The sequence below is a fragment of the Telopea speciosissima genome, chromosome 9 (genome assembly GCF_018873765.1).
Source record: "Telopea speciosissima isolate NSW1024214 ecotype Mountain lineage chromosome 9, Tspe_v1, whole genome shotgun sequence".
Lineage (NCBI taxonomy): Eukaryota > Viridiplantae > Streptophyta > Magnoliopsida > Proteales > Proteaceae > Telopea > Telopea speciosissima.
In genome coordinates, this window is record NC_057924.1 from 60567132 (window position 1) to 60625881 (window position 58750).

At 40.2% G+C, this 58750-nt stretch overlaps 2 protein-coding genes across 2 annotated transcripts; both read left to right on the forward strand.

Moving 5' to 3' along the window:
• The first annotated feature begins 12159 nt into the window (after positions 1 to 12159).
• LOC122639680 (F-box protein CPR1-like) lies at positions 12160 to 13429 on the forward strand. Its single transcript, XM_043832573.1, has 2 exons — positions 12160 to 12255; positions 12349 to 13429. Exons 1-2 carry the CDS (start codon positions 12182 to 12184, stop codon positions 13406 to 13408), a joined length of 1134 nt encoding a protein of 377 aa, XP_043688508.1. The 5' UTR covers positions 12160 to 12181; the 3' UTR covers positions 13409 to 13429.
• Positions 13430 to 32067: 18638 nt separating this feature from the next.
• Positions 32068 to 39880, forward strand: LOC122639216 (disease resistance protein RUN1-like). The gene is made up of 6 exons (XM_043832037.1): positions 32068 to 32620; positions 35363 to 35426; positions 35673 to 36765; positions 36896 to 37183; positions 37307 to 39635; positions 39855 to 39880. The coding sequence occupies exons 1-6, from the start codon at positions 32068 to 32070 to the stop codon at positions 39878 to 39880; spliced, it is 4353 nt and encodes a 1450-aa protein (XP_043687972.1).
• Positions 39881 to 58750: the final 18870 nt, after the last annotated feature.

Here is a 58750-nt window from a genome sequence, read left to right on the forward strand (position 1 = left end):
ACATGGGTCTCAAGCAAGCAGCAAAAAGTAGCTTGAAGTTGACGGATATGGGAACGAACAGCAGCGTGTTGACAAGGGAATTGAGACCCCGAGTATTCCACATAATGCCTAGATTCATTAAAGCAGATTGGAGGATTGCAACTCAGTCCCAAGAAGTCGGGACAAGACGCTGGCGCTACGAGAAGCAGAGGAGCTGCGGTGCCTTCTGTTATAAGAGGAGGCAGTGGGATTAAAGCTTGCAGAGACCAAAGGAACAGGGGAGTTGCAGGGGATACTGGTAGGAGGGGAAGCGGGTAGGGATGAAGGAGAAGTGAAGCAATTAGGAGCTGGGTCAGGTAAACGGGTACCCGACCCAGATGGGTTAAGTGAAGAATTGAGCGAGAGAGAGGAGTGGGTCCCAGAGAAGGAGATAGATGAGGACTTCCTATTATTCTTTTTCTTCTCCTTCTCTTTCTTGTCTTTCTTTTTGGTTTTGCCTTTTTTAGGGGAGGGCAAAATGAGTATATCGGTACTAAGAGATGGGGAAAGGGACGAAAGAGTAGACTGGTCCATCAAGATAAAAGAAGGATTGTCATTAGAAAGGGAATTTTCGGGAAGAGGAGGGGAAAGAAGGGAAGCAGAGGGGTAAACCAGAGGGTTGACGAGGTCCTTTGCAGAAGAGGGGCCTACAACCGGGGGGGAGCCATGTTGCAGAACCTGCAAAGTCGTCGACAGAGCGCCAGGAGGAGTATCTTCCTCAGAGATGGCAGGGCAGACATCGTCAGCTAGCGAAGACATGCGAGATCGACTTCGAGGAACAGCAGAATCGATGATCTGCTCAGAGCAAGTGCCAGTATCCGTAGGGATGTCATCCTTTAAAGCTGCGAATCGATTTTGACCGATGGATAAAGGGGGGGAGCCTAGAATGCTGCCTTAACTGACCCCATGAACATTCCAGTGCCGGTGGCGAGCTCTCGATAGGGTGCGACCTCAGGAATGGGGAGATTCCGAGAGATGGGGGTGCTCAGAACTTGGCTCCGGTACATTCTCTGATGGGCGAGAAGGGACAGTTGGAGCACAAAGTGTTGAGTCATGCCCAAATTTCTTGCAGAACAAGCATTGGGGAGGCTTCCAATCAAAGTGAACTTCCTGTTCGAACGAGTGTTCATCCCCATCGTTCACGGTGATAAAAGTTGGCAGGGGTTCATTTGCAAATACTTCAACGCATATGCGAGCATAAGCTAAGCGCAGCTTTCTCATAGTTCGCATGTCCGAGAACAATGGTTTCCCCAGCACCGATCCTATTGCACTGAGACAATCGGTGCACCAGAAGTGAAGGGGGAGCCCAGGGAGAGACACTCAGAGAGGGATGGAAGAGAGGACTACTCAAGAAGCTGTAAGTGTCGATGCCACTGTCGGACTGCCGGAGAAAAATGGGCTTCTTCCCTACTTGCCATAGCCCACCTTCAAGAATACGGTTCTTATCATTTTCATCAGAGAACTTGAAAATGAAGAAACCATTATCCAGTAGGTAAATATCAAGAGTGCCAAGGGTTTTCCATTGCCGAGAAAGGGAGTAGGTAGATATCAAGAGTACCAAGGGTTTTCCATTGCCGAGAAAGGGAGGATTTGACGGTATGGAAGGAAGGTCTGGAGCCCAAAAAATGACCCACTAAAAGGTCAAATCCTCCCTTTCTCGGCAATGGAAAACCCTTGGCACTCTTGATATCTACCTATTGGATAATGGTTTCTTCATTTTCAAGTTCTTTGATGAAAATGATAAGAACCGTGTTCTTGAAGGTGGGCCATGGCAAGTAGGGAAGAAGCCCATTTTTCTCCGGCAGTGGCATCGACACTTACAGCTTTGTCGGGTAGTCCTCTCTTCCATCCCTCTCTATGAAAAACTTAATACAAAGGAAGGGGAAAATGCAATTTATCGGATCGCCAAAACTAGAGAAAGGAAGAGCAGAGATTTGGACCATGTTAGATGCATTAAGAGTGAGGATGGCAGAGTACTAATACGAGATGAAGACATTATGGATAGATGGGGTGAATATTTTTACAAACTACTAAATGGAGCTACCTTGACCGACAAGATGGATTCAAAAGTAGAGAGGAATAGTCTTGATATCTACCTATTGGATAATGGTTTCTTCATTTTCAAGTTCTTTGATGAAAATGATAAGAACCGTGTTCTTGAAGGTGGGCCATGGCAAGTAGGGAAGAAGCCCATTTTTCTCCGGCAGTGGCATCGACACTTACAACTTTGTCGGGTAGTCCTCTCTTCCATCCCTCTCTATGAAAAACTTAATACAAAGGAAGGGGAAAATGCAATTTATCGGATCGCCAAAACTAGAGAAAGGAAGAGCAGAGATTTGGACCATGTTAGATGCATTAAGAGTGAGGATGGCAGAGTACTAACACGAGATGAAGACATTACGGATAGATGGGGTGAATATTTTTACAAACTACTAAATGGAGCTACCTTGACCGACAAGATGGATTCAGAAGTAGAGAGGAATAGTCTTGAAGCCAACACACGGCATGTGCATTTACAACCAGTTGGTGAGGCCGAAGTTAAAGAGGCTCTACGAAAGATGAAGGTAGGTAAAACACCGGGACCGGATGAGATCCCAATTGAAGTGTGGAAGAGCTTAGGAGCACGGGGGATATCTTGGCTAACCAAGCTGTTTAACAAGATTTTGAGTACAAAGAAAATGCCAGATGAGTGGAGGAGAAGCACTATAGTTCCGATTTATAAGAATAAAGGTGATACCTAGAACTGCAATAACTGTAGAGGCATAAAACTAATGAGCCATACCATGAAACTTTGGGAAAAAATCATTGAAGCCCACTTAAGAAGAGAAATTGGAGAACCAATTTGGTTTTATACCAGGGAGATCCACGATAGAAGCTATTTACCTTTTAAGGAGACTTATGGAAGTATTTAGAGCTTTCAAAAGGAATCTTTATTGACCCAGAAAAGGCCTATGATAGAGTCCCTAAAGAGCTCATTTGGCATGTCCTAGGAAAGAGAAGGAGCTTAAGTAACTAAGTGGATATAATCAAGGACATGTATGAGGGCGTAGTGATCAGTGTCAGAATGGTGGAGGGCCAAAGTAGTGAATTCCCTATCATAATTGGGTTACACAGCTCTAAGCCCTTTTTTGTTTGCACTCATCATGGATGATTTAACTAGACACATCCAAGATGAGGTCCCTTGGTGTATGCTTTTCGTTGATGATATTGTTCTGATAGATGAGATGGTGGAAGGGATTAATGCAAAGCTGGAGCTATGGAGATCAAGCTTGGAATCACGAGGTTTTAAGTTAAGCAGAACAAAGACAGAGTATATGATGTGTAACTTCAATCAAACCAAGAGAGTGGATGAAGTGGTGAAACTTGAGGAGCGAGAGCTACCACAAAACTAATGCTTTGGATACCTGGGGTCAACCATTAACAAAGAAGGTGATATAGAGGATGATGTTTTCAACAAAATTAAAGTAGGATGGATGAAGTGGAGAGGTGCATCGGGAGTGTTATGTGACAAACTCATGCCTGTTAGGCTTAAGGGGAAATTCCACAGGATAGTACTAAGACCAGCCATGACGAATGGAGCGGAATGTTGGGCAGTTAAGAAGAGTAATATAGATACGATGAGTGTAGCGGAGATAAGGATGTTGAGGAGGATGTGTGGCAAGACCAAGAGATATAGAGTAAGGAATAATTGTATTAGAACCGAATTGGGAGTTGCACCAATCCAGGACAAGCTTCGTAAGAGCCGTTTGAGGTGGAATGGTCATGTCCAACAGAGACCTTTGGATGCACCGGTAAGGAAGAGTGACCAGATTCAATTTGACGGAGCAAAAAGAGGTAGGGGCAGGCCTAAAATGGTTATTGGAGAAGTGGTAAGAGAGGATATGCATGTAGTAGGGCTCGATCCTAGTATGACCGCAGATAGAGTTGTTTGAAAGACAAGGACCCGTGTAGCCGATCCCTTGTAGGGGAATGTTCTTGGGATGCTACTTTGACTACTGCTTTGACTTTTTCCTTTACTTATTTTCTATTCCTCTTCCTTTTACTTCTTTTATGTCTTTTTACTTCTCTTATTTCTTTTACTGTAATAGCCTCTATCTGATCCATGTAGCCGACCCCATTTAGTTGGGATAAGGTTATGGTTGTTGTTTTTTTGGTAAAATGAATATATTACCGAACCCCGAAAGGGGGAAAGGAAAGGAGAACCAATGTACAAGAAGGAAAGAAAAGAAAGAGAGAAGGGAAAGAGAGAAAAAAGGGAGGGGGGGAGGCGGCCAGCCAGCCTACACAGAGGAGGGGGTCCGCAGAAGGGCAGTATCAAGGCCCCAAAAATCAAAATGTGTCTATTCCTGAAGTTATCTTTACAATGTCGTTGCCGGATACTGCTAAGCTTGGAAAAAACATCGGAGGAGATGGCTTTCCAAATCGTATCGAAAGATCTAGATTTGGAAGTCCATCTCCTAATATTCCTCTCCAACCAAATATGGTGAACTGCAGCACTAAAAACAAGCTTCCCAATAGTGTCACAAATAGAGTTCCCTGGGAAATTCTTGACCAAGCTTCCCAATAGTGTCACAAATAGAGTTCCCTGGTTATGGTTGTTGTTGTTGTTTTGTATCAAGTGCATCGATCAGTATCATCCATATTGGGTCACATATCGACCCTATACAGTTGATATTTTATTTAGGTATCGTATCGTGTCGTATTGTATCGGTACCCTAAAAATAAGATATATATCGGTTAGTATCGGCGGATACGTTAAGAGACTTAAAACCTTGCTTAAACACAAAAGGAGGTGTTGATATATGGGCCAGAATACCGTGGGGGTATTCTGGACATTTTTTCTTATTATTTTATTGTTTTATGAGTGTGGTTTAGTCCCACATCGCCAATGTACAGATTCTATTATTTTCTGTTCATTATAAATATATGGCTTGGGGTCTGCCTTAGAGATCCAAGCATTGAGTTCTAATTCTGATCCTCTTAACAGGCTATCAGAGCTGGTTCTTAATTAGGAATCTTATCCACGATCCCCTTCCCTCTCTAATTCTCGATCTCTCTTCTCTTCTCTTCTCTTCTTCTCTTCTTCCCTTTGTTTGTTTTGTTCTTCTCTGTCCCATAGGGCAGCACTGATGAGGTGATCAATTGATCCGATTGCTGCCCTCCTTTATTACCTCCCCCGTGATCGAAGATTTGATCGATAGGTGCTTAGCCTCTTTCTTTGCGAATATTGAAGACTTGACCTTCGTTGGACAGAACCCCTCTTTACAACAAGGGATTTGTTCACCATATTGGAGCTCCAGACCTGCAACAGAATACTATTCCAGCACCTACATCAAGTTCCAGCCCCTCAAGGTCGATATTTCTTCACACTTTCAGGGTTTTTCAAAACCCTGACAATAGTTGACATTGGGAGTTCCATATATCAGTTGATTTTGATTTTTTGAGGGGTGATTCTCCCCAGTTCAAGACTAATTCGACTGCAATTTCAGCCTCATTCAGTCACTTTTCAGGCCTCAATTCATCTTATCGATTTCAGCACTTTCAGGGTTTTTTTTCAAAACCCTGAAAAAATCGATCTCAAGGTTTTCTCTGTCTGGTGTTGCTGATTTTTGGAGACATTTATTCCTTCATTATTAGAGGGCTTTCATCCTTGTTGCAGCCCTTAACTTGGTGATTTTATTGGGAACCTTGTTACATGGCGCAGCAAGAAGCAGAATGTTGTAGCAAGGTCCAGTGCTGAAGCCGAGTTTCGTGCGATGGCCCAAGGCATTTGTGAACTTTTTTGGCTTAGAGGATTATTGTAGGATATTGGTGTTGCTGTCCAGCTTCCAATGATGCTTTATTGTGACAATAAAGCGGCTATTAGCATTGCTCATAACCCTGTTCAGCATGATCGCACTAAACAAGTGAAACCCGGTCAAATTTCTGAATAAATTTGAACTTTTGGAATCTGTGTGATTTCAAGTTCTGGTTTGACTTTGCCCATACTAGCCTCTAAGTTGTGGGCCGTCTTGATTAAGAAATTCAGACCTATCTCATGACTCGTGCTGTAAAGGCATTCCGATCAGCCAACTACCGTGGCCTTAAATGAGTCTGAGGTATCTAGCGGAAGACAACACATAAGCTTGGCATGCTGGATTGATGGCCTGCGAAGCCTCTCTCTGTCTTAAGCCGAATCTCATGTAAGAATCCCGATTTATATGTATATATGTATTAAGGCAGAATAGTAATTTTTACCTTGTGGGACCCCGCACTGAGCTACGTATGCGGTTTCTTTGTGGGACAGTGCAGGACCTCCCCTTAATTAAACTCAATGTAAGTATAATTTAAAATATATTTATATAACGTTTTGCACGACAAATAGGGTTAGAAGGGTATTTTAGTAAAATTGACCCGTGGGACCAGTTCCCGATGGGGAATGTGGTTCCGGACGATTACCGTATCCGGATCATCCACGATGTCGCGTAGCGTCGATCGTATGGAATAAGGTAATAAATACAAAAGAATCAATTTTAGAAATAATTTATAACCAAATGACCATTCTGCCCTTAGTGGTTAAGTATCCTATATATATATAACTTCTCTTATACTATTTACAAAACACATTACAAGTTAGAGAAGCTGAAAAATTCGTTCCAGCTTGGAGAAGGAAGAAAGAAAAGGGAAAAGAGAAGAGAAGAAGAGAGAACAAGGGCTGCTCTTGAAGGGTTACCTCCCACAACCGAACCTGAACTTGAATCTCCATTAGAAGTGCTTCCAGCACCTGTTTTGCCTCTAATTTCTGGTAAGCCCTGAGAACCCTTGCTGTATCCTTCTCCTTCTCCTTCTCCTCTAAGTTTAGTTTATTTTTAGTCTAAATACACCTAAGATGATTTGGACTCCATTAAAGCTTAAAGTTAAGCTTGAATAATTAGATTTTGTTGTGAGATTGGGCTGTTCTAACTAATTCCAGCCCATCGGACCTGAAATTGAGTGTTAAACTCTAATCAAACCTTAATGTTGAAGCTATTACTTGTATAGTAAACCCTAACCTAGCTAATTTAGGTTTAATTGAAGAAATTCCTAAATTAACTAACTATTTAAGAAATTGAACACCTAAAATAGATTGACCGCACTTGAATTAATGTTAAAACTCCTAATTTGGGCCATACATGCAAAGATCGGCGATTGAAGCAAAACCCCCAAATTGGACTGGCCGGATCTTGTTGCGGAGCGGGGCGGTTGCCGCTCCCTGTAAGTCCGCATCCGGTTCCCCATTTTTGTGCCCTTATGACCTAGACCCCTTGGGACTTGACCTTGGACCATCCCAAAACCTATGCGTGGTGTTTGGTATGTTGTTTAGAGTACATTTCTACTTTTTAGTTGGTTTGTTGGATTGTTGGTGGGTAAGCGACCAGGATTCATTCTATAACTAATCTATAATATTATTGTCTCATATTTAGGAATTGTCTTGAGTACATTCTTGCAGCTTATTGGAGTTTATTTACCTAGGCTAACTCTGACTACGAGGTAAGGGGATTCGACCTTAATTTCCTTCGTGTTTATCACATTAATTTCAACTTTATCTTTGAATGTCGTGCTCTACGCATCATTACCTCTATACCTGGGCATGTAGTTTTCTAGCTTTTATTTAATGCATTATGCATGTAAAATAGGTCACTTGCATCCGCATTGCATTTGCATTGATTATTTATATGTGAATTTATAATGATGGAATTCGGTAATTTATAACTCAGATCATGCTTGTCTCATCTTGTTTAGACTGCATTGGCTAGGTAGATATTCATTACCCGATCTACGCCCCTACCAACAGGGGAAAGGTGTTGGACGACGTGGCAAAGACCGATGTGTTATTCCGGGATGCCATCTTCGTCCTATGTTAGCGGGTCCCTTATTCCATTGTGGGAATAAAGCAGCGAGGTTGGTCATTTGGGGGGTTTGTCGGGTCCGATGTGTTAGTTCCGGGCGGCGGGTCCTCGCGTGGTAGAATGGTTTCGCTCGGGTGACCGAAGGGTTAGTTCTGGGACCGAGGTTAGCATCTACCACTAGTAGTAGTACTTATACCCCATAAGACTTAGTATCTGTGCTAGGAACATGTTAGTTTAGCATATGCATCATGGATTTATTGTGTTTGTATGCTTGTACCCCCCCTTACTAGGCTCAGTTGAGAGCTCACCCTTGTGGATATCCTTATTTTTAGTGATTTAGTTACTTTAATGTTGGATTTGCGGTATTTGGAGTTTGAAGTGCACGATACGCCGTGCGCGCGTGATGATTGGGCGACCTCGATCTTGGCTTGATAGTCCAGGCTACCTCCCCACTCTTTTATGCTTTATAAATGCTTTATTTAGTTATAGAATAGTTTCTTGTATACTTTTACTCTCTGCTACCTTTTAGAACTGGATAGTTGTATCACAAGCCTTATCATTTATATAAATGAAATATCATTTAGACTTCTCTTACTAATGATGTTATCTCTATTAATTAAATTGTTTCCGCTGCCTCTGATTACTGTATCTGTGAGCAATGATTGTGAATAGGGTACTGCACTTGTGATCCTTGGGGATTGGTTGGATGTCAGAGACATCCCGCCACACTTGGCCCTTAATAGCCGGGCCAGGGTGTGACAAAACATGTGGAGGTTGACAGACATTTCATCAAGGAAAAGCTTGAAGCTGGACTCATTTGTGTTCCTTTTGTCAAGACAACCGATGAACTGGCTGATGTATTCACTAAGGGGCTGAATTGTAAGCTGTTCCATCCTATACTAGTCAAGTTGGGCATGCATGATATATATGCTCCAACTTGAGGGGGAGTGTTGATATATGGGCTAGAATACAGTGGGGGTATTCTGGACATTTTTCCTTGTTATTTTATTATTTTATGAGTGTGGTTTGTCCCACATCGCCAATGTACAGATTCTATTATTTTCTATTCATTATAAATATATGGCTTGGGGTCTGCCTTAGAGATCCAAGCATTGAGTTCTAATTCTGATCCTCTTAATAGGAGGGGAAAAAGCTATATTTAAGATAGCTAAGATGAGAAAAAGGAAGAGTAGAGGTTTCGATCAGGTGAGGTGTATCAAGGGTGATGATGGAAGAGTGTTGGTAAGAGATGAGGACATTGTGAAGAGATGGGATGGGTATATTTATGACTTACTAAATGGAGATAGTTCGAGTAAAAATGACTCGGACAATTACATTATTCAGCAAGACACCTCATGCCGTAGATATGTACGAAAGGTTAGTGTGGTAGAAGTTAAAGAAGCCATAAGAAAGATGAAAGCAGGCAAGATACCAGGTCCAAATGAGATTTCAATAGAAGTGTGGAAAGCCCTTGGAGGTTGTGGGGTATATTGGTTAACCAATTTGTTTAACATGATTATTAACACAGGGAAGATGCCTGATGAATGGAGGAGAAGCATTGTAGTCCCGAGCTACAAAAATAAAGGTGATATTCGAAGCTGCAATAACTATATAAGCATAAAGCTAATGAGTCATACTATGAAACTTTGGGAGAAGGATATTGAAACCTGTTTAAGAAGAGCGACTCATATCTCGGTGAACCAATATGATTTTATATTTGGTGGATCCACGACAAAAGCTATCTACTAATTGAGGAGGCTCATGGAAAGATATAGAGACAGTAAGAAGGATCTCCATATGGTCTTTATTGACCTAGAAAATCCTATGACCGAGTCCCTAGAGATTTAATTCAGCATTTTCTAGTGAAGAGAGGAGTATCGAGTAAATTTGTGGATGTAATTAAAGATATGTATGAGGGTGTGGTGACTAGTGTGAGATCTATGGGAGGTCAGGGTAATGAATTTTCAATTACGATTGGGTTACATCGGGGATCAGCCTTAAGCCCGTATCTATTTAAGCTTATCATGGACGACCTTACCAAGAGCATCCAAGACGAGGTCCCGTGGTGTATGCTCTTCGCTGACGATATCGTTTTGGTGGATGACACAAAAGAAGGGACCAATGCTAAGTTAGGGTTATGGAGATCAAGCTTGGAAACAAAAGGCTTTAAGGCTTGTTGAACGAAGATGGAGTACAAGATGTGTAATTTTAGTCATACTATGATAAATACTAACATGGTGTGAATCGGGGAAAGAGAGACAACACAAAGTGACTATTTTAGATATGTGGTGTAAATCATAAATAAAGAAGGTGATATAGAGGATGATGTTTCACAGAGAATTGAAGTGGGATGGATGAAATGGAAAGATGTGTCCGGAGTGCTATGTGACCAACGTATTCCTTTAAAGCTTAAAATAACGTTCTATAGGATTGTTGTTCAACAAGCCATGATGTATGGGGCTGAATGTTGGGCACTTAAAAAGTGTCATATTGAGAAGCTAAGTGTAGCAGAGATGAGGATGTTAAGATAGATGTACGGAAAAACTAGGAAGGATAAAGTAAGGAATGAGTGTATTATAACTTTGGGAGTTGCCGCGATCAGTGACAAGCTCCAAGAGAGTCGTTTGAGGTGGTATGATCATGTTCAACGAAGGCCTAGGGACACCCCAGTAAGGAGTGATATGATCCCGATTGAAGGAGCTAAAAGAGATAGGGGCAGGCCTAAAATGACCATAGGAGAAGTTGTGAGGAAGGACATGCATTGTCTAGGTCTTGTACCAAGTATGACCTCGGATGGAACCTATTGGAGGGCAAGTATCCATGTAGTAGACCCCATTTAGCTGAGATTCTCCTGACTTAATGGGCTGTGCCTTTTTTTTCATCTCTTTTCCCCATATCTTCATTCCCCTTTTTTTGTTTAGACCTCAGTTTTCCTACTTTGTTTTTCTTGGATCCATGTAGCCAACCCCATTAAGTTGGAATAAGGTTGAGTTTGTTGTTGTTGTTGATGAAAAACCACCCATATCTGGTCTGAATTGGATTTCGGTGAGGTTTGATTCCTAAAGAAGTTGACAGGTCGAGGAGGCCTCCTAAATTTATAAATACACCAATCCCCCACTTCTCCAAACACCTTTAGAGTGCATGGTATGCCCATAAAAATAGATCTGTGACAGGGGGAAGGCATACCTAGACCTTGTTGCCAGCAAATGAACAACTTATATAGTAGAAAGGAACGAAAATAAATCAATAGAACAAAAGGAAGACCTACTTAAGTATTTGAAAACAAGAATAGGGGTGCTGTAATGTTGTGGTTTTGCATTAGTCTAGCATGAACACTATTGTTTGATTGGATGCTCTGAATAGGTTTTCTTCTCTCCTATGGATTTCATTCTTTCTTAGTGAGATTTCGTGTCAGGTTTTGTTTTACTCTTGTGTTCATCCTGTTCATGGAATGAATAGCATGATGTCGATTTTCGTAGCCATTACAGCATGGTAACATCATGTGTGTAAATCATTGACTTCTATCATTTGTTGCATTAGAATAATTCCTTTTTTATTAAATCAATTCTCTGAGCTTTTAGAGCATTCTTATGATGGGTTGAGTTTTCCTTGTTTTATTTATCCAACATTCTGTGATGGTAGCATGGAATGGATAGCATGATTGCGATTTTTTGTAGCCATTATAGCGTAGACATCATGCGTGTAAACCATTGACTTCTATCATTTGTTGCATTAGGGTAATTCCGTTTTTATTTAATCAATTCTCTGAGTTTTTAAAGCATTCTTATAAAGGGTTGAGTTTTCCTTGTTTTATTTATCCAACATTCTGTGAGGGTAGCATCCTAGTGCTTCTGTAACTTTTCATGCCTTGTGATTGTTTATGCACTGCGTTGCTTCTTAAGATTTTATTATATGGGTACATTGCATCATGCACATCTTAATAGAAGGATTTAGTGGTTTTAAAAATTGCGTTCATGTGTGATTTTCAGAGGTGATTTTTTAATCAGATCAACCTCATTGTCTGTTCTTAAGGCATTTTCTGATTTTCTACATTTTTAGTGTTTTTGTTGAAGATTTAAGGGTTTTATACATTAGAATGGATATTTTTGGTATTTGCATGCATTATTTAAGGCCTGAGTGCTTTTAAATATTGTATTTTGTTGTTTTTTGCATATTTTCATGTCGATAAAATAAGGACCATTTCGGTTTTTTCGTTATTGAAGATTTGAGTTTTTCTTCAATTAATGAACCAACAACAGTAACAGGGATTGCAGCAAGGAGAAAGGAGAGCGGCAATGCTGGACCTACCTCAAGAGATCATCATTAACATACTTTCAAAAATGCCCACCAAGTCTCTAATTCGTTTCAGGTGCGTTTGCAAACCCTAGGCACTAGGTTATTGATCTATGTTTCTTGGAAATGCTCTTTCAAAACAACCCACCAAGTCTCTATTACATTGCAGGTCTGTTTGCAAACACTGGCAGAGGCTTATTACTGATCCTGGATTCATCGAAATACACTTGAATCAATCAGTTGGGAACAAATCCAGTGTCATCATCACCATGGATAAACTTGATTTGTACTCTGTAAACTATGATAAACATGATGATAATATGGACATAGTAAAGCTCGATAACCCATTCCTTCAATTTCATTATTCCATAATTAGTGTAGTGGGTTCTTGCAACGGATTGTTATTAGTTGATTTAATAAAATCACGGTCATCTCTAAGTATGACATTTTTATGGAATCCATCTACTAGAGAGTACAGGAGATTACCACACTTACCTGTCGAGTTTAAGGGACATGATTTTAGCAGTTGGGCGTTGGTTCATCATCCAAAGAGGAAAGATTACGAGGTTGTCAGAATTGTTCGATATGATGTGGACAACGGTCTTAGAAACCACTCTTATCGAGTGGAAGTCTTGGTATATATTTTGGGTACTGATTCATGGAGAAGAATTGGAGATTCCCCTTGGCACATCGATAATGGGAGACTACCAGCGCAACTGGTGGCTGGAGCTCCTCACTGGATGGGAACAACACGGGATCTAAGTCGACAAATAATCGTTTCGTTTGATGTTGAGATTGAGGAGTTCCAAGTGGTCGAATTGCCCAACAACCTGGGGGATGCTGGCTGGGAATTTGAGTTTCGATTGGGAGTATTGGACGGATTCCTGTCTTTATTTCATTTTGCCTATGCTGAGTATCTTGATGTATGGGTAATGAAGGATTATGGCATTAAGGAGTCTTGGACAAAACTGTTCACCGTCACCCAACAACCGATGCTGCAGTACTATTACATAGTTTCATCGCCATTTGAACTTTTGAGAAATGGTGAGATTCTACTATTAGAGAGCGTGGACAACGAACCCAGAAAGCGAATGTTTTATGACCCTAAAAACCAAAGTTTTAGGGAGCTTAAAGTTTTGGATGAGTTTGATTGGTTTGTCATGGGTTCCTATATTGGGAGTCTTGTTCCAATTGAAGCTGAAGATTCGTTTGAAGGAAGACAAGGGTGAAATTGATGAAGTGATAAATATGAGATATAGGTAAATTTAATTCTTTATCATTTCTCTATATTTCCTGTTCTTTGTTCCCTTTTCTGCTACTATCTGTTAATGATTTACAATTTAGAGTTTTGTTTTCACTGTTTCATTATATATCATGTAGCTCTTGGCTGGAATACAATATATTGTGTAACTTGTAAGTGCAGATGGAGGTTTTGTTTTTCTAAACTAAAATAGCATTTTGATATCTTAATTTTTAGCTTACTGAAATCTAATATTATGATTGTTAATTATTGTAACATGATATAGGGGGTTTTCCCTCCTGTTGTGACTTGATGTTGAGTATTCTATTGAGTCTTGGATTTGTTTGTAGTTTAGATTAGGTTTAATTTATCTTTGTTTCTGATTCCTTCTATTGGAAGGAGTCCTATTTCTAATAACTCTTTGTAATTCTCAGATTATAAATAAAGCAATGGGGGGACTGCTAGATCTATTAACTTGACTTCCCTAGACAGTCCCCCTTCTCTCCCTTCTCATCTCGTCTCTTGTCTTATCCTTCAGATTCTGGTTGGTAACTTGAGTTTTCGTTGCATGATATCAGAGCGAGAAGACGAAGAAAAAAAATTCTACAAGTTAATAAGAGGAAAGGTCCCTGCTGAAGGGTTTCGAAGGTTGAATCGACCCCCCTTGTTTGGTGAGCCTCGTTTATTGTTGTTTGATTCCACCCATCAAATCTGCAAGCTTCTATTTGCCTCTGCTAATGTTGTGTTGGCCTCCGATTTTTCTGCTGATTCGAAGGAGATTGAAAGATTCTTCCTTCTTCGATTTGCTTCTGTTTTATTGCTACTGCTGAATTAGGATTCTTGATATTCTGGATTTTCCTTTTAATCGCGATCCAGGGAGACTGATTTTTTGAGTGGTGGTCGATCCACCACCTCCTCGATCTTTGTGAGTTGCTATCGTAAGCTGTTGGTGTCACTGCTTCCTCAAAATTTCAGAATCATGAGACTTCTTCCCTTCTTATCATGGCTGTTTCAGGCTTTCAGCCTCTTGGTCTATGTCTGGTGCAAGGTTCAAGAACTTGGTTTTGGTACTGGTTTTGCCTAGTCAAAAACTGAGTTGGGGCGAGATCTCGGCGAGTTGGTGCATTTTTTTTTTTGAACTCGAAGGCTGGTTTCGGTGAGTTTTTGACTTAGTTTGGTCATGAAAGTTGGTATACAGCCTATTTTGGGCCATTTAAACACAGTGGCACTATCAGATTTTGAAAAATCAAAGTCCAAATAGGAGTTTGACTTGTTAGTTATGCTAGAAACCAGGACAAGCACTTATTTATGCCTAATATCATTTAAGTAAATGTTTTTACAAAATTTGTAAAAACATTTACTTAAGATTTTATTCATAAATAAGCAAATACCAAAAGGATAAAAAGTCAACCCCTAGTTGAAAAACAAAAACTGATTTTTTTTTCAAATTTCTAATGCTGGTTTTTTTTTTTTTTTTTTTTCCAAATCTTAAAATTCCATAAATATTAATATGTTAGAACATTGCTAAAAACCAAAAGTGCGGTAAAATATTCATTTGTTTTGATATCGAAAATAATATTTTCATTTAGAACGATTTTGAAAGCATTCGCGCACACCAGATTAAGTTTGACCGATACATAACTCCTTCAATAGGAATCATATTTAAGCAATCTTGGATTCTAACATGCTAAAAACCAAAAGTGCGGTAAAATATTCATTTGTTTTGATATCCAAAAAAATATTTTCATTCAGAACAGTTTTGACAGCATTCGCGCACACCAGATTAAGTTTGACCGGTACATAAGTCCTTCAATATGAATCAGATTTAAGCAATCTTGGATTTGAGATTAAGTTTGACTGGTACATAACTCCTTCAATATGAATCAGATTAAGTTTGACCGGTACATAACTCCTTTTTCTCCTCCTTCCGCCCCTCCCCTTCTGCCCCCTCCCCTCTTCTCCCAGTCATCATCAATAAATTTGCCCCTTTCTCACTCTTTGATTCCCTCCAATCTATCTCCTTCGATGATGAAATCCTCAAAGCCGTCCTTTCTCATAAATCCAACCGGGCTTCGAGTCCTGATGGATTCAGTTTGGGCTTCTTCTCGACCAGCTAGACATCATCAAAGATGACCTTATCAAAGCTATTCGTTGCTTCTTTTTCAATCTCAGCCAGCTCCTTAAGATTAACCAAACTTTTCTTTGCCTTATCCTTAAGAAAGAGGGAGCTTCATCCTTGTCTAATTTTAGGCCTATCTCCCTGTACAACCTTCTCTACAAATTCATTGCCAAAATCCTAGCTAATAGGCTTTAGCTTGTCATTCCCTCTCTTGTCAGCCCCAATCAATCGGCCTTCATTCCCGGTAGAAGCATCGCTAACAATATCTCTTCCATCATTTTTTCCCTGCAGCTCTTCGAGAATCTCTCTGGTCTTCGTATTAATCTTCTGAAATCCCACATTTTCCTCTTTGGTGTCTTTTGATGTGGATAAATATAACTTGCTTCACCTTACGTGATTTTCCCTTGGCTCTATTCCCGTGAAATACCTTGGCCTCCCTTTTGACTCCCTGCGTTGGGATTTCATCTATGATGTCCTAACCCAGATGTCTTTTCCCCCTGTGCTTGTCCACTGGATGCACTATTGCATCTCCTCCCCCTTCTTCTCTATCATTATCAATGGTTCCCTCGCTGGTTTCTTTCCTTCCAAAGTTGGAATTTGTCAGGGCTTTCCTCTCTCTCCCTTTCTCTTCTCCCTTGCCTTTGAGGTCCTCTCTAGGAGTATTTAGGCTAAAACTGATCAGCTTCTCATTTCCCCCATCCTCAAATGCAAAAGCCTCAACCTTACTCATCTTGCCTTTGCTGATGATCTTATGATCTTCTCCAAAGCCTCCCCCTCTTCTATCTCTTCCATCATTTTTTCCCTGCGGCTCTTTGAGAATCTCTCTGGTCTTCGTATTAATCTTCTGAAATCCCACATTTTCCTCTTTGGTGTCTTTGATGTGGATAAATATAACTTGCTTCACCTTACATGATTTTCCCTTGGCTCTCTTCCCGTGAAATACCTTGGCCTCCCTTTGATTCCGGCCAGGTTGACTAGTCACCATTGCACCCCTATGTTGGACCTTATCCGTAAAAGGCTCCAGCTTTGGAAAGGTAAACTGCTCTCCTTTGCAGGTAGGATTGAGCTGATCCGTTCAGTCTTTCAATCCTTGTACATCTACTGGTGTGGCATCTATAGGCTTCCTAAGTTTACCATCAAAGCCATGGAATCTCTCTTCTGCTCCTTCCTCTGGAAAGGCAAGGAATCTTCAAAATTCCTCCACTTGATCAGTTGGGCCTCTATATGCCTCCTTAAATCTGAAGGAGGTCTTGGCATCTGTAGGATCCGGGACTTTAATATTGCAGGCATCCCCAAATTGATCTAGAAAATCTCTTCCAAGGATGATTCTATCTGGGTCAATTGGGTATACTCCTACCTCCTAAAAAATAACTCCATTTGGACTGTCCACATTCCTGCTGATCCTTCCTGTGTGTGGCGAAAAATAATCCTCCTCCGGCCCTTAGCTCTCTTAGCCACCTCCTCTGTGATTGCTAATGGGTCTTCCATTTCTCTCTGGCTTGATCCCTGGGACCCCTTAGGAGTCCTCTACAACTTCTTAGGTGCCCGATCGGTCTATTCCTCTGGTATTCCCAAATCAGCCTCGCTCTCCTCAATCATTTCCCTAGGTTCCTAGTCCCCCTCTTCCCCCTTCCCCCTTCCCCCTTCCCCCTTCCCCCTGTCTCACCCAGGTTTGGGCTTCTCTTCCTCCCTTCCCTAACGGAGTTTTTACTTCTTGATTCGCCTGGGACTTTATTCGTCTCCATTCTCCAATTGTTCCTTAGCACAATATTGTTTGGTTTAAAGGCCACATCCCCCGTCATAGTTTTAATGTTTGGAGGTCCCTCAACCACTACCTCCCCGCCCAATCTTTTCTTCTCCATCACCATATCCCCATTGCCCCGTCATGTGTCCTTTGTTGGAATGGCATTGAGAATGTCGATCACCTCTTTTTTCCTTGCCCCCTAGCCCTCAGTATTTGGAAAAAAGACTCTCTATTTGGCCTCGAAGCACAAGACCTCTTCCCTTTGCTAGGGAATATCTTTGGATGGTGAGAGCTTTCTCGGGTGGCACAATCTGTGATAATGCTGGTAAGCTAGTGTTTGGGGCTGCTATTTCTCACATTTGGATGGAGCGGAACCTTCGGAGATGGACCTCCAATTCTCGTTCTATAGACATGATTTGGAAAGCCATCTTTTTTTTTTAAATGTTAGTTCCAAACTCCATTCGCTCCCTTGTAGATCGCTCCTTGATACCCCAAGGAACAGGCTGCTTGTTGTATCCTGGGGTTTAGATGACTCTCTTCTTCGGTCTCATGGCCTGCCTGCTTAAGGCTTGGGGCATTCCCCCCTTCCTTTTGGGGGTTTTGGTATTGATATTTATTCATCCAAAATAATATCGTTCATTCCATGTCAAAGAGCTACTTTTTAAAAATAATACGAATCATGAGCAAATAATGTGAAAAGTATGTACGTAGATGTGCTTATAAAAATGAAATTCCTAATAATATTTCCTCTTCCATTTTGCAAGTGAATAAGTATTTGGACTGACATGACATGTAAATACAAGACAGTGATTTAGATGGCCAAATTTGAGAATCAAATCCCAATAAATTTCAAATATAGAACATTTATGACCTCCTTTGATGGTGCTCTGTTTTGAGGTCTGCTAAGTTGATGCTTATGATTAACAAATCAAACAGGATTAAGAAAAGCTGAAAATCTAAATACTCAATGACTCACAAACTCACACTGAGACAAAATATTAGGGTCTATAACCTGAAAGCGACTCTTTATTTGTAACAATGACTAAGATGTCAATAGTAACTTATGATTAATTCTAGTTATGTACTGTTGAAAAAGTGGTTCTTTGCTTTATTCAAGTGTGCATTCTTATTACTTCTTTTAGTTTGAAAATACCTTGAGCTCTGTAGACCTCTTCTAAAAAGACAAGATTTCTATGAACAATATTAGATAGCTGATGGCTTCCTTCCTCACTTCCCCTCCCCCACCCCTTCTTGTGATGGTAGATATGGACTTTCATCCGCAAATGTCCAAATAGTAATAAAAAATAAGGGCAAGAGATCATTGTCTGGTCGTTAAGCCCCTGCACCAGCTCGGGGGCCAATGAGAGCACGCGCAGGGGATCAACACATGGGATTTTTTATTTCACAGGGGGCAGAGAGCGGTTATTTCGTGTGCTGCTGTGTCAAGGCGTAGGGGCCACACGACCAGGTAGTGTTCTTTTTCCCAATAAATAAATATGAAGGCTTTATGTGTATAACAGTATAAGCGATATAAACGTATCACCCTTCACAAATTCCCTGTTATCAAGTTACATGATGTTCACTACACAAAATTTGGCTTAAATAACTAGAAGTGGCCCAATTTTTTTGCATTCATTGTTCTTTTGTATTTACAGTAAGTTATAATGTAAGAACATCGTCCAAGAGAATATATTGCAGTGTAGTGTAAAATTATGATACATTGATAATTATGTACTTGTACCAAAAAAAAAAGAAGATAATTATGTACTATAGGGTAAAGTGCACCATAGGTCCTTGATGAATTAAAAAAACACTTCTGGTGTTTTTTGGAACACATTTGGAACAAAACATACATGTGATGTCCAGTCTGCTTTTTTGGAATGAACCGGGTAAAAATCAGATATCTTGGTGTTTTAGGAAACAAATTGAAAGTGTTTCTTTTTGGAACATAAACAAAAAAAGGGAAACAAAAAAAACCTAACATAATAATTAATAACGACTCTTGACTCTCTTTACCATCACCATCACCACCATCACCACCACTACCACTCTACAGTAGGATCAATTGAACGTACTCAGACTTGCAGTAAATCAAGCACACACAGATTGATTGGAAAATAAAAGGTAGAAGAAGATGGGTAGGGATGGGGATAGGAGGGGTTGGCTATCTCAGCTTGGGCATCTCACCCTTTTAAGCCTCTCTCAGGACAATGCATTGCAAAACAGCAACATAACTTCATTCATTAATGTTAGGAGTAAGGGAGAGAGGGGGAGTCGTGAATAGGGAATAGCGTCAGCCCCTATTCACGATTCCCCTATGTTGGGGGTATTTTTACCCTATTTAATAATATGTTTTGGGGGCAGTCCTTACGGCTGCAGTCCCAACTGTGCAGTTCTTCTTTCTCCTTCTCCTCTCTTCTTCTTTCTTCTTCTTCCTCTTCACTTAATCTAATATGGTATCAGAGCTAGGTTTGTAGGAGTCAATTTAACATCCTTGAACCTTCTCCATTCTCTTCGTTTGGATCAAAACAAGGTTGCGACATTGGAGACGAAAAGCTTTGAGGATTTTCGTGATCTTACTGTGAAGGGGATGCAGCACCCTATGCTGCAACTTTGTGAAACTGTTTGAGACTAGTTCATGTCTACATAAAAGAACTAGGTCTCAATTTTTGGTATGTATGAAGGTTAAGATCGATTCAGGTGCTGTTTTGAGATTTGGAGACTGATATTGTTCTTTTTTCTGAATCGATTTATTGGAGGGTATTTATTTTGCTGGCTGGTGTATTGGTTTCACTACAAAAAATCAATTCCAGAATTTTTCGTGGTTGATTGAAGCTCTTATCTTCTTGCTGGCTGGTGTTTGTTGGTTGTGAGTGATTGAAGATCATATCACCCTGCTGTCCTACAGTTACAGAACTGTTTGTAATTTCAGAAGTGTTTGCAAGTTGAGAAGTGCTTGCTGTCCTCTGTCCGAGACTGCTCTGTGAAGATTCAGGGTGTTTAGTTAAGCATGGGTGATGCAAAGACGACTGTGACTGAACTGTCCTCTTCTCATCGCATTACCGAAAGGAAACTTGAAGGGATCCTAATTTTCAGCAATGGAAAAAGGTGGTTCGATTGGCCTTGACGGGGCGTGATCAGCAGGATCATCTCACAAAGCCAAAGCCTGAAGGAGACACAACATGGGGTACAGTGGATGCACGAATATTGAGTCAGATGTTGAACTCAATGGATAATCAGATTGCAGACCTGGTTACTCACATTGACACAGTAAAGGATTTATGGGAATACTTGAATGTCCTCTATTCTGGGAAGGACAACTTGTCTCGGATTTATGACCTGTCCCAGGCATTTTATAAAGTGGACCAAAAGACTCTAAGTGTAACCCAATATTTTGCGGAATTCAAGCTACTATATGAGGAGCTGAATTCTATTCTTCCTCTCACGTCTGATGTGAAGGAGATGCAGCAACAGCGAGAGCAGCTAGCTGTTATGGTATTTTTGGGTGGACTTCGAAAAGAATTTGAGCCAGTACGGTCTCAAATTCTTGGTGGGGATAGAGTCACCACACTTCCATAAGCTTTTTCTCGCCTGTTACGGGTTTCTCGTGAGAACAGCCAAGACTCCACTCATGGTAATGAGAGTTCAGCACTTGCAGCCTTTCCCACCCGTGGGCCTAGTGGTGGGACAGGTATGGGCAGCAGTAGTGGTGGCCGTGGTCGTGGGGTAGGGAACAGTAAAGCACCCACATCTGGTACTTCAGAGACTTCAAGACAGGTGCGTACTTGTCATCATTGTGGCAGAGCTGGTCACATTCAGCGCTTTTGTTGGAAGCTTCATGGTAAACCACCTCAGTTTGCAAATTCAGCCAGCAGTGATCAGGTGGTTACCCCTCCTTCTAAGCCTGAGGGTAAAATAGTGACTATGTCTGATGAAGACTATAAGCGGTTTACGCAATTTCAGAATTCTCAGTCATCTCAATTCTCCACTGCTACCCTAGTTCAGCCAGGTAATGCTATTGCATGCCTATCATCTACTTCTCGTCCTTGGATCATTGATTCAGGTGCTTCGGACCATATGACTGGAGCATCAGGTATCTTTTCTTCATTTCGTGAATCTTCTTCGATGTTGTGTTAGCTGATGGGTCTCTTGCTAAAGTTCGAGTGCAGAGCCTGTGCATGTTACCCCCTCTTTATCGTTGTCTTCCGTTTCTTACTTGCCCAAATTTCCTTTCAATTTATTATCTGTTCGAAAATTTTCCAAAGCTAACAATTGTTTGGTTACCTTTTTTCCTGATTATTGTGAGTTTCAGGATCTCCAGTCGAGGAAGACGATTGGTAGAGGTTGCGTATCTGGGGAACTATATCTTCTTGACGACGCATCCACTGTGGCGTGTTCGAGTGTGGCACTTCCTCATCAGATTCACTGTCGTTTGGGTCATCCTTCATTGCAGAGTTTGAAGATTTTAGATAGTTGATTTCAGTCCTTGTCTAGTTTGCAGTGTGAGTCTTGTCAGTTTGGGAAACTTCACCGTGTAAGTTATCCCTCTCGAGTCAGTAACAAGGCTGTCCAACCCTTTTCTTTAGTTCATTCGGATGTGTGGGGTCCATGTCCTGTTTCGTCTATGTTGGGTTTTTGTTACTTTGTCACTTTTGAAGATGACTTTTCCAGAGTTACCTGGATTTATTTAATGAAGGATTGTTCTGAATTATATTCCATTTTCTGTACTTTTGTGTTTGAAATTTAGAATCAATTTACTACTTCTTTGAAAGTTCTTCGAAGTGACAATGCAAAAGAATATTTTTCTACTCCCTTTAATGAGTTTATGGTTCAGCATGGGATCATTCATCAGTCCTCTTGTGCGGATACACCTCAACAAAATGGTGTAGCTGAGAGGAAGAACAGACATTTGATGGAAGTTACTCGATCTCTTTTATTTGAGATGAAAGTGGCTAAAGTTTTTTGGGCTGATACTGTTTTGACTGCGTGTTAGCTTATTAACCGCATGCCTTCTTCCGTTTTAAGTGGTGGCATTCCATATTCTTTGTTGTTCCCTTCCCATCCATTGTTTGTCTTACCACCACGTGTTTTTGGGTGTATTTGTTTTATTAGGGATCATCGTCCTGGTCGCTCTAAGTTGGATCCTAGAGCTCTTAAATGTCTTTTCGTGGGGTATTCAAAAACCCAAAAGGGTTACCGGTGTTATTCTTTTGATCTGCGAAAGTACTTTGTTACCGCTGATGTCTCATTTTTTGAATCTACTCCATTTGTTGCATCCTCGCTGCCTGCTGCGGAGATGGACGGTGATCTCCCTCTTTATGTTGTCGATACTTCTTTTTTTGTGCAGGATCCTTTGCCTATGGTGCCACCTCCTACCAAACCACTGGATGTTTTTTGTCGTCGCCCACCTGATGCACCGACACATCGCATTGCACCTATGGAGAGATACAGTACCCAAGCAGCACCATCTACCATGTTATCCTCGCCTTCAGATTCTACTTCAGGTACTTCCTCCTCTGTTACTGTACCTCCTATTTCTGATCTTGATGTTCCTATTGCTACCCGTAAGGGGGTTCGCAGTTGTACCCAGCACCCTATTGATCGTTTTGTGTCCTATGCTCGTTTGTCCTCGTCTTTTGTTGCTTGTTTATCTACTATTGTGATTATCCTATTCCTAAGTCGGTGGTAGAGGCCTTGGCTCACTACGGTGGAGGGCTGCCATGGACCGAGGAATTATCTCGCTCAAGGCCAATCGAGACATGGGAGCTTGTTTCTTTACCCTCTGGTAAGTCTGTTATCGGTTGTCGCTGGATCTTTGTGGTGAAGGTTAATCCTGATGGGTCTGTGGCTCGGTTGAAGGCCCGTCTTGTTGCAAAGGGCTATGCCCAGGTGTATGGTGTGGACTATCTGGATACTTTCTCTCCGGTTGCAAAGCTTACTTCTGTCCGCATTTTAATTTCCTTGGCTGCTATACATCACTGGCCATTATTTCAGCTAGACGTCAAGAATGCGTTCTTGCATGGGGACCTCCTTGAGGAGGTGTATATGCAGCAACCTCCTGGTTTTGTTGCTCAGGGGGAGTCTGGTAAGGTGTGTAAGCTGAGGAAATCTTTGTATGGGCTGAAGCAATCACCACGAGCTTGGTTTGGCCGCTTTACAGATGTTGTGCTGGAGTTTGGTTTGACTCGGTCTGAGAGTGATCACTCTGTGTTTTTCAGGCAGTCAGATGCAGAGAAGATATTTTTGGTAGTTTATGTAGATGGTATTGTTATTACAGGGGATGACTCTTCAGGTATTGAGAGCTTGAAGACATATTTGGGACAGCAATTCCAGACTAGGACCTGGGACGACTAAAGTACTTCTTGGGTATTGAGGTAGCTCACTCAAGGAAAGGGGTTTCGCTCTCGCAGTGAAAATATGTGCTTGATTTCCTTTCAGAGACAGGATTACTGGGCTCTAGGCCTTTGGATATTCCTATGGATCCAAATGTGAAACTCATGGCAGAGGATGGGGATGTTCTGGCTGATCCAGAGAAGTATCGAAGGCTTGTAGGGAAACTCAACTATTTAACTGTGACTAGACCTGACATCTCTTTTCCTGTCAGTGTACTGAGTCAATTTATGTTTGCTCCTAGGACAGCTCATTGGGAGGCAGTTATAAGGGTGCTGAGATATATTAAGAAGGATCCAGGCCGTGGTCTCTTGTATTCTAATCATAGTCATAGAAGGATTGAAGGATTTACTGATACAGATTGGGCAAGATCTCCTATTGATAGAAAGTCTACTTCGGGCTATTGTGTCTTTGTTGGAGGGAACCTTGTTTCATGGAAGAGCAAGAAACAGACTGTAGTAGCTCGGTCTAGTGCAGAGTCGGAGTATCGGGCTATGGCTCATGGCACTTGTGAACTTACTGTGGATTAAACAATTGATGACGGAACTTGGATTTGGTGATGATTCTCCTATGCTGTTGTGGTGTGACAGTCAAGCTGCTATTCATATTTCTGAGAATCCGGTATTTCATGAGAGAACGAAACACATTGAGGTCGATTGTCATTTTGTTCGTGAGAAGCTACAGCAAGGGATTATTTCCCCTCGCCATATTCGCATTGGGGAGCAACTTGCTGATTTGTTCACCAAGTCTTTGGGAAGTATGAGAGTGAATTACATTTGTACCAAGCTGGGCATGATTAACATCTATGCTCCAGCTTGAGGGGGAGTGTTAGAAGTAAGGGAGAGAGGGGGAGTCGTGAATAGGGAATAGCGTCAGCCCCTATTCACGATTCCCCTATGTTGGGGGTATTTTTGTCTCTTGGTGTTGTTTGTCTTTTACCCTATTTAATAATATGTTTTGGGGGCAGTCCTTACGGCTGCAGTCCCAATTGTGCAGTTCTTCTTTCTCCTTCTCCTCTCTTCTTTTTTCTTCTTCTTCCTCTTCACTTAATCTAATAATTAAATTGTGTGGAGGCCTCTAAGGGCCATTACATTATACATACTGAAGGGTCAAATCCAAAATAGAAACAATGAAAATGGAGAGTGTTTGCTAGATGCTATGAAGTAGATTACAACCAAAATAGAAACTTGCTATAAAATCTAGTTGCCATACATCAAAATAGGAACTTTTATTTTAGAGAACAAAATAAAAATAGTAACAAACTGAAATTAGGAACTAATAAGGCTTTATAGAATCCCACCTTCTAAACAAACATGAATACTTAAAAAAGAAAGAAACAAAATTAGAAACTACTAGATAGCTATGGACTTAATAACTAAGAAACTATTACTGAAATAGAAACTAAATTAATAGCAGCTTCTAATAGAATATTGCACCAACATCCATCATCTAATCTTCACACAGGCTGTCCATATGCGCCAACAACACTGTTCACAGAAACAGTAACTCGTCATACTGTTCACATGAACAGTAATTCTTATTTTTTTTGGGTGGAATTCTGACTTTGTCCCTTCTCTTCTTCATGCTTCTATCTGGACTGGGGCTGCCTTATGTGATGCTCCAGCAAACGAAAAAAATCCTGCCACATCATCAGACCAGACTGCTTCCCACAACAGTTGAATTCCACAACTACACTAGGCTGGTTTTGGGGACTTGTTCCTGCGGCTACACATGGACCTGTGATCTACATAAACTTCCACCACCACCTCCACCACCTCCATCGCCACCACCACTGCGGACACCACTACCATCACCGCCACAACCACCAGAAAGATGTACTTCTGTTAATATGCATTCCATACGTGTTTCTGTTTTTTAAGTGGCAGAAGTTTTTTTTTTCCAGTTTTACCATACCATATTTTCTTATTTCGGAAGTATTACAAATTAATAGAAGCACAAAAAAAAAATAAAAAAATCCTGGCTCAGGAATGCTAATTTGGACCAGAAACGTTGCCATACACACCCTTAGCGTCCGCAGTTCATCATTTTAGGCATTCTGTCACTTCCAGAGGAACTCCAAATGGAGCAAGGAATCCATTTGGATGTGAGGGTGCTGTGAACATTGCTGTGCTTGCACTTGCAAATAGGGTTAGGGCTTATTTCAGGTTCTTGGCAGTATCGGGATGATGTGGCAAACTGGGCTCTCGGCAAATACATTTATGGGAAAGTAGGATTTTGCTAGTTAAATTCCTTAACAGGAAATCACTTTCTGGAGAGGAACCAGCGTGCTTTGCAGGTTTTATGCTAGTGGCAAGGGAAAACGTTGTCCATAGCACACAAGGAAGTTGTTCCAGGATTGTTCCTTTTGTAATTCCATGAGAATTTTTATCAAATTGTAATTTTCATTAAATCTCGTTGTGGAATGAGGGACGTCCTCTGTAAGGGGCTCAAACAAGGATGGATTACAGGCTCTAATTCACCAAACATGTTGTGCCTGCAAAACAATTTATCCCCTTCTATATGTTAAAAAAAACAACTAGTGGAGGTTATGCATATTCCTTTTGTAAATCCATGAGCATTTTGATCAAATTGTAATTTTCATTAAATCTCATTGTGGAATGAGGGACCTCCTCTGTAACGGGCTCAAACAACGATGGATTACAGGCTCTAATTCACCAAACTTCTTGTACCTGCAAAACAATTTATCCCATTTTATATACCAAAAAAAAAACTATTGGAGGTTATGCATATCCTCTTTATCCCCAACTACTTTTTTACAGGCATCTCCAACATATATGGTAGAAATTTTTTTTTCATGAGTTCTTTTACCCCAGTTTATCATGCTTCATATCCTTGTTTGTATTTTGTCCTTTAATGTTGCATCAGGTTGTGCATAATGCATGCGTGAGTGTTTATTCTGCCATGTATATAAAAAATAGTGATCTGATTGTATTTCTTAAGAAAATATTATTATGACATTCTTAACCTTCACTTGAAGTTGAAGGTGAATTACCGCCGTTTTGTTTTTTTTTGTCAGAGGTTTCAGTTTATGATGCAAATTGGTCTGGACATTCATCGAAATTGTAAAATTCCTTTATTACTTAAAACATTACATCAACGTGCATGCTACAGTAAATGATGAGCAGAGGTAGACAGACCATGATTCTGTGGAGGGAGGGTGTTTTATTAGATGAATTTTGTGAAAATCTTAAAAATATTGTAAATTGATGTTGCCCAATCATCACTAACTGATATTGATGTTTTATAACTGCAGAAGCATAATGTCCAATGCGCGGTTGATCAAGGTAATTAAGAGAATGCTATAAAGCTCATATACTTTATTTTGAAGTAGTAAAGCACTAGCTGCTCGTTTGGTAGATTGCCTTCCCTGTCTGGGTGCTAAGAAGTAAACATCCATGCGAGGCTGCCCTTTTTAAGCACTTCATGTGGTAAGTTATACTTTACATGCATAATTTCTACGCTTAATATAAATAAACAAATTAATAAAAATTTAAAGACATTAAATACCTTAAATATGTTATAAAACGGTCCAAATAAAAAAATTTGGAATTCTATATCTGTTCTATTTTCTTTCCAATATAATTTGGTTAGCTGATGGCCAATTAGTGTGCAGTAAGTCAGTAACTACATCAAATAAGGCACCAAAGATAAAATAAAATGTTATAGATTCTTTCTGTGGTTATGTAATTATGTATGATAAGATGTGAGTTTTTATGATTTTCCATACCAATTTTATGGGGGAAGGGTTTTGAGCCTAAGGCGTTTTCTACGCCATCTCACAGTATAATTTGTATTCGTTTTTTAAGAGAGAAAATAATAAAAAAACACATGTGAGAAGGTGTAAGAAACGCCTTAAGCTCAGAAACACTTTTCCGTAATTTTATTTTGGGAAAAGGCTGGGCACACCGCCTGCATACTGCGAGCTAGCGACCGTTGTGTCCATCTCTCTCTTCCCCGCTTTGAAATGATCCCCTACCCCTTCTGAGTCTCATGTCCTGGAATCAAAATCTAGTCATATGACACATGCCTTGTCTTAGTCTATCATAAATTGCTGAACTCTATCTGTTTGTGCAGGTTGTCCCTTTGCTTGCTGCAAATGCTGCTGCTAGTCCTCCTGCAAGTACAAACATTACTACACCATTTATATTCATATTTTGATGAGACATTGTTACTATATTCAATTAGCCATGAGTAGCATCACAAGCTAAAGTACTGGAAAGTACCAATATTATATGATAGATAAATGGGAGAGTAATCTGAAATTTTATTTATAGCTTCAGGACATCTTAAGCATATATTAGTCAGAATAGTTTTGAGAATACCTTGTGAGCTTGGCCTTTACTCTTGTCCTCGACTACCAAATAATCATTGTATTCTTCCAATGTGGAAAGCTCTCTTCCCGCATTAAACTTGACATTTTAGTTAAAAGTTGGAGGACACGGGATTGTGTGGAGGTGGGGAAGAACATACAATGAGCAAGAAGGGAGAGTTTGGCAAGCGATACCCAGATCTTTAAACTTGGAATTGGTAATGGGATTGACCTCCATAGAATTCAATGTAGATTGGGCCAAAATTGACCTGAAATCTGCTTGAATCCTAGAAATCAGTTAAGGATCAGTTGATCTGGATCGGTGAATATGAGGGTTTGGTTTGGCCGATCCAGCTAACCCGACCCTGATTCTTGTGAAAAATTAGCTGTACATAAAACAGGAGATTGAAATTTGAAATATCAAAACATTTCATTAAAAAAAAATTAATGGAAAAGCTAAAGTTTATGGTTGTAGATTAACTGCTTGAATCCATTGCCAATTTCTTCAAGGTGCCAATTACTTAACACCTAGTAGATCCACTTGGAACTGAGAAAATTGCTTTTCCACAAATAATCATAGGTAACTTATAACATTGGCATGAATCCACATGATTCGTCTTGTATTGCAACCAGGCCTCTTTTTTTTTAAGAAATTATATAATTTTAAGGTTGTTTGGATGTTCCATCCTTCATTTAAACTTTTTGTTTTTTTTAAATGGTATACCCAGCCAAATTAGCTGCTTTCAGTAGAATCCTTAGGGACTAGAATTATAATAGTTTTGGGGATCCAGATCCTCTACTACCGAGCTGCCCGGCAGGACCGTGCTGCCCAGGCACGGTGCTGCGCACAATGAGATAGGGGTAAAGTGGACATTGCACGCAGCACGGTGTCTAGGCAGCACGGTCCTACTGGGCAGCTCGGCAGTAGAGAATCCAAATTGATATTTTTGGTCATATGAAACAGTTTAATGACAATTGTTCCAATCGTCCATTGCTGGTCTGTCCCAAATTAAATTGATTCCTACTAAATATGGCCAATTTTGATTGAGACATGTCGATTCCCACCTTCTAGTTGCTTCTCACCGTTGCCCTGACGATTATCGTCGTAATTATCCATCCAATTTTCACAATTCTTTGTTTCCACGGTTGGGGTGGTCCTGAGTTTACCAATTCCACACACAAGCATATGCACGTCTAGCTCACTACCATAGTGTGGTCAGCTCTATCAGGCAATCCACATCCACTTTGTAGGTCAAACAAACTTTAATATATGCAATGGTAAGTAAAGCAAACACAAGACACTAAGTTTACGTGGTTCGACCAAACTATGTACATTCACGGAGCAATACCCTACTCAGGGTTTCGTATATTGCTCAATACACCACTCAATGTTTTGTATTGCAACAACAGCCCATGAACTCCAATGCTTGCTTCAATCTAAGTTGCAACTCGGAGAAGGGCAACAACCCCAAACCCTAGACAAGCCCCAACTTGCTAGCTTCATAATAGAATATTTAAAAATTAAATCCCTCCCATTACATCAACAATCTAGGGTTTCACAACATTCAATAAATCCTAAAAAATAATAAAAGGTATTTTTTCAGTTGCGGAATACCTTTTCCTGTGTATTCCCTCTGTTGACCACTTGGTTGGTGTGCATTTGAGATCTTGAACACACTTAAACAATGTATCAAATCTCCTCAAATATGAAAAATCTTCAACACCATGAAACAAGGGTTTTTGAGCTCTAAAATACCTCTCCTTGGGTATTCCCACACTCCATTCTATCTCTAACGCATTGTCAGTATGTTGCACGCATTCTCATGTGCATGCGAATCAGGGACCAACAAAATATCTCTTATGTGCAAAACCATGTTCTGTAGAAGTTTTTTCACGTTGTTTATTCTTCAAGAAGATAGGTCTCGTCTTTGTGAACACTACACTTCACGGCTCACAAAATGGAGTTAAAACAAGTGAGATATCCCAATTCGAAACCCTGCAATCTGAGGGCATTATGATCATTTTGGGAATATTTTGTGATAGTTTGAGTTCACGGGCAGTTGGTGTGCCAGTTTGGAATGTCACGGACTAGGCGACTTGAATTCTGGCCATTAGATCTTCTTATCAAAACACGGGTGTAATAAAGAGGCTCGGATGAGAATCTTTTTCTTCGATTGGAGAGGGGATGTTTACAGCCAAGCAAAAAGAATCTAGTAAGAGCGCACAATATGCTAATGGTACACCATAGCAGTATCAATTGGCTATGTGATACAATGTATCGCGGTCTATGAAAGCTTATGAGCTAAACCAGTACTACACTAGTGTGAGAATCTTTTGTGTCGCCGCAACTACACCGTTAACGTGCTCTAGTAACAGCCTTGGATATGGCATCTTCCAATCTAGACCGTCTAATTGTGATACAGTGCATACAAGAACACCCTAATTACTATCCTCTCGGCCAACAAAAGCCCTAGAAATGGTATCTAGCACGTTTAATGAGGTTTAACCTCGAATTTGAGATATCCTCCCAATTTGCTCTGTTTCTGCGCAATCACATGGGAATCACTATATCTTCTCCGTCCAAGACCAGGATGACGTAATACCAGAACTTGACGAAATGGAAATTTTACTTAGAACGCATTTCCCAATTCTGCTATTAAGGTCTCCAAAATTATCTCCGAAGACACTGGTACGACGTGAAACTATGAAACAAGCATTTTCATTGAACAAGGCCTTTACCTGCTACTTCCACCTTCTTCCAAACCCTGTATAAATATAAATTATATTATGTAATATTGCAAACACATGCCAAATATGCCAGGAAACCTTTGTAATACTGCCAAACCCTGTTTGTACCGAAAATTATCTGTCTGCATTGCGAACTCACTATGTGTCACTGTCAGAGATACCACAACATCTATGCATCGCCCAAACTCTTTTATAATGCCACCAAACACTGCCACACAAGTTGCATCACCCAAATACTTCTATAATGCCATCAAACATTGCCACACAAGTTGCCAACGATGACCACCCATGATCCAGTTGACCAACAATCTCTTTTGAATAACGTTGGAAATGAAGTTAGGTTTATTCCTTTTTATTCTGGATTCCATCTTCCTTAAATTCTTGTTCTTTCTCTTATCCTATATAGGTCGAATTGTTATGGTATTGTGTCCTGCTTATTGCTAGCTACCACCTTAGGGAGTTGCAGGGGGCGGGGTGAGGGCAGGGGCATGTAATCGTAGAGGGTGGGGATGGGGCAGGAGCAGCAAGTTGCAAGGGGAGTGGGCATTGCATTGGGGTTGCAGACGGGGAGGGGAGAGTGGACAGGAAAGGAAAGGGAGTGAAGATTTCCCGGTGGGTTGAGAGCCGGGGAGAGAGAGGATTATGGTGAAGGGCCAAAGGAATAATCTAAGAATTTTAAAATATAGAAGGGATGCTTTTAAGTTTTAACCCACTGAATTGAGTTTTGATGCTTTTAAAAGAAGATGTGAAAAAGATATAAAAGAAACGCCATTAAGCTACTTTACCCTTTACTTTGTCTTCGATCTCCTTTTATATTTTCTTTCCTGTATGATTGAATTATTATTATAAAGAGATGTGGTATTATTGTGGTGTTGGTCACTTCAACTTTTTCTTTTGGACTCATGCACCCATTTTCCATAAAGTCTCATACTCTTTCAGACTCATACCAAAGGGAAGTAGTAGGCAGCTTCCGCATGCCTACCACCAAAAATCACTAATCATAGAAAGCGTGTCATTTTGATGTGGATGAGGTATGCTTTTGAAAATTGCGGACTCTTTATTTTTATTGTGATCCCCAAACCCCATGGATGGTGTGAGATCGACTGGATCAGTTATCTCCGAAATATAAATGATGCCTGTTGATAGACATTCTTTATATAATTATATCTATAGGAACTGTTTTGAAAAGTAACAGTATCAAAGATTGAAGAATCTATAGATAGACTCCCAAGTAACACCATTATTATTCACATTTGAAAGGATATCAATCAAGCAAGCAAGCAAGCAAGCACGCAAGCAAGCAAGCAATTTGATAGAATGGCAGATCATCAGGCCTCCTCCTCTTCTGGTTCGAGTTATGAAGTGTTTTTGAGCTTTCACGGCGAAGACGTTCGCACCAATTTCGCTGACCATCTCTACCATGCTTTGGATGGGGCTGGGATTCGAACTTTTAGGGACGAGGATGAACTACCCAAGGGAGACACCATTGGCCCAAAGCTACTCGCTGCAATCCGGCAGTCCATAATCTCTATTCCCATCTTCTCGATGAATTATGCATCGAGCAAATGGTGTCTCAATGAGCTAACCCAGATTTCTGAATGCAGAAGAAGCCCAATGAATCAAATTGTCTTTCCCATTTTCTACAAAGTCGAACCAAGGGATGTACGAACCGGGAAAGAAATAGATGCGAAAGCCTCTGATGAGGAATACCAGATGCGCTTCGACAAATACCAGACTGGCTTCAACGAAATCTATGCGAAAGCCTTTGAAGAACACCAGATGCGCTTGAATACCGAAGAAGAAACTCTGCAAAAGTGGAAAAAGGCTGTGAGAGAGGTTGGAGAATTGAATGGATGGCATCTGAAGGAGGGTATGTAAGTCTTCAATTCAACACTTCTATCTGTTTTGGTTCCATATTTTTTATTTCCTTCCCTACAAAGTAGCAACCATAAAGTCATATATATATATATATATATAGGGAAAAAGTTCTGTGTCCGAAGTGTGGCCTATGCCAGCACTCACATGAGTCTATCTCTCTCCTCCCCATGTGAAAAGACATATTTGCCCCCCTTGTTTTAAGGAAGAGAGAAATAGACAAATGGGAGTGCTGGCGTAGGCCACACTCCCATACAGAAAACTGCTTCCCATATATATATATATATATATATATATATATATATATACTCAGGGTCACTTGTTATTGTCATCTAATTAAGGTCATATTTCGCAATTGCAATTTATTTATTGCTAAGTAAACTGTGCTGAGATATTTCCATTCATGTGATTGCTTTGATTTTGTTATGATTTTTTTTTTTGGTCAACATTTTGTTATGATTAAGATATGGGAAAAGGAACGCTAACCAGCTGTGTGTGGGCATGTATCTGTGCCCAGACACAGGTCAACATGAAAAAAGCCGCTACACCCTTGAATCTTTCAACCTTTTCAGGGGTGTGGCAGTCTTTTCGCGTCGGGCTGTTTGGGCATAGGTACACGCCTACACACAACACCCGTTAGCGTTCTTTCTCCCAATTAAGATATATAAAAATATACTTGAAAAGGTATCAAATGCAATATTTGATTAATAACTAGAGCAAAGTTAATGGTCCAGTGGCTGAAGGAAAAATTTTTAGGTTGCACACTCACATCAGCCATGTGGTGCCGTGGCCGGTGAGATAGAGGTTGAAATTTTGGAGATAGGGTCCCATACTCGTATGTCATGCTTCAGGAAATTTATCCTCTCAAGTGCGGTGCACTGCCCAATGCACCACACTTAAGAATTCAACCGTAAAAACATGGGCAATGACGTCTTTTTATCCACTCAAGTGTTGAGTGAATGGTTAAATTCCTAAGTGTGGTGCATTGGGCAATACACCGCACTTGAGAGGTTGAAAATCCCATGCTTCATCCCAATAAGAGTTTTCCATGTGGTAAAATAAATTGCTAAAAGTTTCTGTACTACAAGAGGGTTAACAAATTAGATGATAGAATTTTAGGGATGTAAGCGGATCGGATTCGGCTAGGATTTAGTACTATCGGAATCCAAAACTAAATCTGTTTACCAAATGACATTTCCGTATCCAATCTGATATCTGACGGAATTTTAAAAACTAATATCATATTCAAATTTGGGAGTTCATCGGATATCTGGATATTATCCGATCCAATATGGATAATCTAACTAGGCACATCCAAGTTGAGGTCCCTTGGTGTATGTTATTCACTGTTGATATTGTTTTGATTGATGAGACAGTGGAAGGGATTAATGCGAAACTGGAGTTATGGAGATCAAGCTTGGAATCAAGAGGTTTTAAGTTTAAGTAGAACAAAGACAGAATATATGATGTGTAACTTCAGTCAAACCAGGAGAGGTGATGAAGTGGTGAAACTTGAGGAGTGAGAGTTACCACAAAGTGAATGCTTTAGATACCTGGGGTCAACCTTTAATAAAGAGGATGATGTTTCCCATAGAATTAAAGTAGGATGGATGAAGTGGAGAGGTGCATCAGGAGTATTATGTGACAAATGTATGCCTCTTAAGCTTATGGGGAAATTCTATAAGACAGTAATAAGACCTGCTATGACATATGGGGCAAAATGTTGGGCATTTAAGAAGAGTAATATAGCTACGATAAGTGTAGCGGAGATGAGGATGTTGAGGAGGATGTGCGGCAATACTAGAAGGGATAGAATAAGAAATGATTTTATCATAACTGAATTAGGAGTTGCACCAATCCAAGACAAACTTCGCGAGAGTTGCTTGAGGTGGTATGGTCATGTACAACGGAGACCCATGGATGCACCAGTAAGGAGTGGCCAGATTCAATTTGATGGACCTAAAAGAGGTAAGGGCAGACCTAAAATGACTATTGGAGAAGTGCTAATAAAGGATATGCATTTATTAGGGCTCGATCCTAGTATAACCGCGGATAGAGTTGTTTGGATCGATGACAAGGATCCGTGTAGCCAACCCCTTGTAGAGGAATGTCCCTAGGATGCTGCTTTGACTTCTTTCTTTACGTATTTTTCTTTTATTTCCATATAGCCGACCCCATTTAGTTGGGATAAGGTTATGGTTGTCGTTGTTGTATTTTATAATTTATTTTGAAATTATTCATTCTCTTAATATAATATAGACTGAGGTTTATAGATTAGAAGAAATACATGTATAGACACCTGGACATATTACTTGTACCCAAAAAAGTCCAATTTCTAAAATCCAAGCCTACCTCTGGGTTGGAACGATTCTTCTTGATTTGGGCTTGATTGTTGAAGCTTAAAGCCAAGTTTCATTAGGCTTTGTCTTTAGGACTTTTTTTTTTGTGGTAATAGTCTTTAGGACTTCAAGTGAACCAGGATTGACACACTTGATGTCCAACCATAAAGAGGAGGAAAAATTAAAAGAGGAAAAAAAATGATCATAGTAAGGGCTCTGATAAAATAGGTTCAAGGTCCATTTATTAATTATACATATTTTTAATAAAATTCTTTTAGCATTATAACATTGAAAATTTCTTTAATGTATTAGAGAAAAAAATTATTTGTTGTCGTCCTCTTCTACTTTCTTTCTTAGAAGGAATTTTTTGATCATTTTTAGTATGTATTTACTTATAGAACAGATTAGTTTGGGTTTTGGAGTACCTGAGAAACAACTAATTGCGTTAAGTGCCAACAAGATGTGAGATCTTGTTTATCATTTTTCTTCGCCCTACTTGCTACTCTATTTGCTCACTTGTGAAATGTTTTGACTGATAATCAATACAGAGATAGAAACAAAAAAAATAAGACAAACACATATTAAGACTTGCATAATCTACTTCAGTTCACACTATTCATTTATGGTTTCTTCCATGTTGAATTTGTAATTCCTTATGTACATTATTCATCACCCAGTATTACCCCTTTTTTTGTTTGAATTATGTAGGTATGAAGGGAAGTTAGTAAAACAAGTTGCCAAAACAGTTCGGAGTACATTGAACAAGAGACTCACATATGTTTCTGATAGGCTAGTTGGAATTGAATCTCATATAAAAGAAATGTTGATGCGATTAGATATTGAATCTAACGACATAAAGATTGTGGGAATCCATGGCCTCGGTGGCATTGGAAAGACAACAATTGCTAGGGCTGTCTGCAATACAATCCTTAGTAAGTTTGAAGAGTATACATTTATTGAAAACATTCGAGAGAAGGCTGAAAAGTATGGGATTTGCTATCTGCAAAACCAACTTATCACAGGTATCTTTAAAAAGGGAAATCTAAATATTGCTGATGTGGATACTGGAATTAAAGTGATCAAGGAAAGATTTTGCACAAAAAAAGTTCTTTTTGTTCTTGATGATGTGGATAAAGATCAAGCAAAGTTTTTGGCTGGGGACCGCGAATGGTTTGGCGTTGGAAGTAAGATCATTATCACAAGCAGAAATAAGAATGTTTTAATTGCTCAAAACACAGATGCGATTTATGAGCCGGAGGAAATGGCTTTTGATGATTCTCTTAAAGTTTTTAGTCATTATGCATTTGGAAGGGACCAACCTCTAGAAGATTATGTGGGCCTCTCAGAAGCCATGGTAAAAACTACTGGAGGACTTCCCTTGGCTCTTCAAGTTACAGGTTCATCTTTATTTAAGAAGGAAAAATCAGTATGGAATGGCATGTTAAAGAAGTTGCAAAAAGATCCCAATAGAGATGTTATGAAAAGCTTGAAAATAAGTTATGATGGATTAGAATATACGGAGCAACAAATGTTTCTTGATACTGCTTGTTTTTTCATCGGAATGAATAAAGACTTTGCATGTCATATATGGGAAGGGTGTGATTTTTCTCCAGATGTAGGGCTTGATGTTCTTTGTGCAAAGTCTTTGATAATGATTAGTGAAGATGGTAAGCTAAGGATGCATGATGTGCTGCGGGATCTTGGAAAGGATATTGTTTGTCGAGAGAGCATAAAAAATCCAGGGGAGCGTAGTCGAATATGGTCTCATAAGGAAGTCATGGATGTACTGGTAAAACAGACGGTAGGTATTGAAGGCACCTTTGTCATTTTTTGTGAGGAGTTTGTTAATTAGGTCTTTGATTGATTTTTTTGCTTTTTGGTTATTAGAATAACCTTAGTTTGGTATTTAATTAAGGTCACCTATTTTGTAGGGAACATGTAATTGTGAAGGACTCATTATTGACTTCTGTAGCGCATCAAGTAGCAAATGTCTGATGAGTGAAGGATTTGCTTCAATGGCTGAACTAAGATTACTCCAAGTTGATTATGCAAAATTTTCTGGGAACATCACCAATTCTTTTTCAGAACTCAGATGGCTTAGTTGGAGAGGATGCCCTAAACAATATGCACTAACCAATTTTTATCCACAAAAACTGGTTGTTCTTGATCTATCATACAGTAAGATTACAGAAAATTGGACGGGTTGGAAATGCATCAAGGTCTAAATGAACATCTCTCTTTTTTTATTTTTAATTGTTTATTTTAAAAGTCTTAAAAAATACTTCAAATTTTCTTTTAATTAGTCATTTCTTAAGCTAATTAGATAAGTTTCTATTTTGCAGGTGGCAGTAAATCTAAAAGTTCTAAGTCTCTCGTCTTGTTATCAACTATCTAGTACTCCTGATGTTTCAGCAAATCAACAGTTGGAGGTATTGATTCTTACAGAGTCTAAAATTTTGGTTTGGATCGACACATCTATTGGTCATCTCAGGAACTTAGTCACATTAGATATGGGTGGCTGCAAGAGTCTACTGGATCTCCCAATTGAAATTTGTCAATTGATTTATCTCAAATCACTTGATTTACGGCGGTGCAGAAGTCTAAATGAGCTGCCGGAGAAATTGGACCGCATGACCTCCTTGACAACACTTCGCATAAGTGGTTGTGAAAAACTTGAATCGCTTCCAAATCTTCCTTCTAGTTTAGAATATTTTGATGCTTCTGGTTGTGTGTTGATAAGATCACTCCCAATGCTTTCAAACCTAAAAAATCTACAAAACCTGTCCCTTCGAGGATGGAAGAAGCTTCTACACATCTCAGGTCTTCCCTCAAGTTTGACTAGCCTTGATATTAGTGGCTGCTCTTCAATTAGAGACATATCAGGTCTTTCCTCCACAAGTTTGACCAGCCTTGATGCCAGTGAATGCTCCTCAATTCAAGAAATCTCAGGTGGTTTTCCATCAAGTTTGACCAGCCTTAATCTTAGGAGTTGCACTTCAATTACATACATCTCAGATCTTTCCTCCACAAGTTTGACCAGCCTTGATGCCAGTGAATGCTCCTCAATTCAAGACATCCCTGATCTTCCATCAAGTTTGATCAGCCTTGATCTTAAGTTTTGCACTTCAATTCAACGCATCTCCTGTCTTCCCTCAAGTTTGACCAGCCTTGATGCTAGACATTGCAAGTCAATGGTAAAACTATCATGTAGTACTAATACATCATCATCAGGAGGAGGCTTGAGAAATTTAAAGACATTAGATCTTTATGATTGCAGCAGCCTGGAAGAAATTGAAGGTGTTGACCATAAATTGGGCTCCTTGGAGATCTTCAAAATTGAATCGTGCAAATCATTAAAAAAAATAAAGCTGACAGGCTTGAAAAATCTGGTGACTTTTTGTTTCAGTAAGAACGACCATATGTCCGATTTTGAAGGGGAAGGGATGGACTCTCTGGAGATACTGGACATTGAGAATTGCGAATCAATAGGAAAAATACCATATCTCCCAGATTCGAAAAGGCTATCGATACTGAGAATCGATAATTGTCCGAAATTAACGGAGATTGAGCGGCTTGAGGACTATGAATACTTGAGACATTTATCAATTAATGGGGCCACATCATTAAAGACAATGCTGAATATCTCAGCCCTGAAGAACCTGGAGCATTTTACATTCAAGAAGTGCCACTCGATTGAAAGATTACCTCATCTGTCAAACTTAAACAAGTTGATTCATCTATATATTTATCCTGGCGGTGGTGACAGATGGGCAAGATTACCGGATCTTTCAAACTTAAAAAACCTCAAGTGTCTTGGTATTGGAGACTGCAAGAATGTAGCCGAGATTCATGGTATTGACCGATTGGAAAACTTGGCGAGTTTGGAAATTTGCGGCTGCGAGTCCTTGGCAAGATTACCGGATCTTTCAACCTTACAAAACTTGAAGGTGCTATGGATTAGTGGTTGCAACAATCTAGCCGAAATACTTGGTATTGACAGAATGGAAATCTTACAGAATTTGGAAATTAGTGGCTGTGAGTCCTTGGAAAGATTACCAGGTCTTGCAAACTTAAAAAGCTTGGAGAATCTAAGGATTAAAGACTCAAAGAATCTAGCCGAGATTCATGGTATTGAAGGATTGGAAATATTACAAAACTTGGTAATTAGCGGCTGCGAGTCCTTGGAAAGATTACCGGATCTTTCAAACTTAAAAAAATTGAGGAATCTAGAGATTGAAGGCTGCAAGAATCTAGCCGAGATTCATGGTTTTGGCAGATTGGAAATCTTACAGAATTTGGAAATTAGTGGCTGCAAGTCTTTGGCAAGATTACCGGATCTTTCAAACTTAAAAAACTTAAAGGGTCTATGTATTAGTGGCTGCAAAAATCTAACCGAGATTCATGGTGTTAAAGGATTGAAAATATTAGCGAAATTGGTAATTAGCAACTGTGAGTCCTTGGAAAGATTACCGGATCTTTCAAACTTGAGTCGTCTAGAGATTAGAGGTTGCAAGAATCTGACCGAGATTCATGGGGTTTGCAGATTGGAATTCTTGAACTATTTGGAAATTAGAAACTGCGAGTCCATGGAAATATTACCGGATCTTTCAAACTTACAAAACTTGAGGCGTCTAGAGATTAGCGACTGCAAGAATCTACCCGAGATTCATGGTATTGAAGGATTGAGTTTTTGTTCTACCAAAAAAAAAAGAATACCTTTCAAACTAAAAAATTACCCGATCTTTCAAGCTAAAAGGTAATGATTGCAAGAAGCCAACTGAGATTCAAGCTGGTAATGGATTGGAATCTTTGGACAAATTTACTCAAGGTACTACTGTCTCTTTCTCTCTGTTTTTGTGTGTTTATGTTTTGTGTTGTGATGACCTGTAGGCGTTTTGTTTTTTGTTTCCATTTGAAGTCTCCATTAACTTTGTAAAATTTTTGACATTTTGGCTCTTTATTCTTCTGGTTTTTTTTTTTAAAATTGTAAAAGATTATTTTTTCCAGAAAAAATATGGAAAAGGTATTCGTACACTGGAGATTCTCCCATCGACTCCATCAAATAGGAGAGGAGGTATAAGGTGTTTATGTCATTTCAAATTGGGGATTTATACCAATACTACTACATTTAATGTACACGACCGTGCATGAAAACTTTTGCCAAAAAATATTGATATCGACTTATCTTCTCAACAAAAAAGGAGTCTTGTAGGTTGTCCATCTGTTATTATTATTGAAGGAAATCATATCCTTGAAATGTTTGATTTGGAAAATGGCAAATAGACTAGACCAATTAGTGTAAAACTGCTGGGTGAACTCCTTCCTTTGATTAGCTGCTCCAGTGCAAGTGCCCTTCCCAAAAGACACCCACCCCTATGCAAATTAGTCCAAGTTGTTGCTTGCAAGTCAATCAACATAATATCTAAGGTATGGACTTTGTTTCGCCGAAGTTACTAGATTCAATTTTCAATCTAATTCCAATTAGTCCAAGTTGTAATGTAGTCCTAGGTAGGAGTAGTCCCACTAGGAACCAGGGTAATAGGATCACCAAACAAGGCTGGTCGATTGGGACAGCTTGGGCTAATTAGGGCAGAATTAGGGTTAGGGTTAGGGTTTCGAGCTAGGGTTTTATTTGGTAATGATGTGCAGGTTTTTAGGAGTCTATTGCTGTAGGTTTGGATTGATTTGGATGAAGTTGGAAACCTAGGGTTTTGGGTTAGAGGCCTTGTGAAAAATGGAGTGTTTTCAGGATCTAGGGTTTAGGGGTGGATTTTGGGAAAGGGGTTTATAGGGTATTAATGGGTAGGTCTAGGGGGTTATTTTGGTATAGAGAAGTTAGGGTTTGGATGAGATACGAAATTCTGCAATTCTGGACAGAATTGAGTTGCAGGTTTTGGGTTTAATGTAGTGGAGGAATGGAGGGGTTATAGTTGCAACTAAAGGCTAGGGTTAAGGTCGAGTGTGGGGAGTGATGTGGGGGATATATGCTAAAAGTTTGGTTTGGAATTGATGGACAGATCTGAAATTATGAAGGAGTCCTAGTTAAGGTAGGAGTTGCAGGTTTAATGGAAATTAGGGTTTAATGGATGGAGGGGGGTGTGGATTAGGTTAGAGGATGAAGAGGGGAAGCATATATGCAGGAAATTAAAATTACTCACTGGTTTGATCTCCTTCAAAGGCGGCAGCAGCAGCTTGAAGAAGCTCGATTGAATAAGAAGGACCTCCCGATCTACAAGATGCAAAGAGTCGATCGAAGTCCACCAATCCCTTCACCTTGGTATTACTCACAAGGCAACCTTGATATTACTCACAAGGCACACTTACGATGGAGCAAAGGCAGCAACAAAGGCAGCAAGCATAAAGCTGAGTTTTTATTAATTAAAATTCGTATTCAATACATGGCCCCCTTAGAACCTTATATAAAAGACTCAAAATTAGACTTAGACACTAAAAAGGAATGACCTAACCCAATCCTTAACCTATTAGCTATAACTTAAACTGACTAGGAAACTGAAATAGACTCAAAATAGAATCCTAATGACTTAAAAACAACTTAAACTACTTAAAATAGAAGAAGATTCCCTAATAGCCAATAGGATATAAGAACCTCATAGCCAATAGGATCACTTCGCTTAAATTAGACCAATTGAACCAATTGGATGCAACCAATTTAAACCGGTTCAATTAAAAAACATAAAAATAAACTAAGTATTGGGCTAATCCCGTATGCAACCTATATACCCCTAGTTTAGGTTCATTAAAGTGGCTTATTACATTAGAAACCCATGGGATCAAAGGCCCAACATGTATGTAACCCAACCCTAGACTTATTACCAATGAAACAAGCCCTATTTGGTGATGAATCTGCATCAAGTTGTTGCTTGCAAGTCAATCAACGTAATATCTAAGGTATGGACTTTGTTTCACTGACGTTACTAGATTCAAATTTCAATCTAATTCCACTGTACACAGTTTTCCTTCTATTCATGCACATGTTCTTCAAAAAATCCCCATTTATAGATTAATCCTTTTACGCATGTTAAAAAAAAAAAATGGTTTTGAAAATGTTTAAAAAAATTACATGGAGAAACATTTTTATTTAAAATATCATTTGCATGGAAAATTTACAATGAAACAAACAGGGCCTTAGCATGAAGGTTTTAATTTATTCTAGTTCCTACTCATTTCAGAATGAATAAGGTGATCTAGAGCAAGGCAAAACGGTTTTACGACAAACCTACTTCATAAACTGAACTTCTATAAGGACTAAATCAAATTTCAGTGAGAGACACTGGTAATGTTGCATGTCTCTAGATCCATTAAGAATCTTTCTTGCATCTCACGCTTTAGCTCCTTGATCTGTTTTCATATTATGGCATTGATGGCATTATGTTTGTTGTTAGACAGGAAATTACATGTTTTCACATCCCATTAGTTACATCCATTGTTATTCATACATTGCCATTGTTAGGTACTGCATTCAGAATGACATGGTTCATGTGCATTCAGATTTATCACCTATTCGAGAAGGGGTCATCCACTTTGATTGGATGTTCGGAGATGCGGACAGCTACATAGAGGTGTGTACGCAACGGAATCCTGCCTTAGACAAGACAATTGTTGCTAATAACTTCTACGTAAAATTCCCTAAGGGATTTTTATTCTTTCCATAGTCTCCTGCAAGATTAATTGGAATATATACTTTTTTGTTCGTAACTTTTATTGAGCTACCAAATCACCACTGCAAATACAGTTATAGTTAATTTTGGGCAGTTTTGATCTTAAATGAACTTGTGAAGAAGCAGAGGAAGCATATATTTATCAGTCAGCATTTTTTTTTTTGGTAACGTACATATACATAACTGTAGTTTTTTGTTGGCCCATACATATCTATACTTACGTCTTTCTATTAAAGATTAGTGCCCAACTCCAAATCCAGATATAATTTTTCCTTTTGGCTAATATAGTTATGATTACTAGTGAAAGCAAAGATAGATAAGCTATTTTCTTTTCTACAATACCTTTCATGCTCTGCTTTATTTAAGAAATACATAGAGTATTTTTTGGATTGAGTTAAACATTTTGGAATTGTAACCCATGCTGTCTTCATAAGGTTCCTTTCTCTTGTTGCCGCCACCTTTTCTTCCAATTTTGAGTTCTTGGTGCATATGAAAATATACAACACTGTTAGAACTACCAAAAAGCAACCTGTTTTTGTAATAGCCATGCATCAAGTTCCTCTTGATTCTGTGAGTCTATACTAAGGCCATAATATTATGTTTTTGTTGAATTTCATGAATAATGGCTTGTGAACAATGTGCCCACAGCCTCTTTATTTATAACCAGAGATCAGTACAATAAAGGAAATAAAATCCTAGCCAAATCACATGTGTAACATGTGCATAATGAACCTGGACACTTCAGTGTATCCGGGTCCGGGTCACACATCAACGGGTAATCCGTGAACATTCTACACTCCCCCTTAAGTTGGTGTATATATATCATGCATGCCCAGCTTGCTAATTATAGAAGAAAAAGACTTATGACAAAGACTTTTAGTAAGGACATCTGCTAGTTGATCACTGGACTGAACAAATGGAACACATACAACTCCTTGCTCCAGCTTTTCCTTGATGAAGTGCCTATCAACCTCCACATGTTTGGTACAGTCATGCTGGACTGGGTTGTGTGCTATACTAATGGTAGATTTGCTGTCACAGTAGTGACGTATGGGAAGAGTTGTGGGAAGGGATAGGTCCTGTAGAAGACCTTGTAACCATAGTAACTCACAAACTCCATGTGCCATGGCCCTGAATTCAGCTTCAGCACTTGATCGAGTAACAATAGATTGTTTCTTGCTCCTCCAAGTGACTAAGTTCCCTCTAACAAAGGTACAGTAACCTGATGTAGACCTCCTGTCATTAGGGCAACCAGTCCAGTCAACTTCCGTATATGCTTTTACTCGAGTATGGCTGTGAAGAAAATATAAAATTCATTTTTCAGGTGAAGACTTCAAGTACCTCAAGATTCTGTATGCAGCCTCTAAATGAGAAGAGTGAGGGTCATGCATATATTGATCGACCAAGCTCACGGCAAATGCTATGTCAGGTCGGCCAGTTGGGTATGAGATAAGTATTTCAAGCAACCAACTAATCTCTGGTAGCTGCCTTTATCAACTGGATCTCCTTTCTTGCTCTTCAGATGAGTGTTAGGCTCCAGTGGTGTGTCTGCAGGCTTCCTTCCTAGCATTCCCGTTTCACTGAGCAGATCAAGGATATAGTTTCATTGAGACAGAAAGATGCCACGTGCTGAGTGGGTAACCTCAATTCCCAAGAAATATCTAAGTTTCCCTAGATCCTTTATTTCAAATTCAGTTCCCATGTAGTAGTGTGGAGGCAAGGTTCGAGAACTCGCGAGATCTCGATCTCGCCGAGTTTCTCGGTTTTTCAAAATCTCGAGTTGAGATCACATACGCATTCTAAAAGTGCATTTTCTCGGCGAGATCTCGGCGAGATATCGAGATCTCCGAGTTTCTCGGTTTGGCATAGGAAAATGCCCATCTAGGTCCTTTACATGAGTGCCAGATCTCGAGATCTTGCTGGAAATTCTTGGTATACAGACACCTATCTATGCCCGGAATCTATCGAGATCTCGGCGAGATCTCTCTGAGATCTCCGAGTTTCTCGGTTTGGCATAGGAAAATGCCCATCTAGGTCCTTTACATGAGTGCCAGATCTCGAGATCTTCTTGGAAATTCTTGGTATACAGACACCTATCTATGCCGGAATCTATGCCGGAACCAAGACAGGCACTTATTTATGCCTAATATCATTTAAGTAAATGCTTTTGTATTTGTATTTCATTTACTTAAGATATTATTCATAAATAAGAAAATACCCCCCCCATTTGAATCCAATAAAAATAGTTAAAAATCAAATTCAAAAGGAAAAAAGTCAACCCTCCAGTTCAAGAACAAAAGCGGATTTTCGATGGTAGGTGCAATTTTCAACTTTCTAATGCGGTTTTTCTCAAATCTAAAAATTCCATAAATCTTATTATGGTAAAACATTGCTAAAAACCAAAAGTGCGGTAAAATATTCATTTGTTTTGATGTCCAAAAATTATTTCCATTGGAGCGATTTTTGACAAGATTCGAGCACATCGAATTAAGTTTGACGTACATAACTCTTTCAATATAAATCAGATTTTAGCAATCTTGGACTTGTTGGAAAGCTTTCAAAACAAAGCTTTCCAACAAGTCCAAGATTGCTAAAATCTGATTTATATTGAAAGAGTTATGTATGGTCAAACTTAATTCAAGATGCACGAATCTTGTCAAAATCCATATGCTAGAAAGTTTGAAAATTGACTACCCGAAAATCTAGTTTTGTTCTTGAACTGGGGTGACTTTTTTCTTTTGGAATTTTATTTTTAATTATTTTTATTGGATTCAAATAGAGGGGTATTTGCTTATTTATGAATAATATCTTAAGTAAATGCAATATCATTTAAGGCATAAATAAGTGTGTTTGTCCTGTGTCTGTCCTGGTTTCTAGCATAAGTAAGTGTCTGTCCTGCTTTCCTACTAACTGAAACTCCTATTTGGACTTAGTTTTTGCAAAATCTGATAGTGCCATTGTGTTTAAATGGCCTAAAATAGGCTGAATACCAAGTTTTAGACACAAACTAGGTCTAAAACCCACCGAGATGAGGCTTCGAGTCGAGAAAAAAAAAAGTGCAACAACTCGGCGAGATCTCGACTCGACTCGGTTTTTCAAAGGTCCGAGTTGGCACCGAGACACGAGTTTTCGAACCTTGCCATTTACTTCTTCAACCTCTTCACTTCTTCAGTATCACTTCTAGTGATCACAATGTTGTCAACAAAGACAATCAACACTGTGATATGATGCCCCACTTTCTTTATAAATAATGTGTGATCAGCATTACTCTGCTTGTAGCCATTTGACACAATAGCTTTGTGAAATCTCCCAAACCAAGCTCTTGGTGATTGCTTCAATCCATAAAATGCTTTTTTCAAATGACAAACTTTTTCGTTAGTCTTTGAAGTAGCAAACCCAGGTGGAATCTCCATGTAGACTTCCTCTTCAAGATCACCATGGAGGAAGGCATTCTTTACGTCTAGTTGCTGAAGTTCCCAGCCTTGGTTAACATCACAGGAGATTATCACTCTGACTGTATTCATCTTCGCAACTGGGGTGAATGTTTCTTGGAAATCAATGCCATGGATTTGTGTAAATCTTATTCCAACTAATCTGGCCTTGTACCTCTCAACAGCCCATTTGCCTTCTGCTTGATGGTAAAGACCCATTTGCAGCCAATTGGTTTCTTCCTAGGTGGAACAGATGTCAATTCCTAGGTTTTGTTCTTTCCCAGAACATTCATCTCCTCATTCATTGCTTCTTTCCGCTTCTGTTTGGCAATAGCCTTCTATCAAGAGTTAGGAATGGAAACAGAGGATAGGGAGTAAACAAATGCTTGAAAGAAGGAGATAGAGAATCATAAGACCCAAAATTAGAGATGGGATGTTGAGTACAACTGCTTTTAGGTTTCCTAATAGCAATAGGTACATCAAGACTAGGATTATAGACAAGCTTACCAAAGTTTGGAGCAGGCTGAGTAGAACTTGGAGCCGGTAGTACAGGTGGAGGTGGGTCAGTGGTGGTAGTCTTTTTGTGCCGTGTTCCTCTGGCAAATGTTTCATTGAAGTAAGGAGATTTTCCAGTCTCCCCCTGAACAATAGGCTGCTCCTGAAGCTCCCCCCGATCTTGTTCCTACCCAGTGATCCCTTCTTGAAGCTCTATTTCTGTAGATGGTTCTTCAATAGTTGGAATCTCAACCTCCAATGGCTCAATGAGAGGAGACACCTCTTCACTCTAAGGCTTCCCCTGAAGAGGTGTAGTGGGTGAAAAATAGGCCTCAGATTCACGAAAAACAACATCCATTATAACAAGCATCCACCACGTGGGGGATGGTAGTACTTATAGCCCTTCTGAGTGGCAGAATACCCTAAGAAAACACACCGTAGACCTCGAGGATCAAGTTTACCAATGTGGTGATGATTGCGGACAAAATCAACACACCCAAACACCTTTGGAGGCACAACAAAGGATGAATTACCCGGAAGGACTTTTAGTGGGCAGCGAGTATCCAAGACCCGAGTAGGTAGGCGATTAATGAGATAGGAGGCGGCAAGCACAACATCTCCCCAAACCCATGGAGGGGCATTCATGGTAAACATGAGAGAGCGAGCAACCTCCAAGAGATGGCGGTTTTTTAGCTCAGCAACACCATTTTGGGCCGGTGTATCAACACACGAGGTCTGATGTATAATCTCATGAGTGTCAAAGTAGGTCCGAAGACGGCTGTCCCTGTACTCCTTCCTTTTGTCACTGCGCACAATTTTCACTCGGACAACAAATTGATTTTCCTCCATTTTATTGAATAATTGGAAATAAGTAAATATATCACTATTCTGATTCATCAAATAAACCCATGTGGTCCGACTAAAGTAGTCAATAGAAGTAACAAACCTTGTTATTCTTTGCGGGGGTTTCAGAGCTTGAGAAATCAGCCTTTTTGGAGAAATCTGGTTTTCTTGAAGGCCATTTGCCTGTCAAATACCTGGGTCTCCCTTTGATCCCGGCAAGACTCTCCGCTCATCACTGTACTCCTATGCTGGATCTTATTAGGAAGAGGCTTCAACTTTGGAAGGGCAAGCTTCTCTCTTATGCTGGAAGATTAGTTCTCATCAAATCAGTCCTGGAATCGTCTTATATTTATTGGTCTAGCATCTTTGGTCTCCCTTAGTCTACTATTAAATCCTTGGAGTCTCTCATGGCCTCTTTTCTTTGGAAGGGCACTGATACAGCTAGATACCTGCATCCTGCCAGTTGGGCAGCCGTGTGTCTCCTAAAAAAAGAAGGCAGTCTTGGCATTCACAGGATAAAAGATGTGAACTCTGCGGGTATCATCAAGCTCATTTGGAAGGTTGCCTACAAGCAGAAAAGTATCTGGGTCGACTTGTTATACTCAGGCCTTCTCCGCCAGGATTCAATCTGGACTGCTTCAGCTTCTTCCGATGCCTCTTAGGTCTGGCGTAAAATTCTCGCTACTCGGCCCTTGGTCCAACAAGCTATTCACTCTAGTATTGGTGATGGCCTCTCCACTTACCTGTGGCTAGACCATTGGCACCCCTTGGGAATTCTCCTCCACTTGGTCTCTCCTAGAACCATCTATGCTTCGGGTCTCAACAGGCTATCCCTTGTGGCTGATATCATTGATGAAGCTGGCTGGTCTCCTCCCCCCTCTCCCTCCCTTGGTCTCATCTGGAACGAGCTCCACAACATCTCCAGAAGGCCTGCTTTTAGAGGTGACTGTGTTACTTGGAAGATCAGCAACTCTTGCTCCTTTTCTTCCAAGGCTGCCTGGAATCTCATCTGTCAGTCCGGCGCTTTAGCTCCTTGGCGCAAGCTGCTCTGGTTCAAGCACCACATCCCCCGCCATTGCTTTACAGCTTGGAGAATATTCACCAAATGCCATCCGACTCAGGCCTTTCTTCGTTCTAGGCAGATCTCAGTCTCTCTTGCCTGCTGCCTCTGCTGGAACAATTCTGAAGACTTGGATCATCTTTTTTTTGAGTGCCCTACTGCTGCTGCCATCTGGAAAGGAATCTCGTCCAAGTGTTGGCCTTCTCGCAGAAGAATCCTCCCTTTCTCAAGGGAATGGATCTGGATTGACATGACCTTTGGGGAAACTCTACTTGTGACACTGTTGGCAGATTAGCTTTTTGTGCAACCCTCAACCACATTTGGATGGAGCGCAATATCAGGAAATGGACCTCCAACTGTCGCTCCTATCAGAAGATTTGGGAGTCCATTTCCTTTGAAATCAAAGCAAAGTTAATGCTAGTTCCTCCCTCTCGTTGCTCGGACACCCCAAGGAACAGGCTCATTGTTGATTCCTGGGGTTTGTCTAATGTTACTTTTGCTGCCACTGCTGGCCTTTAGCTAAGCTTGGGCTTGTTCTTTTTTATTTTTTCTTCTTCCCTTCGGGGCCCCTTGTGTTTCTTCTTTCTTTTGGTAATGAAATTCTTATTCACCCAAAAAAACAAACCAACGAAACCCAGATGTTGACACACATCGGGCAAGTCCCCACACATCTGAATGAATCAAACCAAAGGGAACTAAACTTCGTTTATTCGAAATGGGAAAGTAACTCTAGTTTGTTTAGCAAATATGCAAGCATCACAACTAATATTGTTTGGATTAGATCTTTTAACCAAAGAGGGAAATAAAGTAGTTAAAGCCCTAAGAGAGGGATGGCCAAGATGGCGATGCCATTTATTAAATTCATCAAGGGCAAAATCTGAAGTGCCAGAAGGAGAGCCGTGTGAAGCCAAAACAGAATTTGCTGAAGAGGATCCGTTAAGCACATAGAGACCACCAACCACCTTACCACTACCAATCGTACATTCCGACTCCAAGTCTTGAAATAGGCAGGAGAAGGAAAAAAGTTACTTTGCAGTTCAAGTCCCGGGTGAGACTACTAATGGACAATAGATTAGTATAAAATTTCGGGACATGTAAAACAGAGGAAATATGCATAGAAGGCAAGCACTGCACAATCCCTTTTCCAAAAATTGGAGAAAGGAATCCATCAGCAACACGAACTTTGGAATTACTAGATAAGGAGAATAAGTTAAAAATTTGGAAGGAGAACTTATCATATGATCTGTTGCTCTAGAGTCAATTACCCAAGAAGTGGAATCGACAGAGAAACAAGTGCCACAAAAAGAAATACGTGAACCAGAATTTTCAGACATGGAAATGGTAGAGGCAGCCGTAGAAGAAGTGGAGGAAGCATTAGTGTCCAGTCGGCTCATCAAAGTACAAAGGTACTGCATCTCATCCAGGGAAAGAGGCTCGGTCTGATCAGAAAAGTGATCATCAGAGACAGCTTGGTTTGCCCGGGCAGAACGGTTTGAATCAGGTCCTTGGGTATCGGCAGGATGCCCATGGAGCTTCCAGCAACAGTCCTTGATATGACGTTCCCTGCCACAGTAGTCACACTTGACCGGAGGGCGATCATAGCTCATACGATCAGTCCCAGTATCACAAGCAAATTCCCTTGGGCACCAGACTGAGAAATAGAAAGAAGAGCAGACTGTTCTTGGGTAACAGGCTGAATCATTGCTATCCGGCGATCGTCTTCAGCAGCAACCAGAGAATATGCTTGTTCAAGAGAGGGAAGAGGATCTCGATTGAGTACGGAGGCCCGGATCTAATCAAACTCAATGTTGAGACCAGCGAGAAAATAAAAAACAAGCAAGTCCTCCTCACATTTTTTAAAAGCAGAAGTATTCGAATCATAGGTGGCTGTAAAGGTCCCATAAAAGTCCAGCTGTTGCCACATGGTACACAACTTGGAATAATACTGGGAAAGAGTCAACTTCAATAGCTTGGTCTGAAGAATTTTTTGGCCAACAGCAGCATTGCCAATCTTAGAGTAGGTATCCTTGGCTGTTTTTCAAATCTTCGTAGCCGCATCAAGAAGAAGATAACGCCCGACGATTTCTTGTTCCATAGAGTTCACAAGATAGAACATGACAAGTAACTTAGACGTCACCCACTTGTCCTGGACAGAACAAGCATCAATTGGTTTGGTTACCTCCGATCTAGTAATATAGCCGGAAAGACCACAGGAACCGATAGCGAAGAGGCAGGAGCGAGACAACAATAAGTAATTGCTACCATTTAATTTAATGGAGCTGATTTGGAACGGAAGGAAATCATGCTGAGTCGTGCCTTCATGTCCAGATGAGGCAGTGGTAATAACAGAATCTCCTGGCATGATGGCTGGTTGAAGAAACTCAAACAATAAATCACCGGGAAGGGTAAAAAATATCTGGACAGATGCTTAATGCATAAGGATCAGAAACACCCCTTGGTGGGAGTCAACTCACCACCGAGGGTGAAAAAGGGGAGGCAGTAACAGAATAGGGCGGAGAAACCCTCCTGCGAAAGAAGAAGGTGGGGCTGAAGGCCTTAGGGAGTGGGTGGCGGAGAGGTTGAAGGTGGTGGTGTGGCGGAAAGAAAAAAGAGAGGTGGAAGGTGGTGGCTGGCGGTGGTGGTGGGCTAGAGCACAATCGTGAGAAAGAGGAGAGGAGAAAATAGAAAAAAAAGAAAAACAACTCCAATGCTATGTTGAATTTCATGAATAATGGCTTGTGAACAATGTGCCCACAGCCTCTTTATTTATAATCAGAAATCATTACAATAAAGGAAATAAAATCCAAGCCAAATCACATGTGTAACATGTGCATAATGAACCTGAACACTTTAATGCATACAGGTCTGGGTCATGGATCAACGGGTAATCCGTGAATATTCAACAGTTTTTAATTTTTTAATCAGGCTTATTCTTAGTACGTGAGACTTGGGTGAGACTTGCATGTATTTGTTTGAACATTAATTGAAATGGAAATTGTTTTAGTGATGCATCTAATCTTCGAGCACATTTAATTATCAGATTCATATTTTACTGTCCCTCTTTGTTTGAGTGTGAGTGGAGCTCTGAATTTTGAATCATATTTGCTTTCCAGTTTCGTTGAAAAGAAATTAAAATGTGAAACAGAAAGTTGTGGAATTTGGTTGATCAAAATTGTTTTCCCAGGTCTTTACTGCTGTGGTTAGAATCAATATTCAGAATTTTCTGAACAAAAAGAGGGAGGAACTCTCATTCTAGCATTTTGCAACAAGGTGTTATCTCGCTTAGATTAGAGGAGAAATTTGTGGGGATTAAAAGAACTGTGGAAGAGATTCCAGGGACCCTATCTGAGTAAGTAATATTTTGATTGAATCAAGAATGAACCTTGTTCTGGATGTGATTAATGGAGTAGGCGGGGTTTGTTCTGGAAAATATGAACCTGATGGTATTATTCTGTTGTTCTGAGGATTATGTACCCAGTGAATCAGTGATAATACTCCTTTAAAAGATGTTTGTGTCATATTATCACACTAGGAATGACGGATTATATTGAAATGGATTTAATTAAATGAGCCAAGTGATATCACTTGCCTCTGTTATGCTCCTTATTATGTATTGTCACTGGTTGTTGTTGCCTAGATGATCTATTGTGAGATATTTGAAGTTTGTAGATTTTGTCTCTATGCATCAATATGATAATTGGGAATTAAGGATGATTCAGTACACATTTTCCCATAGGTGTCGTTGAGAGGGGCTCCAACTAGAATCACCTATATGCTCAATTGTTTAGAATTGAAGTTCCAATGATTGATCTACTTAGGATTATGGAGCATTAGCATAGACCCGATTGTCTACTAAGCCTTGTCCCATCAATCTAGCACACACAGGAAATCTTGTTGGCTCCTTATGTTGTGTTAAATCACAAGTTCTCAATTCCTCCCACTACAAAAATCCTCTTTTTGTCTTGCCCTTTTACTTACTGCCTTCAATTTTCCCTAAATTGCTCCTTATGTTCTGTTGAATCACATTCATTCTCTTTCTCATATACAGGCCGTCAGGCACACAGCACACAGCAACAATTAGCTTGAAGGGAAGCAACACTTCAGACTTCATTATAATTTCCCTGTTTCAATAAATGATCTTGATGTCTCAATTGTTTGCAATGGGCCAAAACACCATGAGGAAATGACTAGGGCCAAGGCTGTACCGCTGTATTGCCATCACCTTTTCTTGACAAGAAGAGACAGTAAGAAATAGTACCTGTTAATGTACATTGACAGTGGAAAGTGGAAATGATCTTTGAGTCTTCAATCTAGTATATCAATTTCGTGGTTGGTAGATGAAAGGGTCACTTTCCTTTATTATCTTATGATGCATGAGCTTTCCCCATATTGATACAGCTGGCTCTGCAAACATATATAATACCAGCCATGATGGCTACTCACTCTCTCTGAGAACATATTGGTTGCTTTCTTTCTAAATTCGGTACTTACAGAACTCAAAATCAAATATGTAAGACAACCTCTGGATAGGCTTTTTGAAGTTCCAAGTCCATTTCCTTTCCTCAAACTCTGTCCATTCAAATGCTGCTCAGGTTTGACATTGAAAAAGAAAGAAAAGAAAGATGCTAGCTGGTTAGGTTTAGTTTGGTTTGTGTAGAATTTAGATTGGGCCAACGACTATTTGAAAGAATGAACAAAGTGCTTACCCAATTCAATGTGTATATGATTCGGCCATGAAACAACTGGATAAAAAACAAGGCCGTACCCAGTGCACAAGGCTCCCGCGTTTAGCAGGATCTGGGGAGGGTCAAATGTACGCAGCCTTACCCCTGTTTCCAAAGAGGCTGTTTCCAGGACTTGAACCCGTGACCAAGCGTATATAGAGTTGACTCTTAGCAATGAAGAATCGGCTAAATTACTAGACAACTGTAGTTACTAGATACTAATACCTGAATTATCATATTTAATTTAATATCCAAAGCTTTTGTCTTCTTTATTTTCAGGCTTCTCACCTCAACATGGAAAAGATTGAGTTGCTACCTACCCTAATCCACAACTGCCAGTTGCATTTCCTCTCCGTCGCTTGTTGGAGATCTGTTGTTGACCAAGTCCTTCCAAAGTCCTGCCCAAATCGATCAGCTATGTTGTTACTTTTCCAAAATCAGTTCAGTCTATATCTACTATTAATACTACAGAATGAGTTGCTACCTAACTTTTCTCAGAGCTGTGAACCAGTTTCCCAATTCTCTGATGTGATTTATTTGAGATCCTTTTCTTCTTGTACCAAAGCCAATCAAGCTGGGTGCATGATACTTATTAGAAAGATGAAGGTCCCTTTAGCCATAATCCAAATCATGTTTCTTACGACTGTCTGTTGCTTGGATGGCTTTGGTAGTTGGAGACGCAGAATTCTCATTGTACTTTGACAAATTGAGTTGTTAGGGCTACGATGAATATTGTTGTGATATGCAGGAATGGAACTACCATCATCACACTTTCCGCTGGCAGGTGATTGATTCTGGATTTTGATACTGACCCAAGTAGCTGCATCTGTTGTTCCTAGAATCCTGAGAGAGACATGGAACAACATACTGCTGTGGTAGAACCCTTTCAGTAACTTGAGCCTGTAAGGGTTGAAGATATATTTGATGGATCAAGAAAGGGGTGTATACTGAACCAACAAATAGTTAGAAGTTGCTAACACCTTCAGAGTTTATTTTTACCTTTGTTTCCTCATTGTATTTAGGGTCTTCCGAGTTCAATCTTTGGGAATGATTTTGTTAGATATGGACCAGAATACCGTGGGGGATATTCTGGGTTTTTTTCCCTTTATTTATGTCTGCGTTTTGTATATGGGTTTAGTCCCACATTGCTTGTAAACATTGTTTTATGTTTCAACTATTGTTATAAATAAAGTGGGGCTTGGGGTGAAGAGATCATCCAAGCCTTTCCCTAATTCAAGTCTCTCTACATGGTATCAGAGCAGATTTCGAACTAGGGACTGTTTCCCCTCCTTCGATTTCAGTGTTATTTCCTCTCTCTCTCTCTCTCTCTCTTTCCTTGTTCTCCATCCCCATATAGGGCAGCACTGATGAGGTGATCATGCGATCTGGCTGCTGCCCTCATTACCTCAGTTATGATTTATAATTCTGCTCGATAGGAACCAGCCATTCCAGCCTGCGAAATTTGGAGCTTCAGTTTTTTGGGGATTTTTTCTACTTCTCTTACAAGGAATCAATTCCTCCCTTGAAGACCACAACCTGCAGCAGGATTTTCCTCTTATTGGTTCGAGTTCTTTATCTCAGATTTAATCACAGTTTCAAGACCTCCTAAGATTGATTTTTACAAAAACAGGGTTTTTTTCAAAACCCTGACAATTGTCAATCTATGACTGGCTCCTCTAGCTTGTTTCATAAATACTCTCCCACTTCTGGGAAAGATAAGGTCAAAGTGGCTGATGGTTCTCTTTCTTCCATATCTGGAAAGGGAATCATCCACTGTACTTCCTCTTTTCCCTTGACTTCTGTTTTGGACATTCCTAATTTTACTACTAACCTTCTTTCCATTAGTAGTATTACTCGTGATCTTAACTGCGAAGTCACTTTTTTTCCTTCTCATTGTGTGTTTTAGGATCTGGAGTCTGGGAAGACGATTGGATTGGGTAAAGTGCACGGTGGGCTGTACCTGCTTGATGACAGTCGCTTCTCTCCACCACCATTACATTCTCCACTACACCAGAACTCCATGGTCTCTTCTGAACTCTACCAGTGGCAGTCTAGGTTAGGTCACCCTCCTTTAAGAATCTTAGCTCATTTATTTCCTAGTCTGGTCACCCTTTGTACTAAGGATGACTTTTTTTGTGAGGCTTGTGTTCTAGCCAAACAAACACGTTCAAATTATCCAGTTTCTAATAAAAGGATCTCTTTTTGTTTTAATTTGGTGCATTCTGATGTTTGGGGCCCTAGTCGTCAACCTTCTATTTCTGGCCACCGATGGTTTGTTTCTTTCATTGATTGTCACTCTAGGAATACATGGGTATATCTTTTGCACGAAAAAAATCAAGTTTTCTCATGTTTTCAGGATTTTCATAAAATGATTCAAACTCAATTCCGGGCTACTCTCAAGGTATTGAGAAGTGATAATGGAACAGAGTATACTGAGTCACAATTTCAAAAATATTTGGCTGACTATGGCATCCTTCATCAGACTAGTTGTGTTGATACCCATGCCCAGAATGGTGTGGCAGAAAGAAAGAATTGCCACTTGTTAGGGATGGCCAGGGCTTTGATGTTTGTGAGGAATGTCCCATCTCAATATTGGGGGGATGCGGTGCTCACTGCTGCCTATCTCATCAATAGGCTACCCTCTAGGGTTCTTAACTCTCGTAGCCCCTCTGATGTTTTAATGGGAAATTCCTCCTTTATTGTGCCACCCAAGGTGTTTGGTTGTATGTGTTATGCTAGGGATACTAGATCTCCTGGCAAACTGGACCCTCGGGGACTTTGTTGTATTTTCTTGTGTTATTCTCCGACCCAAAAAGGTTACAAGTGTTACCATCCCCCTTCCCGCCGGACCTTGGTTAGTATGGATGTTATTTTCCATGACTCCCTTCCTTACTATTCTTCGCCACCTCTTCAGGGGGAGAGTTCTAGTGAAGATGTGCCTTTTGAGATTCCTCTACCAGAGGTTCCTCAGGCTGCTGTCTAGCCTACTTTGGATGCCCAACTTCCTCTGGCTGTTCCTCCCTCACCTGATGGGAATCCTTTACAGGGGGAGACCATAGAAAATGGTGTTGTTAATGTTCCTATCCAGGGGGAGCTGAATCCAGTCCAGAGGACTATTGGTGAATTTCAGAAGAGAATTGACAACTCCAACATCATCACCTATACAAGGGGCAGATCCAACAGAGGGCAGTGCGAACCCACTGTAGCACCAGTACCCATCCATGCGCTCCCAGGACCGGATCCTTCATCTCTGGTAATCCCTCTCCTTCTGACCTACCTATTGCTCATCGCAAAGATACTAGGACTTGCACTTTACATCCCATTTCTCGCTTTGTTTCGTATAGTTCTCTTTCTCCTTCTTTCCGTGCTTTTGTATCCTCTCTTTCTTCTGTCTCTATTCTGAAAGATTGGCAGGAAGCATATACAGATGGAAAGCGGAAGGCTGCAATGTTGGAAGAAATGAGAGCACTACATAAAAATAACACGTGGGATCTTGTGGCACTTCCTCCAGGGATAAAACCAGTGGGATGTAAATGGGTCTTCGTGGTAAAACAGAAGGCTGATGGTTCAGTGGATCAGTATAAGGCACGTCTGGTTGCAAAGGGATTTACTCAAACTTATGGAGTTGACTACCAGGAGATCTTTGCACCAGTGGCAAAGCTCAACACTATCAGGGTGTTATTAGCTTGTGCTGCAAATCTTGGGTGGGATCTTCAGCAGTTAGATGTAAAGAATGCCTTCCTCCATGGGGAGCTTGAGGAGGAGGTATATATGGACATTCCACCAGGCTTCTCTGAAGACAGGACTAGGGGCAAAGTCTGTAAGTTGAAACGTGTTCTATATGGGTTGAAGCAATCACCTAAGACCTGGTTCGGCAGATTTCATAAGGCTATGATTTCAGCAGATTATAAGCAGAGCAATGCTGATCACACTTTGTTTATCAGACGAGTTGGTGACAAGGTTACTCTACTCATAGTCTATGTGGATGATATTGTGGTGACTGGTAATGATGATGTTGCTATCAGGGACTTGAAGCTTCTCCTTGGCCGTGAGTTTGAGGTCAAAGATCTATGTTCTCTCAAATATTTTCTAGGGATAGAAGTTGTTCGCTCTTCAAAGGGCATCTTTCTTTCCCAAAGGAAATATGTCCTTGATCTGTTGACTGAGACAGGGCTGCTAGGTTGTCATCCTTCAGATACTCCTATGGATGCCACTACAAAACTTAGGGAGAAAGAGGGTGAACCTGTTGACAAGGGTGGTTATCAGCGGTTTGTGGGCAAACTAATCTATCTTTCCCACACCAGACCTGATATAGCAGTTGCTGTAAGTATGGTGAGTCAATTCATGCATGATCCCTATTCCTCTTATATGGATGCAGTCCGTCGTATTTTGAGGTATTTGAAGTCTGCTCTAGGAAAGGGAATTCTCTTATCTTCCAATGGTTACCTCAAGGTTGAAGCTTATACTGATGCCGATTGGGTTGGTTCTCCTGACAGAAAATCTATCCCTGGCTATTGTTCCTTTGCGGGTGGGAACCTTGTCACATGCAAGGTTTAATATTTCGCGATATCTCGGTATCTCGGGCCTACCGAGATATCGGAGATACCTGAAATATCGCAAAATATGACCGAAATATTGCATTTTTTCTGCAATATTTCAGGGGTCCATCTCGGGGGGTATTTGGCCATATCTAGGCCTGAAACTTCATGGACAGCCTTATTTAAGCTTAATAAACACATTTAAACCATAAAATTGTAAAAATGTGAATTCAAATTGGTGTTTTGGGCTTACACCCTTGATTGACATACGATTGCCAACCCTAATGTATAAATAGTTAAATACACATAGATTAGGCAGTTAATATTTAATAATAATATTTAACTTCATCACATATCAAGTTAAAGCCAATACACATTGATGAGTACCATGATTCTCATAAACTCCATAATATTCAATAACTCGCTTAAAGCCTTAAAGGCAATACACTAAGTGTCAAAGTCAGTAAGTCACAAGACTCGCAAGTCGCAAGTCACAACTCACAAGTTCATAGATCAATGAAATCACAACTTAAGTTATAAATTACAAGTACTAAACTGCTAATAGTAGTTGTTGTGCCTCCCTAGATCAATCCCACTCATGCCTCTTGAGTCGACGTCCATTGCTCTGTTTGAAGGACATATGTGGACCACGGTATAGAATCGAAGAAGAAACGAGTGTAGTAATCCACAAGTGTCACGTAAATGGAATCATCAACATATGTAGGTAACCTATCCTAGGATATAAGCTAGGGTTACCAATCGATCCGATCCGTGAAGAAGATGATCTCTTGTGATATGATGTTGGCGCCCGCAAGAGGCGATGGCATTGGCTGCATGTATGGTGGTGAGGTTGATAGCTAGGTCCACTAGGGTATGCAAAGATGTTATCTACAAAAGATGATCCAGTATGTCCCGGGTGGGACTGGGACCAGTAGTCATAGTCCCCTACCCCACTAAACGCCCATATGATGATGATCCATATCCATATCCACCGTAAGGTTGTGATGCATCATAAT

Excerpts from the sequence above, each read along its gene's own strand:
- LOC122639680 (XM_043832573.1), top strand. The coding sequence starts at position 12,182 with ATGCTGGACCTACCTCAAGAGATCATCATTAACATACTTTCAAAAATG. Across the intron at positions 12,256-12,348 it reads AAGTCTCTAATTCGTTTCAG|GTCTGTTTGCAAACACTGGC; the intron begins GTGCGTTTGCAA and ends ATTACATTGCAG.
- LOC122639216 (XM_043832037.1), top strand. The coding sequence starts at position 32,068 with ATGGCAGATCATCAGGCCTCCTCCTCTTCTGGTTCGAGTTATGAAGTG. Across the intron at positions 32,621-35,362 it reads TGGATGGCATCTGAAGGAGG|AACAGATTAGTTTGGGTTTT; the intron begins GTATGTAAGTCT and ends ATTTACTTATAG. Across the intron at positions 36,766-36,895 it reads ATGTACTGGTAAAACAGACG|GGAACATGTAATTGTGAAGG; the intron begins GTAGGTATTGAA and ends CCTATTTTGTAG.